We start from the raw sequence: 51,434 nt of genomic DNA on the forward strand, positions 1-51,434 counted from the left end.
AGTATCTAAACTCGACAGTTGCTTTCAGTAGCTAAAGACAGGCTATACTGCTCCAGGTGAGGCTCGAACTCACAAAGAGGGTAAAACGCCTGATTGTCGGGAGTGGGATTTGAACCCGTGCCTCTATTTGGAGAGTGAAACACAAAGCTTAAAAGACACGAAGCTGTGAATTTGCTGTTTTAAACAGCTCGACTATTCTGAAAAAATGTGTGCTGATAACACCAGTCGCATTCGATTTTCCGTAACTTTAGGACGATTGATACTACTGGACTAACACAATTTGTGGCGTTTAGCATGACATGGAAAACGGTACCGGAGCATTCGGGTCCGGACTACCAGACTCAGAAACAGTTTTTACCCCCGCACTATCAAACTATTAAACTCCCAGCCTCTCTCACTCTCTCCTCACCTCTCACCTATGATCTGAACCTCACAGTGCCTTCTTTCTTACCAAAAACCCAAACACACATTGAAAATCTGCCTCTACCATACATGTCAAAAGCTCACTCCCCATCATTTCTATCCCTTTATTTCATTCTTTTGATGCATGTTTTTGCACATAACCTGTTACCTTTTTGTTATTTTGCACACTGCCTATTGTTGTTTTTTGCACATCGGCTGTTGTCTCTGTCTTTCTTTTGTTATACAATTGTATTGTTGTTGTGTTTTTTTCGTTGTACCCAGTGGGCAAAAGACGTATAATATACGTCTATTAAACGCATACCTTAAACGTCTAAATGTGGTCCGCAATTCGTCTAGAATGAAATTCTAATATACGTCTATTGTTATACGTCAATTATACGTCTATGATTAGATGTTCATTATACGTAAATGGTTAGAGTTCTATTATACGGATAAATTTAGAAGACAATTATACATATATGGTAGGAGTTCCGGATAACTTTAGAGGTCTATTATACGGATAACTTTAGAGGTCTATTATACATCAAAGATAGGTTTTACAGGTGTAGAAACTAGTAAATCAACCCAATGATTTGGTTTAGAAATTTATTCTGAAAATACACATTCACACCTGAAAAATATGTATTTCAAATTATACATTGTATACAATCAATCAACAATCAACATACTTGTACATACTTTTGGTGAACAAAAAAATTTGCTTGCATTTCATCTTTCGCAAGCTATATGATTTAAAAAAAACAAGTTGTTCTGCAAAGGAAATTAATAAACGCATAAAACCAAATCAAGACCTCTTTGAGTGTCCCAAATTACATGTTCTGTAAAACAAGACAGGAAAAAAGGTACCGCTGGCATTCGGATCCAGGATCTCCTCTTTATGAAACAGGTGTTTTAACCAGCTTTACCACAGCACCGGCAGAACACTATTCTTATACAGGTGGGTACCCACCCTCAAACCTTTGTTCTCCCGCTACTTTACCTTTGCCTACTGTCCTGTCTCTCTCACACATGAAGAAGACTCCACGGCCGAAACATTGTGTTCTCTTTCTTCTTTTTTTCAGCATGGAATAAACCTATTACCTATTCTTATACAGCCGCTTGGACACACCGCTCTGAGACATCTGAGGTCGATGTGCGCTGAGCCTGGTCGCCGAGCAAAATCATGCCCAAGGGGAAGTGGTATGCGAGACGAGGTGGCTGAGTGGTTAAGGCGATGGACTGCTAATCCATTGTGCTTTGCACGCGTGGGTTCAAATCCCACCCTCGTCGGTTTATGTCTTCGACTTGTGATCCGTTTCTAAGTTGGACTTGCTATCTTTATCTACTGTAGTAGAGTAGTAATATTTCTAGCGTTGGCTGAATATGGCTTACAGCAGTAGCTGACAGATATAGTCTCTTAATAGGTTAAATTTATGCTTTGTACTGCTTTCACCTGACATTAATAGTAGTCCTGATGAACGATTTAGGGACATGGCGCATCTTGAAAATGTTCTTGTTAATTTCAGTTTGGAAAAAATGCACTCACCAGAAGCAGAAACTGGTCGTATCTGCAAAATGCGCAATGCAATAGCACTGTCTTGCTATGAGTCCTTACCTGTTACAGGAGGCGTTGTAGGACTTTTTTAGCTCAGAAAAAGCTATCAATTCATCTTACATTTCTACTCCATCAATATTAGCAATGTTATCTTTACTAAGCTCTAAATATAGCTCTAAATAAATGCAAATTTTAAAATACATTTTAAAATAAATGCTATTCCATATATTGTAACTTTGTGGTATTTAGAATTTTTATCTGAGGATGCAACGGAAAGTATTATACAAATGTGAAAGAGGCTTGTATTTTAATACAATTTTCGATCAAAAGAAAACCAAAATCCGTATGATATTACCATCAATATCCCTCGATATTGACGTTCAGTTGAAAGATTTGAAGAAACTCTCAAAGAAGCAACTGCAGTTGGAGAGATTTGATTTGAACTGATGTTCGCAGCTCAATAATCCATTCGTCCTCGAAAGAAGCAAAGGTTAGTATGTTTTGAGTGTCAACATGATCCTCTTCTCAATCCAAACGAAAGGTTTTATGTGATCCTGATCCCACTAGAAAAAGAGTCAATTTCCGCCAGCACTGATATCCCTTTAAATGTTTTATAAGAACTCTGGACGTTTATAGAGTAGAAGCCTGGTCCATTTCTTCTACTAAACGAGACTATGGGAGTGGGTATTTTGATGTCGAACTGGGATTTAAATAAAGAGGAACACTACACTACATTGGGCAACGCGTGTGACAAAACGTTTATTTTCTGACCTCTCGATAGCTCAGTTGCTAGCTCTTAAGATTGTTGAAAAAGCAGCGAGTATTTCTTATGTCCCTGGTTTGAATCCAATTCAAAGGATGGTGTTTTCTTGTTCCTTAATCAAAAAGGGAAAATTGCGAATTTCTCTTTCACTTTGATGTTCACCCGAAAGCTCAGTATACAAAGAAGTAGAGGCTCCTGTTCTGAATAATCCTCAAGTCTGATTGTTTTGCTTAGACCTTTAAAATGTACACTGTTGACTGTTTGCGCTTCCTAACACAATTAAAAACCCGCCGACAAACTTACCGATCGGGAGCTTAGTTCAGTGATAGCGCGCACTTAAGACGCTCCGTTTTCTATCGCCGGCATTTTTGTATTCTCTTTCATCGCGATATCTTTTATTCTTCGTGTGTGAATTTCAGGGAGACTCATAAACCCTTTGTCTGTTTTAAAGATACATTATTTTAAACCAGACATAATGAAAGACGTAGTAACTAGACACATGTACAAAACACATGAATAGTAGCGGCTCTGAACTCAATGTGGTGCTGGATGGGAATGCAATACAAACGCCAATGGCACAATGGATAACGTGTCTGATTACGGATCAGAAGACTTTAGGTTTCTACTCCTTACTGGTTAGTGAAAAAGCTTTTAAACCACGCTATTCAACACTGACATCGTAGTGTGTGCGGTCCTACACAACCTTCCCAGTGGGCAAAAGACGTATAATATACGTCTATTAAACGCATACCTTAGACGTCTAAATGTGGTCTGCAATTCGTCTAGAATGAAATTCTAATATACGTCAATTATACGTCTATGTTTAGACGTTCATTATACATAAATGGTTGGAGTTCTATTATACGGATAAATTTAGAGGACTATTATACATATATGGTTGGAGTTCCGGATAACTTTAGAGGACTATTATACGTATATGGTTAGAGGTCTATTATACGGATAACTTTAGACGTCTATTATACGTATATGGTTAGAGGTCTATTATACGGATAACTTTAGACGTCTATTATACGTATATGGTAAGAGGTCTATTATACGGATAACATTAGAGGTCTATTATACGTATATAGGTAGAGGTCTATTATACATCAAAGATAGGTTTTATAGGTGTAGAAACTAGTAAACCAAGCCAATGATTAGGTTTAGAAATGTATTCTGAAAATACACATTCACACCTGAAACATATGTATTTCAAATTATACATTGTATACAATCAATCAACAATCAACATATGGGCAATAATCATAAAAAACACAACTAGTCTTAAACTTCAGCTACAAATTCTGGTAACATGGCAATATACAGTATAGTAATGACAAACACAAACTAATTACATTAACACACTAACTCAAAACCACATTTTGATTCAAATATACATTTTAAAATGTACAACTTCTATATTTCCAAGAAAAAAAATATTACAATGCAATGCAAATATTACAAATATTTGCAATGTATTTGCAAACCCTGTCTAATTGTCCTAACAGTTAGAACCAAAAACCTATTATTTTCAGTGTCCAGATCTCCTGGCCCCCTGCCTTGCATATGCATTTTTCAAGTAACACATTGCGTGCTCCTTTATTTCTTTTTCTGTCGATGTAGGGTGGGACTTCAGCACCGCAGCTAGGAGAAAATTATATAATATTACTTCCCAAATAAATGATGATTAATATCTTCTTTAGTATAATCTAAAAAATGAACGGTTTACTAAGCTCAAAGCTGAAATAAATGTATAAAATTTGGCTTGCATCATAGCAGTTGAGCAATAAAGTCTGTCCTAATTAAAGAGTACCCAAAGTTTGAAAGTACAACATAGAATAAGAATAGAGAAACGGCAAAACGATTTTGTGTCATCTTCCCCATTCACACTATTTTTATGTGCCATTTTTTGCTTATTCACGTACTATTTTAATCAAAATAATATTAAGAAAGATCTGTATGTATTCAGATACTATTATTATTGTTCATACTTACTCGTCAAAAGAGGATTGCTGAGATATTTGCGGATATACTTCTACGTTTGAAAAACGTGTCCAAAATGGTGACCAACGAATATTAGCAATGCATTGTGGTATATAACCGGAAAATATGCTGGGTTCGATATTTTCTCAACGTATGCGTTTATTAATGTTGTCGATATTATGGTTGAAATTTAACATTGATAATACATCGCGGCTATGTGCCCCCTGCTATGAGCTGATGTGCAATTTTAACGCATGCAGTTAGTAAGGATCGGTCACTGTTGTATGGTATTATATATAATGACATTATGGAATAGGATGGGTACAGGCCTGGCATCACGGGGGGAGGGAGGAATGTCGCCCCTTCAGTTTTGGGCAAAAAGATTTACCTAACTTAATTTGCGTCCTAAAAAAATAGTTGTACTTTGTCAATGGTCAGACAACACTAAATGACACGAACAGTCACTCAGTCTGTTTGATGGGCAGGAGGGCTATCCGTCCAGGAACTGCACATATCAGTGTTGTTATTGAGTGTCAACATTATGATCCTGTTTGCTCATGTGGACCGATTCCTTGCAGTAGTTTATCATTATACTTAAAATCGTTATATAACTAGGACTAGTTATAGCAGTCTGTGCTTTCTGTTGGTTTTACAACATTTTTTTCTTAACGATTCAGAACGTCCATGTAGCTGCAAAAATGAACGCTTATGGTACTTTTCGCTCCAGGCAATACAAACCGTGAGAGTGACGAAAAATGTGAAACTGAACTTCATCGCAAATACCACATTGTTAGTCGTTATCTTCTATCATGAAGCACTAATCAATGGCATAGCTACGAGATTTCATTTGGGTAGCTGCACCGTACAGCTCCGTTTCAACCGAAATATCACCCCCCCTCAGAATTTCAGACGCCCCCCTACAGATTTTTCCCCGGGCACCGCGCACTGATGGGGGACGGGGTGTCCAGGAAATGGTATCAACTTTTCTCAAGAAAATAAAAATAGAAACTCTATAGGCACTCAAACATTTTACTGTTTTTTTCGGGCAGGTGGCAAGACCCCCTCAGCAAAACCCTTGTATGCCAAGCTGTGGGCATTGATTCGTCGAATATACGTATATTTACGGCGAAAATACGGCTATACGTATATATACGTCGCCTCGACGTATAATCAACGTCGAATTGCAACCGTAAAATCGACGACATGAATAAACGCATATATAACGTCGAAAACACATCTAACACAGTGCCTGAGGCTTTTTACTGTATGTATCGTGTCGCAGTAATTAATTTACACGTGTATAATAAATATAGTAAATATAATAAATTAATTACTGCGAAAATAATTTACTTCGTACACTGTGCAGAGTGCCGTATACTCTTAGTTGCGGCACACACGATACATACAGTAAAAAGCCTCAGGCACTGTGTTAGATGTGTTTTCGACGTTATATATGCGTTTATTCATGTCGTCGATTTTACGGTTGCAATTCGACGTTGATTATACGTCGAGGCGACGTATATATACGTATAGCCGTATTTTCGCCGTAAATATACGTATATTCGACGAATCAATGCCCACTGGGTATGGCAGCCGCGCCGAGAAGCTTTGCTTATGCCCATCTTTTTCCACCGCTTCTACTGAACCTCGGAGCTGCAGGAGGAAGGGCTGACTTTAGAAAGAGCTCTTAAAGTCGCTAGAATTCATGAAGCAGCTCAAGCAGAATCAAGAATGCTTTCTGACCACAGTGACAAAGTGACACTGAACGGGGTGCTCGCTCAAACTTTACAAACAAAAGCCGAGCAGCAGGACGCAGTCATGCTAGAGATATAGAAGAACAGGGGACGGCTGACATTACATGTTACAGGTGCGGACTAACAACGCACAAAGCAGATGAATGCGGAGCGTGAACAGCAAAATGTCTACACTGTAAGAAAACAGGACATTATGCACACGTCTGCAGAACATCACGTCCGAGTTTAAGGAGAGCAACATCAGAGATTGGAAGCTAAGGAGTTTCAGGTCTGTGTTTTTATTCTAGGTTCAAGAAAGTATGAATACCTTTGCAAGAAGTATTTCAGAATCCCAGTCAAATCCAGTACGAATGCCCCATAGATCTGCATTGTACAATTAGTATACTGTTTGTCCGTTGAATCAAACACGCCTTATGAAGCATTTCTAAAACAGGAGAGATCGTTAGGGAATGCGTCTTCCTGTAAAAATAAAATGACTTCAAGGGTACTATAAGCAGAGGTGTGAAAGCCTGCTTTACTGAAGAACTATAGCCAGAGATGCCAAAGAGGTCGAGATTTCACCACGTGAGAGAAAGCATCTCAGAAAAAGAAGTTGCGGTCGTTTCCACGCGTTATAAAACCACTGGGTCAAACAACAAGAGCTGAAGAGCCGCTGTTGAGAGTAACGCGGCCAAGCGCTCTAAGGAGCTGGCTTAAACCTCCAGTCTCTTCAGGAGCATCTGTTGGAGTCGCACTGCTACAGCGTATCTCCTTGTTAAGTATCCCTTTTATTGTTGTTGCTGCCTCCAGGCGATGTAAACCAGATTCAGAAAAAAAATAATTTGAACAACATTATTCCTATGTTGTTTGAAGGCGCGGTGGCCAAGTGGTAAGGCGTCGGTCTCGTAAACCGAAAATCGTGGGTTCAAACCCCACCTGTGCCTGTTTCATTTGTTTTCCTTTAGTTTCAAAGTCTTCAAAAAACTCGCAATGTAGGAGTCTGAATAGTAAGAGAGCGTAACTGTCGCCAGTGATTAGTATTCTTGCATATCCTGCCTTGTTTTTTAGTCGACAAAGCTTGTTTCTCTTCACACCCATCTTCCGAATGATCACCTCAGCATTGGGAAGGAACGTGCGCTTGGTACAGCCCCCCACTCCATGGTCTGATCACAAACAGATCGGGTGAGCTGTCAGTCCAGGTTGGAAGTAACGTTCGAAAGCACTAAAAATCTGACTTAGGAACGAGAAGACCGTGTTTTTTTAAACGAGTAAACGATAAAATAATAGTTCAGGTGGGTAGCTGCGTCAGCATGCGTATATACTGCCTGCAAGACTATGTCAAGTTCAAGTTCAAGTTTATTGTCATTATACTTATACACAGGTATATGGTATAACGAAATGCTATTTAGCTAGCTCTCGGACATAAGTAGTACAAAGAAAAAAACACAACAACACAACAACAATACAATTGTATTACAAAAGAAAGACAGAGACAACAGCCGATGTGCAAAAAACAACAACAGGCAGTGTGCAAAACAACAAAAAGGTAACAGGTTATGTGCAAAAACATGCATCAAAAGAATGAAATAAAGGGATAGAAATTATGGGGAGTGAGCTTTTGACATGTATGGTAGAGGTAGATTTTCAATGTGTGTTTGGGTTTTTGGTAAGAAAGAAGGCACTGTGAGGTTCAGATCATAGGTGAGAGTGAGAGAGGCTGGGAGTTTAATAGTTTGATAGTGCGGGGGTAAAAACTGTTTCTGAGTCTGGTAGTCCGGACCCGAATGCTCCGGTACCGTTTTCCATGTCATGCTAAACGCCACAAATTTTGTTCGTCCAGTCGTATCAATCGTCCTAAAGTTACGGAAAATCGGATGCAACTGGTGCAATCAGCACCCATTTCTTCAGGATAGTCGAGCGTTTTAAAACAGCAAATTCACAGATTCGTGTCTTTTAAGCTTTGTGTTTCGCTCTCCAAATAGAGGCACGGGTTCAAATCCCACTCCCGACAGTCAGGCGTTTTACCCTGTGTTTTTTACCTGCCTTTACACTGTTTCAGTCTTGTTGTGCTCGCTGACAATCACAGTACGAGGAAAACGGAGAAACTACTTAGAAAAAACATAACGGACAGAAAAAAGCTTCGTAAACACGTGAATGTGATTAGCAGCAGTAAGGTATGCATTCAAATGTTTAAGGCTGATTTATAAAAGCAGCAGAAGAAAGGTGCAGCCTTTGTGAGAATTCGCGGGTTTTTATGCTGCTTGGACTTCTTTCAAGTCTATGAAGTGATCCCCGTTTTATTTTCATTTTCAAACTTCAGAACCGAATAACAAAAAGGTTTCATGTGTGACAGCATTCTGTTGCAAATACCGTTTCCACGATGTATTCAGCGACGGGAATGAAATATTTTAGTGCTGGCTCAAATGCGAGGAATTTCAGAAAAAACAACGCTTGCAGTAAACGACAAATTTAAAGCGTGTTGTCAGCATGAACAGAACAACGCAATGCTCTGTAAAAACGATCTGAAGCCGCAATTACTCTTTTATCTCGGGCAGTTCATTCCGATACGATGTTTCCGCAGAATAAATGAAATGCCGAACTCCAAACATGTTGTTGCCATTATTGTTACTCCTGCTGCTGTAGTTTTAAGCTTTAATCAGTGGGTATGTAATGTTGTAAAGGGGCTGGACTACTTTGTTCAGTCCAAATTCCATTATGTGAATTTATGCTTTTTTAATATAAGCATTAACAATACAATGCGTGCTCAAAAACCATTACTTATTAGCTAAAGAAGCGGCAGTGTTTTGACAATATGTGGTATTCGAACAGTAAATGCTGAAGTGTTTAATACTTGCTTGTGAGCAGATCTCCCTCGATTTAGACAAACTCTTGTTTGGCCGATGATTTCAGATCAAAATCTGAATCAAGTGGAAAGAAAGCTGAATTACGTAAAGGTCATATAAGGCACTGGGTATCACTGTTACGCCATCAGGTCCTGCTAGGAGGATTGGGGGGATCAAATTGACACAGAGGGACCCAATGTGGGGGCTGAACCCACAGTTCTGAGATTAAGAGATTCATGCTCTATTGACTGCGCCTGTATAACTCTTGTGCTACAGCAGTAATGTTTCTGGGTGTGGATGGACATGACATAATAGGCTGACAACAGGAACACGTGGCCCACAGGCAGTGACAGTATCGCTATCACATTTGGCTGCAGTATATTGTGTTGAGAGCAGCAATAACTTTCCTGCAGAGATGGGAGTGCCTTTAATACAGCTCTTTCAATCGGACAGAGTAACAGGAACGGATCAAAAGTTTCTGCTGTGGATCCATCTCCACGTGGGGGAAAGAGACAGTAAAATAGCGATGAAGAAACAGAAAGAATTGTGCTCTCTGCAAAGTAGGAAAGAGGTGGTCAGACACATAAAACAGCTTGGTGATAATTTACAGCGACAGTTTTATGTTATTTAGTACAAGGATTTCTCTTCATGTGACTTAAGATGTGTAATTTGTATGTTGGTTGTATGAGAACAGTTTCTTCTAAAGTCCTGTCAATTGACAGTGGAGAGCTAGCTGGTGCACATCTTCAAGAAGACTCTCTTTAAGGCGATTACAAGTTTCTCGAACAAATCTGTGTCATATTTTTAAAATAATTTAGCTAATGAGCAACGAGAGTATAAATGAATTCTCCCACCCTCCATTCAAAGATAAAACTCCATGTGCGATTCTAAGTTTCCTTGGAGCTACTGACGTTCGTCATTATTGGACATTCCCGGTGATATTGACTAAGGAGCTCAATTTTTACGTGTTGTAGTTCAACATGTACAAAATATTCGTATCCCCTGCAAATATCGGCAAGGTCAGTGATATTCTCAACAATGTGTGCCATTGCAATTCGTGCAATTCGTGCCATACTTTTTCCCAATGTATTCTGACATGCCAAGATCAGAGGGTCATATTTAAAAAAACTGGTGCATTAAAATGTTTTGTACTTCAGGATTTTGATAGTCTGTTACATTGTCTTTCACACGTCGGTGTCAGAACTGTGAGACATTTTCATAATTGGGGGGGAAGGCCGTAGCAATAAGCAGAAAGTACAATCACCTTTTCCCAGTGTAAGTCCGTGTTATGGTGAGTTTTCAAAATTGGTTTGCGATTTTCTGAAATATATTGCATACAAAAATATGATTTGAACAGTCGCTATTTATTTGGATATTTCCTTTCACTGAGGATGTCTGCAGTATTCCAGCCGTATTAGTACTGATCGAAGAGAGCCATCTACAGGCGAAAGGCGACATAACATCACAGCAGCAGCATTTAAGGTGGAACGAAAAACGCGAAGAAGCTGGCGAATAAGAAGCCAACTTCAGCCTCGTAGCAGACCCTGGGAGGCACGCTCAAAATAATCATCTTTCCCAGTACTTCAGAGTCATATTTAAAGCGCTTTACTGCAATTTTATGTGATCGATGGAAGATGTGAAGCCATCGAGCCTGTACTGCGATTCACATTGAAATTGAAGCCATTTCTCATGCTTTCTCTCAGTGTCGGGGCTGCAATTGCGTGTAAAGGAGGCGACTTGAAAATGAAACGTGCAATCACCTTACAGAGGGTCTTCACGACGGGGTGCGTCAGCTAGTTCTCCATTATTGTCAATTTACTGGACTTCTGAAGAAACCTATCGACATCGAAAATACAAACTGCACAGCTTAAGGCACATGAAGAGAAATCCGTGTGCTGATTGACTCAAAAATGTCGCTACAAATAATCCGCCGGGTTGATTTACTTGTCAGACCACCTCCCTCCGTCCCTCTTTGCTGTTAGCACAATTCTTTCAGTTTCTTTTCTTGTATTTTCCTTGCTATTTTACTGTTGCTTTTCCCCATGAGGAGATGGATCCACAACCGAAACCGTTTTCACCCTTTGTTTCTGCAGCGTCAGTCTGTATGAGGAGCACATCTCGCACAGCTCCAGTGGCGCAATCGGTCAGCGCGCGGTACTTATACAGCAGTGCACAGCGGAGTCATGCTGAAGTTGTGAGTTCAAGCCTTATTTGGAGCAGTGTCTTTAGCTACTGAAAGCAACTGTCGAGTTTAGATACTCAGGTATTTGATGGAGATAAATTAACATCAAACGAACAAGTAAAGGTAAAGGTTTATTTCGAGTCACGATCAAAGAAGGCTCCACAGCTGAAACATTGTGTTTCCTTCTCTTTTCAGCATGGAATAAACCTATACTTTTCCCTTTGCAGCATGCCCACGCATGCTGACGCAGCTCCCTACTTAAATTACTATCAGCTGTGTACTGTAATATGATTTGACTCCACGCTTGTGTTTCTCGGGAGACAGCAGAAATATTGAGGATTTGCGGCTACAGAAAATAATGTGAACTTTACAGGCAAAAGTAAGGTTACGTTAAAGAAACAAAAACTTATTGTCACCCTTTTCAACTTGATTATTTAAGACATTTGTTCGGAATAGTATATCTTCTCGTGTCTGTGGCTGTTGTCCTACAATAACGGTGGTGAAATAGCAGGAATGTGCAGAAAGAATCGGAGATAGAACAGAAGACTCATCTAGTCGATAGTAAGGTTGTGTAGGACCTCACACACGTCGATGTCAGTGTTGAGTAGTGTGGTTTAAATCTTCTTCACGAACCAGAAAGGAGTAGAAACCTAAAGTCTTCTGATTCGTAATCAGACACGTTATCCATTGTGCCATTGGCGTTTGCATCGCGTTCCCATACAGCACCACATTCAGTTCAGAGCCGCTACTATTCATGTGTTTTGTACGTGTGTCTTATTACTACGTCTTTCATTATGTCTGGTTTAAAATAATGTATCTTTAAAACAGACAAAGGGTTTATGAGTCTCCCTGAAATTCACACACGAAGAATAAAAGATATCGCGTTTAAAAAGAATACAGAGATGCCGGCGATAGAAAACGGAGCGTCTTAAGTGCGCGCTATCACTGAACTAAACTCCCGATCAGTAAGTTTGTCGGCGGCTTTTTAATTGTGTTAGGAAGAGCAAACAGTCCACAGTGTACATTTTAAAGGTCTAAGCAAAACAATCAGACGTGAGGATTATTCAGAACAGGAGCCTCTTCTTTGTATACTGAGTTTTCGGGTGAATGTCAAAGTGAAAGACAAATTAGCAATTTTCACTTTTTGATTAAGGAACAAGAAAACACCATCCTTCAAACTGGATTCAGACCTGGGACATAAGAAATACTCGCTGCTTTTTCTACAGTCTTAAGAGCTAGCAACTGAGCTATCGAGGGGTCAGAAAATAAACGTTTTGTCACACGCGTAGCCCAAGTGTAGTGTAGTGTAGTGTTCCTCTTTATTTAAATCCCAGTTCGACATCAAAATACTCACTCCCATAGTCTCGTTTAGTAGAAGAAATGGACCAGGCTTCTACTGTATAAACGTCCAGAGTTCTTATAAAACATTTGAAGGGATATCAGTGCAGGAGGAAATTGACTCTTTTTCTAGTGGGATCAGGATCACATAAAACCTTTCGTTTGGATTGAGAAGAGGATCATGGTGATACTCAAAACATACTAACCTTTGCTTCTTTCGAGGACGAATGGATTATTGAGCTGCGAACATCGGTTCAAATCCAATCTCTCCAACTGCAGTTGCTTCTTTGAGAGTTTCTTCAAATCTTTCAACTGAACGTCAATATCGAGGGATATTGACGGTAAAATCTTATGGATTTTGGTTTTCTTTTGATCGAAATTGTATTAAAATTCGAGCCTCTTTCACAGTTGTATAATACTTTCCCCTGCATCCTCAGATAAAAATTCTAAATACCACAAAGTTACAATATATGGAATAGCATTAATTTTTAAATGTTTTTTAAAATTTGCATTTATTTAGAGCTACATTTTGTGCTAGGTAAAGATAACATTGTTTATATTGATGGGATATAAATGTACGATGAATTTATGAGGTAAAAGGTGTACGCAGGTGCCTTTTGCGTACTTTAATCAAAGACAATAAATAACTTTCACTCAGACGTTGATCAGAAGCTCAATAAATGACGAAGCAGAGGCTCCTGTTCCGAATTCCCCTCACGTCTGATGGTCGTGTTCTGATCAAGATCAATCTAAATTGGTACAAGGGATTTTAACAAATCTGGTCTTTAAGTTCAGGGACTGCTCTGTCTGCTTTGTAATTCAAAAATAGATACAAATGTCAAGTTTTTTATAGATAAAGTGTTGTCTGTTTTCAAAAGTTAGGTACTTAATTGACTTTATGATTTGGTTTTGATTTTGAATCGTTATATTATTAAGTTTGTGCTTTCTCTGTTTTTATCGTATTGTGAAGTTATTTTTTAAACAAACGCTTACAAAGGCAAACAGGGCACACAGTACAAGCTACTGTGCACTTTTGGGAGTATACCAGGTTCGATATAAAATCGCAAAAATGTAAAAGGAGAAAATACCCCAGACTGCGTGTAAAGCCCTCCTTGAGGTATGCTTACAAAATAGCTGCACCAGGCACTTGGACACAGATAAACACAGGGATTTAAAATTCAGGAATATGAATGGTCAATTGCTTACAGTTGGTTTTTTTACGTTTTGTATTTAGCGATTTGTGTATAAATCTTTTAACAATTCATTAAAATGCTAACAATATGTAAAATAAAAGCAACAGCACCGTTAAATGCCGGGGAGACGGGCAGTTTTTTTTTTACAATCAGATTCCAATCTCTAATGCTGTGTGTGAGAGCTGTGTGTGAAAGCTTACTGTACATAACTTTCCTTTTCTCACATTTTCTGACAACTATTTTTTCTGACCAAAGGGGCACCCTGTCAAGATGTGAGTCGCTCTTGAATCAGAGCTGGGTGACACGGGCTTCTGTTCTGATATGGTTGTACGAGAAGCAGGAGGAATCGCTTCACTCGTATGAAGCATGAGCTGAATCAGGAGTGAGACATTTCGTGTGTTTGTGCATATGTCAACGCCTGACCTACATCGTAAAACTAAAACTAAATTAAAAACTAACATTAAGTTGTCAGAGACATTCATTTATATACAAACATTACTTGTTTCTTTGCAGATAGGCATGCTGAAGTAGCTACCCACCTGAATATATTAAACGTTTCATCTATACAATCAAACATAGTATTCTCCTGAATAACTACTCGAAAGAAGCCGCAGCTCAGGTGTTAGAGAGATTTGAAATCAGATCGATGGATTTAGAGTCCAGACTGCTAACCGACAGCTGACACAGGTCTTTTACAGAACTGTTTTGATTTTTTCTACTTTGTCCCCGTGACGTCATTGTCCTGCTCGCAGCCAAGCCCGACACACGGTACCATCTGGTTTCTGTCGCTGGGCGCTCACCCTGCGGTCCATGTGGGTCCTCATGCCCCAGTATAATGACGGGGACATTAAACTGTAAACAGGTGCCGTCCGTTGGCTGAGAAGTAAAACTGAGGTCCTGACTCTCTCTGGCCTTTAAAAATCCCAGGTCGTCTCTTGAAAGAGTAGGGGTGTAACCCCGGCATCCTGGCCCAATTTTCCATTGGCCCTTACCAGTCATGACCTCCTAATAATCCCCATCTATGAACTGGCTTCATTACTCTGCTCTCCTCCCCACTGATTGTTGATGTGTAGTGAGCATTTTGGCACAGTATGGCTGCTGTTGCATCATCCAGGTGGGGCTGCACATTGGTGGCAGTAGTGGGATTCCCCATTACCTGTAAAGCGCTATGAGTGGAGTGTCCAGAAAAGCGCTATATAAGTGTAAGCGATAATAATAATAATTATTATTATGTAAATTGCAATAAAAATAGAATATTTGTTTCAAAATCGATTAATGTAAAAACTGATAAAGCTAATGCTTTTTTCAGGGCTATATCTACTTTTTTAAAAAAAGAGAAGTCTGTTGCAATTGTGAAATTTGGAGAAGATGCACCAGCGGGTGCCTTCACATCTCCAGCTTCAGTCTCGCCTGTAGCTGGGAGAAGGTTAAAAGCACACAAGTGATCTGTAGACGATGTTCGGGGAAGAGATAATTCTGTTTTCAGCACAGGGAGTGAGAATGAGCTCAGTCCGGCTCCCAGCAGAATCCATTCTGGTTTGGTTACTGTTAGACTGTGCGTCTGAGGCTCTTTGGATCGCAACGTGAAAAAATAGAATTGCTCACATCAAGAGGAAGGGAAGATATCATGTTTAAAAAATCAGAACCGAAGATTTGGATCCGGGGCCTCATACTTATCAAAATATTAAAATAATAGTTATTAAAATATCAGATTGTGTTTCTGCAAAATTTCGTGCACAGTACGCCATTTTTATCTAAAAATAAAACAACAGCCACAACAAGGGCTTTACACGCAGTCTGGGGTATTTTCCCCTTTTATATTTTTGCCACTTTATATCGAACCTGTTATACTCCCAAAAGTGCACAGTAGATTGTACTTAATAAAAATGTACAATTCACCACTGGTATAAACAGATGTGTGCCATGTCTGCCTCTATAAGCATTTGTTTAAAAAATAAGTCCACAATACGATAAAAACACAGAAAGCACAAAGTTAATAATACAACGATACAAAATCAATACCAAATCATAAAGCCAATTAAGTAGCTATCCTTTGAAAACAGAGAACACCTTTATATCTACAAAAAACTTGACATTTGCATTACAAAATGTATTTTTGAATTACAAAGCAGACAGAGAAGTCCCTTAATTCATAGATCAGATCTTGGCCAAAACAAGACAATCAGATGGGAGCTGAATTTGGAACAGGAGCCTCTGCTTCGTCGTTTATTGAGCTTTTGATCAACGACTGAATTAAACAGATTCACTATTTTAACTCTTTGATTACAATACACAAAAGGCACCTTCCTTCAAGCTGGAGTCAAACCAGCGACCTAAGGATTCCCAAGTGTTTCCATTACAGTTCCCTACTTTACCAACTGAGCTATCGAAGGGATACCAGGAGCTGCACTCTGACACATACTGCCCAATGTAGTGAAATGTTCCAGATGAGTAAAATCCCAGATCGACATTGTTTCCAACTCGTTTCCTTAGTCTTTTTTACCTTGAATTTAAACCACAAACCAGGATTCTACCGTATAAACTTCCGGGGATATTAAAACATGTTTGATGGGGCATCAATCATTCCAGGCGGAAATTGACTCCTTTTTTTTTCTTGGGGGAAATGAGGAACAAAACTAAATGTCATTCTGTGCTTCTTAGAAGCATTATCACAGCTAATGCATGTAATGCCTTTAGTATGTGAAGGTGAGAGTTCAGTTATGCCAGGGAGTGAAGAGAACTGAAATTTAGAAAATTCATATTTAAATAGATTGCAAATCTTCAAAGTGTTCTGTCACTGCAAAATTATTACAGGGGTCTACCAGCTGCGATACGTGCTTGTTTTGGGACTATTTCCAATAAGTATCGCATTAGTAATTGTGTGTCCTTACTGGTATCTTTTAAACTGTGAGGGACATTCGGTTATATAGTCATAATCCGATTTTAACGTGTCCTGCATTTTAATTTACTGAACAGATAAATTGAAACGTTCTGATTCAGAGCCCCTGCAGTTCGTGCTAATTAGAACCACAACAATGCTCCCGTGTCCTGAGCACCACACTGAGCACACGTTCAGCTGGGCTCTGACTTTGTTCAGCACGACTTCTTGTTGCAGTTGAGCTCAGAGCTAGAGATGATCTCCATATTCTACCGCACTAAGTAGTTCGAAAGTTAGTACACAGTACACACTTCTAAGTGGAGTCAGGTTGTTAAAAAAATAAACCAGCGCCCTGTCACAGAAAAGTACCCCGGTCTCCCGCGCAGCAAGCGTAGGCACTCAGCACTGTACTAAAGAGGAGCGCTTATTCGCAGCTGAGCGTGAGCTCTGTTTACAGTCAGCAGACATTTCCAATGACGTTTTCGCCTGCTCTCAGCTTTTTAAAGACGGTCATAAACGCTCATGAAGTAATTCATGTCAGTTTGAAGTCTGTTTCTGTTGTCTCGGCTCTTGACGAAGAAAAGCCGTGCCGTGATTTTTTTCCCCACTTAAGGCTTCTATCGTTTCTACTCTAACGAGAAAAGCTTTTCATCAGAAGTGTGATTTGAACATATGTCTCCAGGAGAAACTGCACTGGCTGTAAACTCCAGAGACTCCCTCTCTGAAGAAGTTTCCGTCACCCTGCAAGAGAGAAGATCCATCATTCACTGAGGCAACCACTGAGACAATTAACATTGAACACGCGAAATGCGAGATGCTTTCTACCTAGGGATTTTATCGTTTCTACGTTGTCAGAAGTGGGGTTTAAACAAAAGTCTCCAGGAAAAGCTGCAACCTAAACTCAACGCCTTAGACCACCAACCATCCAACCTGTGTCTCTTATACGAAATTATATTTTATTTCTTTCTACTTGTTGAAAAGAAAAAAAGTGAAATCATGTAATGAGAGAAATGTCTTTTTTCATGGGAAAAACAAGTACGAGCAAATGTAAAGTTTAGAGCAGCGCTCAATAAAAACGATCAGAAACCGAAAGCGCTTCTTATGCGTATCAGTATATTCCGATGCCGGTGGTTCTGCAGAAGAAATAAGAATAGCCGAACTCTAAGCACTGTGTTGCCATTACGGCTACTCTGGCTGCAGCTGCTTTAAGATCTACTCAGCGGGCACAGAAAGTTGAAAGAGGTCAGACTGGTTTGCGCTGTTTAAATAACAGTGTGCGAATTTAAACTTATTTAAATAAGATTGTTTACAATGTAATACATGCTCCAAAAGCGTTAATACTGCACTGGCTGCTATTTGAAACGCCTTCATAAATGACGCGTAATAGAGATTGATGCAGCTGGCTTTTATGCTTCACAATACATTGCAATCAGGAAAGTATACTGTATTGTAATCAGGAAAATAAATCAATTATTAATATGCAATACAACGTCTGTTCTTAAAAATGATAGCTGTTTTACACTGACGTCGCTCTTTATGAGATAATCCAGATTGTGAAGACGACTGCACCCTAGCAGATCAAAATATTACACGAAGGCTGTAAAGCACACTCTGAATCGATCCGAAAATTTGATTTCCTCGATCCGTTTAGGCTACAACAGGCAACTTGGCGCTTCTCCAGCAAACCATTTCTCAGTTTTGTGAATGACTTGTGCTTCCAACACACCAATTTCAGTAGCTTGTCAGAATGGCCGAGTGGTCTAATGCGCCAGATTTTAAGGGCATGTTTTTCCATTGATTGGGTGTTTTGGTCTCTGAATAGAGGCGTGGGTTCAAATCCCACTCTGACAGCTACTGTCTTTTCCCTGCCTTGCGTTTTTCCTGTCTTCTTGTGCTCGCTGACAACGACAGGAAGAGGAAAACGGAGAAACCGGCTTGGGGGCACATGATGGGCAGGGAAATACTTCTTGAACACTTATGTGATTAGCAGAAAGTCAAATAGGCTTCGATGTCTGCCTTTAGAACTGTTTGGGCTGCCTGTAATCGAGGAAAGATTAACTGCAAAGTATGCATTCAAATGTGAAAGACCGAAATAGAAAACCAGAAGAAGACTTATTAAAAGAAACATTGTTTTCCTTGCGGTTTATCCTGTATTTCACTGGCTGGAGACGCTGTGTCCGGGCTCAGCGGTTATATAAGAAAAGACACAGGCGGGGTTCATGGTTTTGTGCTCCCCCTGCGGAATGCGCGTCTCTTCTCTCCTTTAATACCTTCATACACTCCTCTCAAACCATAGCAAATTCCCGGAATATTTCGGTTTTACCTATTTCACAGGTAGTGGGTCTTTCTTTCCGAGATCACAGGTAGAAACAATAAACACGCTGAAAACAGGAAGGTATTCCTGATCGTAGGCGAAGATGTGCAAAAATAAATTTCCTAAAATCCAATACGGTCCAGTCCCGTTCAGGTACTATTCTGATGTAGATGAATATTTTTGGCACAGCTGTTACAACAAACAGGCAAATAAACTTTTTTTATTATTTCATTCGAGCTGTAGTTTTGAAAATGTTTTTTTTTCCATTCACTAAATAATACAAAACACAAACCCACCATAAACGTCTGACCATTGATATTCCTGAATTATAAGCTCGTACACACGTACCGCGAAATTCGTGCAAGAGTCACAGCTGGGAGGCAGTTCAACGAATATGATGCCTTTCAGGGGCCGAGTATTAGACACGCCTTATCGTGCAGAGATTATTCTTCCTCTACCGCAGTCTTTGCCTCGGACCACCCCTCTTGGCACATTAGCACTTTTAATTTTCGATTTTCTACATAGAACACCAAATATCTTGAGGAAGTCTGTCAAGCAAAGACTGCTGGATAATTGATGTGCAAACGTTGGTTCAAAATCAACATCCTCTGCTATTGCCGTTGATTCTTTGAGAGTTTCTTCAAGTTCTTCATCTGACCTTCAGTATCGAGGGATATTGAGCATAATACCGTACTATTTGTAGCTTTCTTTTGATCGCCCGTTTTATTAAAATGCCAGCCTCTTTTACAGTTATTTAGATGTTTGGCAAGGTGTAATAGCCCCCCTCGCATCCTCAGCTAAAATATTTTAAAAGTACAACAAAATTACATTATATTGAACAGCGTTTATGTTAACATTTATATTCAAATTAAAGTAAATATACGAAAATATTAAAATACAACTTCGGCGATCTGTCGTTTTTGCTTGTCAAGTTCTCAAACAATTTTGCTATGTATTTTAAATTACTTTAGCTGAAGATGCAACGGGAGCATTCCCGCCACCCACTGGAACCTATAATTCCATGGGTGAATACTAACTGCTTGGAAGTTGCCAATGTCCGTAATTATTGGAAATTCCCGGTAATGTTGTTCTACATGTTGTTTTACATGTTCTGTAAAACAAGACAGGAAAAAAAGGTACCGCTGCAATTCGGATCCAGCATCTCCTCTTTATGAAACAGGTGTTTTAACCAGCTTTACCACAGCGCCGGCAGAACACTATTCTTATACAGGTGGATACCCACCCTCAAACCTTTGTTCTCCCGCTACTTTACCTTTGCCTACTGCCCTGTCTCTCTCACACCTGAAGAAGGCTCCACGGCCGAAACGTTGTGTTCTCTTTCTTCTTTTTTCCAGCATGGAATAAACCTATTACCTATTCTTATACAGCCGCTTGGACACACCGCTCTGAGACATCTGAGGTCGATGTGCGCTGAGCCTGGTCGCCGACCAAAATCATGCCCAAGTGTAGATGGCTTTCGTGACGAGGTGGCCGAGTGGTTAAGGCGATGGATTGCTAATCCCTTGTGCTCTGCACGCGTGTCCCATCCTTGTCGGTTTATGTCTTCGACTTGTGATCCGTTTCTAAGTCGGACTTGCTATCTTTATCTACTGTAGTAGAGTAGTAATATTTCTAGCGTTGGCTGAACATGGCTTACAGCAGTAGCTGACAGATATAGTCTCTTAATAGGTTAAATTTATGCTTTGTACTGCTTTCACCTGATATTAATAGTAGTCCTGATGAACGATTTAGGGACATGGCGCATCTTGAAAATGTTCTTGTTAATTTCAGTTTGGAAAAAATGCACTCACCAGAAGCAGAAACTGGTCGTATCTGCAAAATGCGCAATGCAATAGCAATGTCTTGCTATGAGTCCTTACCTGTTACAGGAGGCGTTGTAGGACTTTTTAGCTCAGAAAAAGCTATCAATTCATCTTACATTTCTACTCCATCAATATTAGCAATGTTATCTTTACTAAGCTCTAAATATAGCTCTAATTAAATGCAAATTTTAAAATACATTTTAAAATAAATGCTATTCCATATATTGTAACTTTGTGGTATTTAGAATTTTTATCTGAGGATGCAAGGGAAAGTATTATACAAATGTGAAAGAGGCTTGTATTTTAATACAATTTTCGATCAAAAGAAAACCAAAACCCGTATGATATTACTGTCAATATCCCTTGATATCAACGTTCAGTTGAAAGATTTGAAGAAACTCTCAAACAAGCAACTGCAGTAGCAGAGAGTTTTGATTTGAACCGATGCTTGCAGCTCAATACTCCATTCGTCCTTGAAAGAAGCAAAGACAGGGATGTTTTGAGTGTCTCCATGATCCTCTTCTCAATCCAAAAGAAAGGTTTTATATGATCCTGATACTACTAGAAAAAGGGTCAATTTCCGCCTGCACTGATGTCCCTTCAAACGTTTTACGTTAAGAACTCTGGACGTTTATACAGTGGAAGCCTGGTCCATTTCTTCTTCTGAACGAGACTATGGGAGTGAGTATTTTGATGTCGAACTGGGATTTAAATAAAGAGGAACACTAAACTACATTGGGCTACACGTGTGACAAAGCGTTTACTTTTCGACCTCTCGATAGCTCAGTTACTAGATCTTAAGACTGTAAACAAAAACAGCGGGCATTTCTTATGTCCCTGGTTTGAATCCAGCTCGAAGGATGGTGTTTTCTTGTTCCTTAATCAAAAAGGGAAAATTGCGAATTTGTCTTTCATTTTGACGTTCACCTGAAAGCTCAGTATACAAAGAAGTAGAGGCTCCTGTTCTGAATAATCCTCACGTCTGACTGTTTTGCTTAGACCTTTAAAATGTACACTGTGGACTGTTTGCTCTTCCTAACACAATTAAAAAGCCGCCGACAAACTTACCGATCGGGAGTTTAGTTCAGTGATAGCGCGCACTTAAGACGCTCCGTTTTCTATCGCCGGCATCTCTGTATTCTTTTTAAACGCGATATCTTTTATTCTTCGTGTGTGAATTTCAGGGAGACTCATAAACTCTTTGTCTGTTTTAAAGATATATTATTTTAAACCAGACATAATGAAAGACGTAGTAACTAGACACACGTACAAAACAGATGAATAGTAGCGGCTCTGAACTGAATGTGGTGCTGTATGGGAACGCGATGCAAACGCCAATGGCACAATAGATAACGTGTCTGATTACGGATCAGAAGACTTTAGGTTTCTACTCCTTCCTGGTTCGTGAAGAAGCTTTTAAACCACGCTACTCAACACTGACATCGTAGTGTGTGCGGTCCTACACAACCTTACTATCGACTGGATGAGTCTTCTGTTCAATCTCCGATTCTTTCCGCACATTCCTGCTATTTCACCACCGTTATTGTAGGATAACAGCCACAGACACGAGAAGATATACTATTCCGAACAAATGTCTTAAAAAATCACGTTAAAAAGGGTGACAATTAGTTTTTGTTTCTTTAACGTAACCTTACTTTTGCCTGTAAAGTTCACATTATTTTCTGTAGCCGCAAATCCCCAATATTTCTGCTGTCTCCCGAGAAACACAAGCGTGGAGTCAAATCATATTAAATAACACAACACATCTATTAATTTAACACCCAGATGTGACAGAACACATGTAAGACTTACACACAGCTTTTAATATGCTATAGTGAATTTGCAAGTGTCCTGGGGAGGGAAGAGAACTGATATTAAGGAAATGCATATTTAAAGGGGATGTAAGTCTTAAATGTGTTTTGTCACATCTGGGTGTTAACTGAATAATTTTTTAGCATTATTTATTGTGTTTTGACTCTATACTTGTGTTTCTCAGGAGACAGCAGAAATATTGATGTTTACATTTATTTTCACATTCCCGGTGATATTGACTTAGGTACTCAACTATTTACTCGTAGTTTGACTCGTGTCAAAAGTTGAAAATCTCTGCAAACATCAAGATGGCTAAGGACGTGGAAAGAAACTCAATCACATTTAGAGAAGGTAATGTTTAGATCGGATTAATTCGAAGTGTGTCTCTGCGTGCGTTTGATCTACCAACGTTGTGTTTAACTGAAGGACACCCTGAGTGTGGCATAGAAACTAACACATGTCGTATTTTTTCTACATTCACAGATTTTTGGCTAAAGTAAAAACAAATCGTTGTCATTTTCTTGCCAGCTGGCAGTAATTCTTTTGCATTGATAAGAAAGATGAGCACTTTATCTTCCGCAATGTGTGGATTTCTTGAAAAATAAGCTGTGCCAAAATGAAATGAACACTTCTTTTAAACATAATGCAGAAGCATGTTGTCTATACCAATAAACGGTGCGAGAAGACAGGAAGAAAAGCACCGTTGGGATTTGAACCCAGGATTTCCTGTTTATTAGACAGGAGCTTTAACCAACTAAGCCACAACGACGGCGAAGCAGTATCCTTTTACAGCCAATTGCACACACCGCTCTGTCACATCTTCGTTCGGTGTGCGGTGAGCCTGCTCGCTGAGCATGTTGAGAAAGGATGTGAAATGGCTTTTATCCGGCAATTTCATTACCAAGGAGCTCAATATGCTTTTGATGATCTACAGGGTGTCCAGTGCAACACAGGCGATGGACTGCTAGGATTTGGAGCCAGGATTTCCCGTTAACTAGACAAGTACTTTAACCAACTAAGCCACGGCGCCGGCAGAATTCTCCTCTTTTACTGCCACTTGGACACACCGCTCTGAGACACCTGCGTTCAGTAAGCGCTGAGTCGGCTGGCTGAGCACGTTCCCTCCTTTACATTCAATAGGAGCCCCGACACGAAGAGAAATGGCTTTTATTGTGCACTTTTCATGTCCAATGCGCTTGACATCTCCCAAGGGCGACAAAGTTCATTTACGACACTTTTCCTTTCTTTCTTTCTTCTTTCTGTACTCTTTGATGAAACAAAACGAGAAATCATGTAAGGGAAAATGTCTTTTTTCATGGAGAAAACATGCACCAGGAAATGTTGTGTTTAGAAGAAGTGAGTTAACATGAAAAGTGACCTAACTTACCGGAGCAAATGCTCACCTAGCAAGATCTGCTTTACTACTAGAGAGAAGTAGAGTGAAAGACGTGATCATTTCACGCCGTTGTGGAACAAAATTCCTTTTTTCTTGGAATTCTAAATCAATCCACATAAAGGCTTTGTCTGCTTAAAAGTGATGATTTTTAAAAACTGATAAAAATGTAGAAAACACGTTTCTCACGTAGAAATTTAAGATGGGGGTGGGGTATTACTAGTAGCGGCGCTGAACTCACCATGGTGCAATTCAGTTACGTGGCGGGCTAGTGGTTTAATGGATAACGCGTCTGATTTCGGTTTATAAGATTGTCGATTTGACTTCTACCGGGGTTGTGTGATTTAAATCAGGCTCCTCAGAAATAGATGTCCGTTATGTAAATGAACCGCACCTGAAAGCAAACGTTGGGTCTGGGTTCCTTTCTTTCCTGCATGAAATAGCAAATCGTTACAAAAAAAACACCAACTAATGTCCAATAGTCCAATAGTTAGTTATTTAAGTAAACATGAATATACTGTAAGGTCTTGGTACATGGGAGTGGATTTCAACCACAATTAAAAAAGGGCAAATTATAATTACAGGCTTCAGACACTTTTTCATACAAAAGTGACCAAACACTCCCTAACTTTCAGGTTTGCTTGAACCTGTAACAAAAAAGCGGTCTGAAACTTCCATTCTCTGATGTCACTTTCTCTAAAGTCAGACGTGATGTTTCGCGGACGTGCAGTGTGCCTTTTCTCTTGTCGTGTTCAAGATGAAACGCTGCATAAGCTCCTGACTGCGTGGTCTGTACTGTTCTGTTATTTCGTTCAGATTACCTATGTGGTGTACAAATAATACTGAACAGCATGGTGTAATTTCCGGGTTTGGCACCAGCAACACCTGCAAACCCATCAGCTGACCTCGACGTGATTTGAACACGCAACCTTCTGATCTGGAATCAGACGCGCTACCGTTGCGCCACGAGATCACTCGCTACACGTGCTTTTAATTCCCCCAAAGAGAAAAATCAGCGTCCCTGAAAATTTTTTTGTTCATTCTCTCCTGTGAGGAACACCGCAACGAGGGTCTCTTCTTCCCAGACCACAGATTATTCTTCCTGCTCGGCTCTCACACAGGGAGCAGACACACCGTCTCCACTAATGTGTTTACTACATCTATAGATCTGACCCCCTACAGCCCCGATATTCCTGGACAGGATATTTACCACCAGCCTCGTGAACTTCTCATCTTGACCTCTCCCAGGAGGAGCACAATTAACACAGAATCCCCTCTCCATTTAGCATTTATCAAATTGCGTGGATGCAGACATCACTCAGAATCACCTGTATGATTCTCCCAAATTCAGACTGGCTGTGCTTTCAAAAATGTATAGGTGACTAGCTTCCTAACAGTTTTAACAGCATTTGAAAAGGCTGTTGATGCATTGGGCTTGAACTGACCCCGGGTCAACTGCTTGGAAGACAGCTATGCCCGACACTACACCATCAACGCGCACACCACAGAGCCCCTCAGAACATCATACGATAATGCCACTGATATCGGAAGCTTTCTCCAGCATTTGTGATGATTCCACATATTGCGAAGGAATCATGATATTGTTCAATACTGTCGCTAGACGTTCGAATGGGTTTCAGGGCCAGGTGGACTGTTTCCTAGAGAGTCACGAACCGCAGTGGTATTGTATTGCAGTGAGACAACACAATGCCTGCTAGACTATTCATGCTATTCGTGCTAAATGCCACAGATTGTGTTTGTCCAGTCGTGTCAGTCATCCTGAAGCTACGGAAAGTCAGACGCAGATGTGCTGTAATACTTTCAGGAAGTTAGGATTTGTTTGTGCAAAATCCGAGAACATTGCTCTGTTATCTTATATCTTTGCTCTGTCATCATCATCAAGGCTCTGTCATCTACTGCTGAAAATGCGCAGTGGTTTTCTCAGAATGCCCTATGTATCCAAAGGATGTAAACTATGAAATAGTTAAACCTATGTAAACCTAAAGCTATAAGGGGAAGACAAATGTGAAGCGTTACAGCAATGGCATATCATGAGATGATTAATCGCAATTTCCATAGGAGCCCCATGGTTGCCTGGCAACCGTCAGCTTTGCGCAGTGGCAGTATCGTCGCCTATGAGGTTTAGCAGAGGCGCAGTTATTGCTAGTTGAAAACATTTCCCAATACCCCGCTTCCTCTGATTTGAAATACAATCAGTGGGAGCAATTTTTGACAGTCTCGTGAGAGGCTGAGCAAGGTGTTTAAAGACAAATTTTGTCATTGTATCATCATAGCACAAAGAAGCGTGTTTTTGTCTTCTCAACAGAAATGTTCTTTAGCTCTTTCAGCGTTATGCAGGGAACAACGTCCGTTGAGATCACCTTTGAGTCAGTGCAAATGTTTGTGAGCTGTCAATTCAATTTTAATATTGGTTGTACTGGTGTGCTGCTTGTCTGTGAAAAATTAATCTTCTGCTTCTTCATGCCGAATCATCTGCAAAGGTCGAGTTTATTCAATGTTTGCGCACAGCACTCCATCAGGAATATTTTGTCCTAGTTCAATAAGGACTTACTGCACGCATTCACAAACCTCACAAACCGATAAAACCGGTTTGCTGGTTAAAAGATTTTATTAAATGTGAAAAAAGGTCTGATTGTGAAAAGGTCAAAATGTTAGTGAAAAAATCAGTAACATGAGGAAAAATAAACTGTGGGAGCCCCATGACTCCCCATGTCATGCTGTATTTCTCTCTCATTCTACTGGGAGTGGTGCCGTCGCTTCTGGATAAAGACTCTCAGTAGTCATTCCAGACAGGTCAGGTATGACTGTGCTTTGCCACAAGAACCTCAGAGATTGTAAGCTGGGTAGTTTCAGATCACTATTTTATTAAAGGTTCAAGCAAACCCAAATACTTTTGCAAGAGACATTTCAGAATCCCAGTCAAATCCAGTATGATTGCTGGATCCTTCGAATTCGACTGAAGTATAGCACAGATCTGCAGTCCACCATTAGAATACTGTGGGTGTGTTGTATAAGCCACATGGCCAAAATAGTTCTAAAACAGGAGATGCATCCTCGTTTAGGAATGTGGTATAAAGTGAAATGGTCTGGGAAGAGTCCTACGTTTGAACAGTTCAAAATAGACGTAAAGGGGTATTTACGGACTCTTTCGAAATGTAAGAACAAGCTGTGCGGACCTTATCTTTATTTACCTTGTGTAATCGTTTTTCATAAAGTGTAATTGTATTATAGCATGTGCCCCTGATGATTTTCTTCATACGTTATATGTGCTCTTGTTTGTATTGTATGTAGTTTTGTTGTTCAAATAAAACGTAAAAGACACAACTTTCCGGATGCGGCTGCTGTAAAAATAAAATGACATCAAGGGTGCTGTACGCAGAGGTCTGAAACCTGCTCCACAGAAGATCTTTATCCAGAGGTGTTAAAGAAGTCGAGATCTCACCATGAGAGGGGAAGCATCTCAGAAAAAGCAGGTGCAGTCGGTTCCACGGTCATAACGCCACTAAGTCGGGTGACAAGAGCAAAACCCACCCGACCTCCTCCGAGCAAGTAATGAGACAAAGAGACAGCGCACAGCGGGTAGCGTGGCCGAGCGGTCTAAGGCACTGGATTAAGGCTCCAGTCTCTTCGGGGGCGTGGGTTCGAATCCCACCGCTGCTAGGTGCTTCTGTCGCGACCCCCTTTCAGCTGACTTCAGACGAAAGGGAGGGAACTGCTTTTTGGCAGTCTCTCGAGAAACTAAGCAAAGTGTTTAAAGATACTTTCTCAGCTTGACATCAAGGCACAAAACAAAAACCTTCTTGCGTCCTCTCAACCCAAAAGCGCTTTGCCACTTTTTGCGTTATGCAGGGAACGACGTCTGCCCAGATCACTTTTGTGTCAATGCAAATCGTAGTGTGCCCTCCGTTTTAATGTTGGCTGTGCTGGCGTGCTGCTTCTGTCTGTGAAATATGAATGTTCTGCTTCTTCACACCGAATCGTTGGCGGGGGTTGAGCTTGTTAAATCTTTGCGCATAGCGCTCCTTTGGAAGTACTTTGTCCAAGTTCAAAAGCGATCGTGGGATTTACTTCATGCGTTCAAAAAGCATGCCTCGCACGACAGATTTAAATGGGGAATGGAGCCTGCTTCTTGCTGTTTTTCCTGTGGTTGCAGTTACAAAGTTGATCGTGCTTTCACATTCTGTTAACAGTATTCACTGGCTGAGCTTTATCAGTTGGTTCGTAAAGGAATCTCTGCTTCGGTTCCAGAAAAGTCATCTGTAGTGTGTTTTTTTCCGTGCCCATGGCAGTCTTTTAAAGCTGGTAGTAATGGCGGCAAAGTTAATTTTTTATCCTCTTTAAAAGAATAAGGACGGGCTGGGGCGAGCTCCATCTACCACTCTTTCAGCTAACCACCGAACTCGCGAACTGATTACACTGCAGAGCCCCAGGCGCCTCGCTTTTCTCCATTCTCTGGGTTAGGGTGAAAAAAAAAAATTTGCTGGTATTAGCTGGCCTGCTGGGAGTACCTCTTCTTCACTGATCAGCAAGATTTGTGTTTCATCTTTCGCAAGTTGTATAGATTTCTTTCAAAACAAGTTGTTCCAGAAAGGAAACGAACACTTGCATTCACCTGAATTAAAAGGCATGGGATTTGCCCATAAGGATAAATTCTGTACAGTAAGACAGGAAGAAAGGCACCGCTGGGAATCGGACCCAGGATCTCTTGTTTACTAGACAGGCACTTTAGCCAACTAAGCCACGGCGCCGGCAAAGTGCTGTCCTTTGACAGCCACTTGGACACATCTCAACTGCTCTGAGACATCTGCGTTCGGTGTGCACCGAGCCTGCTCGCCTTGCAAGTTGCCTCATTTACATGCGATAGCTCCAGCACTAAGATAAAGGATGAGAAATGGCTTTTATCTGGCACTTTTCATGTGAGAGGATCTCAATCTGCTTTCCGTGTACAAGAGGATGTCCAACTCATGTAGCTAAAGACGTAGACGACAGTGCTTCGCTGAAATCTTGATCTCAGAACCCTCGGCATGACTCCGCTGTGTTCTGCTTTAGACAAAGGGGAGAAAAGACTTCTTTCATCACACGTTTTGCACTGTTTACGGTGTTTGCAGTGCTCTTTCTTAAATGAAAACCAGGAATCGCCACCATATGAGGTGAGACTAGATAATATTGGAACAAGTAGCCTCGCCATTCCATGCGTGACGTGAGCAAAGTGTAATTCCTGTCTTTATAGTGTGCTTGTTAGAGACTTAGCTGGCACCCAGAGTGCTTTAAATCCGGAATTCAGCAGCCCAAGACAAGAGAGCTTCCTTCGTCTATGTTTTTTGAGTGAAGGGGGGAAACCATGCGTGTGCTGCAAACGATCTTAGTATCGAAGTGCCGTCCCACATAACCGATCCGAACAATCTGCTTTACAGAGGAGCACTGCCGGAGCTTATCGTTGGCAAACTGAAGACCAGGCCGACCTCTTCTGTGACTCTTGAACACTGAATCTCAAGGTTGTGAATTCAAGCTCCACGCTGGCGGGAAATTCCATAGGTAATGATCACATTTTCTTGCATGCTAATCAAAAGAAATATTAAGAAAACTTTTCCCGATACCAGCTTTTTACAAAAGTAAAGGCACACGGCACATGTGTGCCACATCACGTCCGAGTTTAGTGACAACTACCTCAGAGATTGTAAGCTGGCACAAAACAAAGTTTCAGATCAGATCACTTTTTTTTATCAAAGGTCCAAGCAAACCCGAATACTTTTGCAAGCGACATTTCAGAATCCCAGTCAAATCCAGTACGATTGCTGGATCCTTCGTATTCGACTGAACTATAGCACAGATCTGCCGTCCACCATTAGAATACTGTGGGTGTGTTGTATAAGCCATACCGCCCAAAATAGTTCTAAAACAGGAGATGCATCCTTGTTTAGGAATGTGGTATAAAGTGAAATGGTCTGGGAAGAGTCCTACGTTTGAATAGTTCAAAATAGACGTAAAGGGGTATTTACGGACTCTTTCGAAATGTAAGAACAAGCTGTGCGGACCTTATCTTTATTTACCTTGTGTAATCGTTATTCATAAAGTGTAATTGTATTATAGCATGTGCCCCTGACGATTTTCTTGATACGTTATATGTGCTCTTGTTTGTATTGTATGTAGTTTTGTTGTTCAAATAAAACGTAAAAGACTCAACTTTCCGGATGCGGCTGCTGTAAAAATCAAATGACATCAAGGGTGCTGTACGCAGAGGTCTGAAACCTGCTCCACAGAAGATCTTTATCCAGAGGTGTTAAAGAAGTCGAGATCTCGCCATGAGAGGGGAAGCATCTCAGAAAAAGCAGGTGCAGTCGGTTCCACGGTCATAACGCCACTAAGTCGGGCAACAAGAGCAAAACCCACCTGGATTCCTCCGGGCAAGTAATGAGACAAAGAGACAGTGCACAGTGGTTAGTGTGGCCGAGCGGTCTAAGGCGCTGTATTAAGGCTCCAGTGTTTTCGGGGGTGTGGGTTCGAATCCCACCGCTGCTAGGTGCTTCTGTCGAGACCCCCTTTCAGCTGACTTCAGACGAAAGGGAGGGAGCTGCTTTTTGGTTGTCTCTCGAGAAACTAAGCAAAGTGTTTAAAGATACTTTCTCAGCTTGACATCAAGGCACAAAACAAAAACCTTCTTGCGTCCTCTCAACCCAAAAGCGCTTTGCCACTTTTTGCGTTATGCAGGGAACAACATCTGCCCAGATCACTTTTGTGTCAATGCAAATCGTAGTGTGCCCTCCGTTTTAATGCTGGCGTGCTGCTTCTGTCTGTGAAACTTGAATGTTCTGCTTCTTCACACCGAATCGTTGGCGGGGGTTGAGCTTGTTAAATCTTTGCGCATAGCGCTCCTTTGGAAGTACTTTGTCCAAGTTCAAAAGCGATCGTGGGATTTACTTCATGCGTTCAAAAAGCATGCCTCGCACGACAGATTTAAATGGGGAATGGAGCCTGCTTCTTGCTGTTTTTCCTGTGGTTGCAGTTACAAAGTTGATCGTGCTTTCACATTCTGTTAACAGTATTCACTGGCTGAGCTTTATCAGTTGGTTCGTAAAGGAATCTCTGCTTCGGTTCCAGAAAAGTCATCTGTAGTGTGTTTTTTTCCGTGCCCATGGCAGTCTTTTAAAGCTGGTAGTAATGGCGGCAAAGTTAATTTTTTATCCTCTTTAAAAGAATAAGGACGGGCTGGGGCGAGCTCCATTTACCACTCTTTCAGCTAACCGCGGAACTCGCGAACTGATTACACTGCAGAGCCACAGGCGCCTCGCTTTTCTCCATTCTCTGGGTTAGGGTGAAAAAAAAAACTTTGCTGGTATTAGCTGGCCTGCTGGGAGTACCTCTTCTTCACTGATGAGCAAGATTTGTTTTTCATCTTTCGCAAGCTGTATAGATTTCTTTCAAAACAAGTTGTTCCAGAAAGGAAACGAACACTTGCATTCACCTGAATTAAAAGGCATGGGATTTGCCCGTAAGGATAAATTCTGTACAGTAAGACAGGAAGAAAGGCACCGCTGGGAATCGGACCCAGGATCTCCTGTTTACTAGACAGGCGCTTTAGCCAACTAAGCCACGGCGCCGGCAAAGTGCTGTCCTTTGACAGCCACTTGGAGACGTCTCAACTGCTCTGAGACATCTGCGTTCGGTGTGCACTGAGCCTGCTCGCCTTGCAAGTTCCATCATTTACATGCGATAGCTCCACCACTAAGAGAAAGGATGAGAAATGGCTTTTATCTGGCACTTTTCATGTGAGAGGATCTCAATCTGCTTTCCGTGTACAAGAGGATGTCCAACTCATGTAGCTAAAGACGTAGACGACAGTGCTCCGCTGAAATCTTGATCTCACAACCCTCGGCATGACTCCGCTGTGTTCTGCGTTAGACAAAGGGGGGAAAAGACTTCTTTCATCACACGTTTTGCACTGTTTACGGTGTTTGCAGTGCTCTTTCTTAAATGAAAACCAGGAATCGGCACCATATGAGGTGAGACTAGATAATATTGGAACAAGTAGCCTCGCCATTCCATGCGTGACGTGAGCAAAGTGTAATTCCTGTCTTTATAGTGTGCTTGTTAGAGACTTAGCTGGCACCCAGAGCGCTTTAAATCCGGAATTCAGCAGCCCAAGACAAGAGAGCTTCCTTCGTCTATGTTTTTTGCGTGAAGGGGGGAAACCATGCGTGTGCTGCAAACGATCTTAGTATCGAAGTGCCGTCCCACATAACCGATCCGAACAATCTGCTTTACAGAGGAGCACTGCCGGAGCTTATCGTTGGCAAACTGAAGACCAGGCCGACCTCTTCTGTGACTCTTGAACACTGAATCTCAAGGTTGTGAATTCAAGCTCCACGCTGGCGGGAAATTCCATAGGTAATGATCACATTTTCTTGCATGCTAATCAAAAGAAATATTAAGAAACTTTTCCCGATACCAGTTTTTTACAAAAGTAAAGGCACACAGCACATGTATTTAGTAACAACTACCTCAGAGATTGTAAGCTGGGTAGTTTCAGATCAGATCACTTTTTTTATCAAAGGTTCAAGCAAACCCGTGTAGCGGCAATGCTTGTTAATAAGACAGAATTAAGTGTTGCTGTGCTTTCCCAAATGAGGCCCCATCTCTCTCTTCAAATCTGTGGTGCAGCCACAGAGAAGCTATTCATGCAGGCTGATTTAAAGATGTTTTCTTTTGATAAGGGACAGCTCCCAAATGGGGATGCACTTAGCTAAGCCTGGCTATCATGATCAATGGTCATCCATTGGCGCCTATCTGTCTAGGGAGTGCCAGAAGGACATCAGGACTGCATTCCTAAGTGTCAGGAGTAAGTGACTCACATCTCACCTTGATCAACCAATCAGGGACTGGTAGGGCCGAGTAACCCACGTAGGACTCTGATGCCCATGGAACTTTCAGCCAATGAACGAGCTGAAGTTCCTCCAGGTAACAACAGGCAACACAGAGGGCCTGCGAGAATTCTGTGAACTTTTTCGGACAATTCAAAGGAGAATTCCAGGGCAGGACGGCCCAGGAGCAGAAGGCTCCCAAGGGAAGGACATTCTCGCAGCGCGCCTCCTGACCATCCTGAGACTCAGCCCGGACAACCACGGAACGGCCAGTGTGTCCGAGTGCCAGAACTTTCCTTTGTTCTAAGAGTCTTGAGTGGAGGTTGCCAGAGAGTAACCAGAGGATCCACCCGAAGTTAGCATCAGCAGTAAGCCTCGTGAACAGGTCAGAACTGTGGACAGCTGAATCACTATTCAGAACTAGCGCTTCATCAGGAACGAACTGATCTTCTTCCTGACTTGCTGGGACCCACATTCATCTTTTCTCCTGTGCACAAACTCTTGCTAGTTTCAGCCAAAAGAGAGCATCAGCAGCACACCGTCGCAAGCCGCAACAGCACAGCTTAGCACCTAGCCAGAGAGTGCTTATTGGACAGCAACAAGCCTGCAACTGTTTCTTTGTGCCCACAGGAGATCTGAATCCCCAGAGATTGGATGAGTATTCAACTTCACTGCATTACTGCTCGAGAATTCAACTGTTATCCCAACCAGTTGATATCAATTTAATTCCTAAGAGTTATGTACTTGTTTCAAGTATCTAATGTAGAAGTTATGACGAAGTTCATTTACGAAACGGTCTAAATGAATGATATACTGAACGTATGTCCTCTTGATATATGTAACTCATCGTGACTGATTGAATATATATCTTTTGTATTCTGATAACCCTCTCGATAAGATCTGTTAGGTTTATATGCAGATTCTATGTATTAATAAATGTATCCTTGTGTATTAGTACCTGTGTGTGTGCGTTGTTTGAGTTATATCGCAAGGTTGGATTCTAAAGCCATTAAAAGAAGCATTTTGTGATTTATGGCTACAATTAATAATTGTCCCCGTGTAGCGGCAATGCTTGTAATAAGACAGAGTTAAGCATTGGTATGCTCCTAAAGGAGGCCCCATCTCACCCTCCATCTCTGTGGTGCAACCACAGAGAAAGAATTCATGCAAGTTGATTTAAAATGTTTTTCTTTTGATAAGAAGCAAGCTCCCAAAGGGGGATGCACTTAGCTAAGTCTGGCTATCATGATCAATGGTCATCCACTGGCGCCTATCAGTCTAGGGAGTGCCGGATGGACATCTGGACTGCATTACTAAGTGTCAGGACTAAGTGACTCATATCTCACCTTGATCAACCAATCAGGGACTGGTAGGGCTGAGTAACCCACGTGGGACTCTGATGCCCATGGAACTTTCAGCCAATCAACGAGCTGAAGTTCCTCCAGGTAAAAACAGGCAACACAGGCCTGGAGATTCAGATTCAACAAGATTGAGATTCAACAAGATTCAGATTCGGGAGATTCAGTAAGATTCTGGAGAGGATTCTGTGGACTGTTCTAAAGGGAATTCAAAGGAGAATTCCAGGGCAGGACGGCCCAGGAGCAGAAGGCTCCCAAGGGCAGGACATTCTCGCAGCGCGCCTCCTGACCATCCCGAGACTCAGCCCGGACAACCACGGAACGGCCAGTGTGTCCGAGTGCCAGAACTTTCCTTTGTTCTAAGAGTCTAGAGTGGAGGTTGCCAGAGAGTAACCAGCAGCAGGCCTCGTGAACAGGTCAGAACTGTGGACAGCTGAATCACCATTCAGAACTAGCTCTTCATCAGGAACGAACCAGTCCTCTTCCTGACTTGCTGGGACCCACAGTCATCTTTTCTCCTGTGCACAAACTTTGCTAGTTAAAGCCAACACTAACTAGCCGGTCAGTGAGCATCAGCAGCGCACCGTCGCAAGCCGCACAGCACAGCCTGGCACGGAGCCAGAGAGCGCGGATTGGACAGCAACAAGCCTGCAGCTGATTGTTTGTGCCTGCAGGAGATCTGAATCCCCAGAAATTGGATGAGTATTCAACTTCAATGCATTACAGCTCGAGAATTCAATTGTTATCCCAACCAGTTGATATCAATTTAATTCCTAAGAGTTATGTACTTGTTTTGAGTATCTAATGTAGAAGTTATAACCAAGTTCATTTACGAAACGGTCTTAATGAATGATATACTGAACGTATGTCCTCTTGATGTGTAACACTTCGTAACTGATTGAATATATATCTTTTGTATTCTGATAACCCTCTCGATAAGATCTGTTAGGTTTATATGCATATTCTATGTATTAATAAATTTATCCTCGTGTATTAGTACCTGTGTGTGCGCGTTGTTTGAGTTATGTCGCGTGGTTGGATTCTAAAGCCATCAAAAGAATCAACTTTGTGATTTACTGCTACAATTGATAATTGTCTCAGTAAATGCCCAAACCCTACAGAACTGGTGCCTTCAGAGAGCCACTATGATTACATATTTGGCGTCCCTGAACGGCTATGAAACACTACACCCGTAAATGCCCAAACCCCTACAGAACTGGTGCCTCGTGAGAGCACACTACATATCCGATGATAGAAGCTGTTAATCAAGAGTTAGATAAAATGTTGGATGATGGAATTATTGAAGACGTGAATGAAGGTGCAGAATGGATCTCAAATATTCTGATAATACCTAAAAAAGACACCAAGGAAGTGAGACTGTTTGTGGATCTGCGAGAAGTGAATGAAGCAGTTATCAGAGAGAGACATCCAGTACCAAAAAAGCTTGAAAAGGGTTCTGGCAAGTTGAGTTGGCCCCAGAATCAAGACACCTGACTACCTTCATCACACACAGGGGTTGTTACCGTTTCAGAAAAGTTCCTTTTGGCTTGTCTATTGCACCAGACGCCTATCAGAAGGCTATGGACTCAATGTTGTGTGCAATGCCAGATGTTGTATGGTACAGTATATGGATGTTGTTGTAGTACATGCGGAAAATGAAGAACAACTAGAACAGAGGCTCAGGCAAGTATTCCAAAGATTCCAAGACAGAGGCTTAACTTTAAATAAAGATAAGTGTATCTTTGGCCTAAAAGAGATCGAGATACTGGGACCTTTGGTCACTGCAGAAGGAATAATATCAGACCGAAAAAGGTGACAGCTGTTTGCAGTGCACCGAGACCTGAGAATGTTGCACTTTTGCGCTTGTTCTTAGGCACTTGTAGATTTTTTATAAAATTCATTCCCAATTATACAGATATATCAGAACCCTTTAGAAAACTAACTAGGAAAGGACAGGCAATGCAAAGTACATAGCTCTCCAAATGTTAAATTGCCCTATTCTGTTTGTGTTTTCTATGTAGAAGTTACTTAGTCTGCTAGCAATGAGGTGATATTTAGAAGCGACTTAAGTAGAAATTTAACTAAAATTTGAGTTGTTACATATTTGAGTTGTTGTTAAAAAAAGAGAGTTGAATGTGTTGAATAGAAATGGAAGGTTTTACATAAATTTTGTTGTAATAGATAATTTTCTTGTGTGTTGATATATAATTCTTACAATCGTATGGTAAGGTTCTGGACTAAAATAACAAAAGAGGAGATGTATTATAGTGAGTAGACATTGCGAGACAACACAACGAGGGAGTATGAATATATGGCATAAGGTTGTGATTTGTGTAGTTAATAAACAGGTCAAAAGAATATAAGAATGGCTCTTTATTAATATACAATATATTCTGGATCCAAAAGAAACATTTAAAGCTGATAAAGTTTCCATTTATTTTGCTTGTAGTTATAACGTCCCTCGAAGAGAGATTTTATCAGTTACATGCAATGTATATTTTTGGCTTTTTGTATGGTACCAGAAATATTAAAAAAGATCTCATGAAGTATTGTCAGGACCTGCCTTTAGCGCTCTGTAGCGATAACGTTGCTGATATTCATGGACTAAGATGAACTGACAGCTTTATCTGCGCACCTTCTTTTTTTCAGCATGGAATAAACCTATTACTTGTTCCTTTGCAGCCTACGCACCTGAAAAACTAAAGCTCAGAGTCATGCTATGTCATGCTATAATTTAGAATGCAGTTCACTTTAAAATTAAAGGCAAAAAATAAAATCAGCATCACTCTACAAGAGTTAATAATACCTCTTCTACTACAGTGTCATCTACATTAAAACTTGTGTTAGCCCTCACCGGGCAATTTCCAATAATGACCAACATCATCAACTTCAAGTAAAATAAGATTCACACATGGAGTTTTATCTTGGAATGGAGGGCGGGAGAATTCATTTATACTCCCGTTGCATCTTGAGCTAAACTATTTTAAAAATATGATGCAGATTTGTTCAAGACATTTGTAATCGCCTTAAAGAGCGTTTTCATGAAGACATACGTCGGCTAGCTCTCCACTGTTAATTGACAGGACTTTTGAAGAAACTGTTCTCATACAACCAACATACAAATTACACATCTTAATAAACATGAATGGAAATCCGTGTTGTGAATAACATAAAACTGTCACTACACATGATTGAGTCCTTGAGTCTGGCACCTAAGACCACTCAGCCATCCTGACAAGCAGTGGAGGCTGCTGTTTTGAATGCGCCCGTTTCTTTGTCGAAGGATTATTAACTACTACTGATAGTTCTTTTCTTCTTATTACAGAGATTTCTACAGTGCAAGACAATTGACGATATAGATAAAGTAAAGTCTTGGCAAACTAAACAGGCATGGAAGCGGTTGGACCCCGCGATCTTCGGTTTACAAGACCGACACCTTAACGATTTATAATGACATTCACGAAAGATTTAAGGAAAGCACAACTGCCTGAACAGGGACTTGAACCCTGGACCCTCAGATTAAAAGTCTGATGCTCTATTGTCTGAGCTATCCAGGCTCCGGAAGGTAGTTAATACTGTCGGGATCCTCGCAAGTCACATGTCTCTTCTTGTGCCGAAGCGCAGTCGTACCTGACCCCTCTGGAATGACCACTGAAGGACTTTATCCAGAAGTGACGGCGCCACTCCCAGTAGAATGAGAGAGAAATACAGTACGACACGAGGAGTCAAGGGGCTCCCACAATTCATCTTTCCTCACATTACACATTTTTTCACTAACATTTTGACCTTTCACAATCAGATTTTTTCACATTTAATAAGATCTTTTAATCAACAACATTTAAGAAAGAAAACAAATGGAACATTTTTTGGAACAATAAATAAAAAACTTTCAATGCCTTGGTTGCATACGTGTGCACACCCTTTATAAAGGGGGTTGCAACTGTGCTGAAATTTAACCAGTCACATCCCAGATCATGTACAAAGGTTATTTGCCTTCACCAGACATCAGTTGTATTGATTCTGATTAGTCCTAATTTATATCAGCTGATCTCATATACAGTAACCAACCGATCTGGGAGAACAAACGTTCAAACTACACAGCGGAACATGAAAAGAAATCCAACTGCTGATTGTCAGCAAAGAATGTCGTTACAAATTATCCGCCAAGCTGTTTTATGTATCCGGCCACCTCTTTCCTTCCTACTCTGCAGTGAGCACAATTCTTTCAGTTTCTTCTCTTGTATATTCTTTTCTATTGTACTGTCCCTTTCCCCCATGTGGAGATGGATTCACAACCAAAACCCTGTTTTCACCCTGTGTTTCTGCAGTGTCAGTCTGTATGAGGGGTGGGTGTTCCACAGCTCCAGCGGTGCAATTGGCCAGCAAGCGGTGCTTATACAGCAGTACACAGCGGAGCTATGACGAGGTTGTGAGTTCGAACCTCACCTGGAGCAGAATGGCCTGTGTCTTTAGCTACTGAAAGCAACTGACAAGTTTAGGTGCTGGAGATGAGGTTTAAATTAATTTGAAAGAAACAAGTAAAGGTTTATTCTATATCACACCCAAAGAAGGCTCCACTGCTGAAACGTTGTTTCCTGCTCGTTTCAGCATGGAATAAGTAGTTGCAAGAAAATCAGCCGCCTGAATAGGGACCCTGAGATGAAAAGTTCGATATTCTACTGACTGGGCTATTCCCGTCTACTCAGTTTCTTTCTGAAACAGTGTTTTTCCAGAAATACTTACAATTTGTGAAATTTGTAATACAATCTTGCTTAAAAATTAGATGATTTTTTTCCCAAAAACTGTAAATGGAGAAAACCGACCCTTTTGAGTCTCTGTGGTACAATTGCTTAGTGCGGTCAGGTTGGGACTAAAATGATAGTAAGGTGCTGGTTCATGCACAACCTGGCATGCTTTTCTCACTGATCCAACATGAACATCATCTAGGGAAGAAGTGGCATGTAATGTTTAATACATTATTGACTTTATTGATAATTGGAGGGAATGCAAATGCTTTGCATGTATCGAATTACAGCACGTAACAACTGAGTACCTGAGTCGATATCACTGGGCAATTTCCAATAGTGACCAACATCATCAACTTCAAGTAAAATAAGATTCACACATGGAGTTTTATCTTGGAATGGCGGGCGCAAGAATTCATTTATGCTCCCGTTGTATCTTGAGCTAAACTATTTTAAAAATATGACGCAGATTTGTTCAAGACATTTGTAATCACCTTAAAGAGCGTTTTCATGAAGACATACGTTGGCTAGCCCTCCACTGTTAATTGACAGGACTTTTGAAGAAACTGTTCTCATACAAACATACAAATTACACATCTTAATAAACATGAATGGAAATCCGTGTTGTGAATAAAATAAAACTGTCACTACACATGATTGAGTCCTTGAGTCTGGCACCTAAGACCACTCAGCCATCCTAACCAGCAGTGGAGGCTGCTGTTTTGAATGCGCCCGTTTCTTTGTCGAAGGATTATTAACTACTACTGATAGTCCTTTTCTTCTTATTACAGAGATTTCTGCATTGCAAGACAATTGACGATATAGATAAAGTAAAGTCTTGGCAAACGATATAGGCACGGACGGGGTTGGACCCCGCGATCGTCGGTTTACGAGACCGACACCTTACCGATTTATAATGACATTCACAATAGATTTAAAGAAAGGACAACTGCCTGAACAGGGACTTGAACCCTGGACCCTCAGATTAAAAGTCTGATGCGCTACCAACTGAGCTATCCAAGCTCTGGAAGAAGGGTGACACTGTCAGGATCCTCGCAAGTCACATGTCTCTTATTGTGCCGAAGCGCAGTCGTACCTGACCCGTCTGGAATGACCACTGACGGACTTTATCCAGAAGTGACGGCACCTCACCCAGTAGTATGAGAGAGAAATACAGTACGACATGAGGAGTCAAGGGGCTCCCACAATTCATCTTTCCTCACATTACATATTTTTTCACTAACATTTTGACCTTTTCACAATCAGATTTTTTCACATTTAATAAGATCTTTTAATCAACAACATTTAAGAAAGAAAAGAAATGGAACATTTTTTGGAACAATAAACAACAAAAAACTTTCAATGCCTTGGTTGTATACGTGTGCACACCCTTTATAAAGTGGGTTGCAACTGTGCTGAAATTTAACCAGTCACATTCCATATCATGTAAAAAGGTTATTTGCCTTCGCATTTTTTAGAACAATAATTAAAAATAAACTTTCGATGTCTTGGTATCACACCCAAAGAAGGCTCCACTGCTTCCTTCTTGTTTCAGCATTGAATAAACCTTTACTTGTTCTTTTGCAGCCCATGCATGCTAACACAGCTACTTACTTAAATTACCATCACCTGTGGACCTCCAGCTGACCTGTACACAGATAGATAAGAGATTACTTGCTATGAATACAAACACTGTTACTGGAGGCGTGTTAGGGCTATTTTAGCTTAGATCATCAATTCATCTGACATTTCTTCTCCATCTATATCAACAGCGTCATCGCTACTGAGCGCTAAAGGCAGGTCCTGGCAATACAATCTTCTTTAGAAAACATTTTTCAAAGTATTTCCACTACCATACGTAAAGTAAAAGATACCGATTGCACGCAACTAATAAAATCTCTTTTCCAGGGACGTTGTAGCTAGATGCAAATTACAATCAAAAATGTATCAGCTTTAAAATTTTCTTTTGGATCCACAGGACGATCAGCACGAGACTCAAAATATGCCTGTGTTTGATTGTACAGCATAGATTGTACAGCATTTATGTTTATATTTATGTTAAAATGAAGGTAAATATATCAAAATATCAACATCCAACTTCACAGTGCTAACGTAACAATGCTTGTCAAAATCTCAAACAAATCCGCGTTGTATTTCTGAACTATTTTAGCAGAGGACGCAACAGGAGTATAAATGATATCTCCCGCCAGCCCTTCAAAGATACTTTTCCATGGGTGAATATGGTTCTCTGGGGAGTTGCGGCGTTGATCACTATTGGACTTCCCCGGTCTCAAGTGTTGTTGTTGGACACGGGCAAAAGACTCGCATTTTCGGCAAATATAAAGAGGTTTAAGGTTCCGGCTTTAGCGGAGGCAGTGTTTACATTGACAATAATAAGAAGATCGTCCCTGGGTGGGCTTGAACCACCAACCTTTCAGTTAACAACCGAATGCGCTCACCGATTGCGCCACAGAGACTGATGAGAGAGACACTTCTCCATTCGCACCTTTCCGGTCAAAAAATAAACATTGCTTGCATTTTCTTGCCAGTCGGCAATATTCCTTCTGCTCTGATAGCCAAGAATTAAATTTCATTTTTCACAAGCTGTATGAATTTCTTGAAAAACAAGTTGTTGCAGAAAGGAAATGCATTCATGCATTAAACTAAATCAAGCCCTATGCGGTTGTCCAAAATGGTACTTTCTGCACAAAAAGAAAGGCACAGCTGGGATGTGGAGCCAGGATCTCCAGTTAACGAGATAGATACTTAAAGCAACTAAGCTACAGTGCCGGCAGAATTCTCCTCTTTTACAGCCGCTTGGACACACCGCTCTGAGCCATCTGTGTTCAGTAAGCCCTGAGTCTGCTGGCTGAGCAAGCTGCCTCCTTTACACGCAACAGGAGCCCCGACTGTAAGAGAAACGAAGAGAAATGGCTTTTATTGGGCACTTTTCATGTCCAATGCGCTTGACATCTCCCAAGGGCGGCAGAGTTCATTTATGACACTTTTCCTTTCTTTCTTCTTTCTGTACTCTTTGATGAAACAAAACGAGAAATCATGGAAGGGAAAATGACTTTTTTCATGGAGAAAACATGCACCAGGAAATGTTGTGTTTAGAAGAAGTGAGTTAACATGAAAAGTGACCTAATTAACCGGAGCAAATGCTCACCTAGCAAGATCTGCTTTAATACAAGAGAGAAGTAGAGTGAAATACGTGATCATTTCACGCCGTTTTTTGTCAAGACAGAAAACCAGGCTGCTCCAGGTGAGGCTTAAACTTTCAACCTCGGCATGACTCCACTGATTATGTCATTTTACTGTACATGGCCTGAACAAGGAAGAAGATTGGAAGTCAAGACGTTATGGTGTTGTTGTAATACTTTCCTGCTCTTTTAATATTCAGGTTAAATCTTTTATTTTGGAGTACTTTCAATTGATATTAATCCTAGTCCCAATGAACGATTCTGGGCCATGGTGCATCTTAAATACTGTTCTTATAGGTTTCAGTTCCGAAAACAACTCAGTAGCCCGCTATGTGGACCAATTGAACACATTAGAACTGTTGTGAATGCAGTGGAAATAATTTAGTCACTAAATAACAAGCTTATGCACCACTCTGATTTGTTCTGATTTGCCTTGAAAATATTTTTTATGATGGCAAAATGATTTTTGAACTGAAAATCCACCACTCGCTTGAAAATTATTATATTTAACAAAAATTGCTTTCCAGACACCACAACTATTCACAATAATTTTATCAATACATGTCTTAATGAAAAGTGTATTTTTTTAATAATTAACTTTAATGTCCATCTTTATTAGTAGATGTATTACATGTACAGCCTTTAATATGCGATAGTGAATTTTCAGGTATCCTGAGGAGGGAAGAAAACTGAAATAAAGGAAATACATATTTAAAGGGGTGTGTTCTGTCATATCTGGGTGTTTGAATAGATTTGTTGTATAAGTTATTGTGATTTCACTCTATACTTGTGTTTTTCAGGAGAAAGTAGTTACATTGGGGATTTGAGGGTATAGAAAATACGTTGTGCTGTACGGGTAAATGTAAGGATATGTTGAAAAAAACGTATTGTCACCTTCGTGAACGTCATTATTAGATACCTGTTGATCGTTTAGTGACCTAGGCCTCCCTCTGGACTCTGCACTGAGTTGAAAGCTACGGGAGCTCCTCACTGCTTGTCCTGTATTGTTACCTGTGCTCTTGTCTACATTATCTACGTGCAGCACAGCACCAAGAACACCATAAACTTTGTGACGGAAAGTGCTTAAGAGCATGAAAAATATTGAACAATTCAAACATTCATAGAACAACTTGAAAAACTGAGGGACAAAAGACCATCTATTTCGCAGGTTCACAGTAGTTGCAAGAAAATCAGTCGCCTGACTAGGGACCTAGAGATAAAAAGTTCGATATTCTACTGACTGGGCTATCCCTGTCTACTCAGTTTCTCTCTGAAACAACGTTTTTCAAGAAATTTGCAAAATTTGAAATACAATACTTGCTTAAAAGTGCAGATTATTTTTTACCCAAAACTGCAAATGGAGAAAACCAACTCGTTGGAGTCTCTGTGGTACAATTGCTTAGTCCGGCCACGTTGGGACTAAAATAATAGTAAGGTGATGGTTCAACTGCATCCAGGTATGCCTTTCTCACTGTTCCAAGGTGAACATCATCTATGGAAAAAATGGCATAAAATGTTTAACAGATTATTGACCTTATCGATACCGACGTCTTACCACTTGGCCACCACGCCTGCAGTTCCGCTTACTTTCCCATCAAGGCTAGCACGTTTTTTTAAAATACAAAAAAGTTCAATCTTTGAGCACAAATTGCCATGGTAGGAGGAATAAAACAAATATGACTGTTCAAATTAATTCTATTGAAACTGATTTAATTGCGCAGAATCTACAACAACAAAACCATGATTCTTAACAAGGAGATACTGGGCAGCAGTGGGATTCCAACTCACGCCCTCGAAGAGACGGCGCTTTAATCCAGCTCCTTAGAGCACTCGGCCGGGTTACGCTTGATAGCAGCTTTTCAGCACTTGTAGTCTGTCTTTGTGGTGTTATGCTGCATGGAAGAGACTGCACCTCCTTTTTCCGAGATGCTTTCTCTCACTTGGTGAAATATTCACTTCTTTGGCCCTCTGAATATAGTTCTTCTGTTAAGCAAGCTTCAGACTCTGCGTAATCGTCTTTTATCTTTCCCTCTTCTAGCTGTACTGTGGTTATTTTATATGTTCATCACTTGTATTTTCTTTAGTGTTTCCTTTCACAAACCGAAAATGTTCAAGGTGATCTTCTCACCACACTCCACGTAGATAAATTAAAAGAAATCACAGTAGAGTAAAAGACACGCAGTGAGGAGCTCCCGCAGTGAGTACCCTTGAATTCGAAAAGAGGAAAGGCGCACTGCACATCTGCGGAACATCGCAAAGTAATTTTTTTTATTAAAGGTTCAAGGAAACCTGAATATGTTTACTAGAAGTATTTCAGAATCACAGTCAAATCGAGTACGATTGCTGCACTGATCTGCCGTGTGAAATTAGAATACTGTTTGTGCGTTGTATAAAATACGCTGTTCAAAGCTTTTCTAAAACTACAGAGATACGTTTCGGAATGCGTCTTCCTGTAAAAATAAAATCTCCAAAACCGTAGACGAAGGAGAGAGCCGATAGTCCAGGGGAAGCCAGAGATCCAAACTCCAAAAGAGGGGAGAAACCAAAGTCGGAACCTGAACAGTACGAAGAGGTAGAAGGCGTAGCGCAACTAAGTAGCTCGAAAGGTAAACCAATACTGACCGAGGAAGTAGGGAAAGACTAGTGCTTAAATATAAAAGGAGACGGAGGTGTGGTGGTGAAAGCGTACACTAACAGGTAGACTAATGAACTAAGACTCCGCCTTCTTCTGCCTCTTTCGTTGCTGGGAGGCAGGGATCGTAACACATGGTTATAGTGTTACTACTGCTATTACAGCTACTACTACTGCTGCCACTGATACAACTGCAACTAATAAAATTTTACAGCTACTCCTACTGCTACTACTAATGTTTCTAAAGCTACTAGTAGTACTGTTACTGCTCCTAATACTGCTGCCACTGACACAACTGCTACTACCACTACTACCATTACTACTACGACCATGACTTCAGATTCTAATACTAATTCTGATACTAATACTCCTGCTACTATTACTGCTGTCATTACTACTAATAGTGATAAAAACAGAGCACTCACAGCTCTGTAGACATTGGTCTGGACTCTAGAAAGTGATTCGATTTGCATGCAGCTCTGGACCTCAACACCTGTTGATGGGTCACTTCTATCAGACACAACATTGGAGCCCAAGCCCACCTACAAACACATTCACACACACTGAGAGATACAGTATACACCTACACACTCACACACATTCACACACACAGACACTACACATACTGACTAACACCATACACATTTATACACACAATCAGACACATACATGCACAAATACAAACTAGCACACATTCACAGACACACACATACTGTAGACACTACACTAAGAGATACACACGCACACACTGATACGCACATTTACAGAATCACACATAGACAGTACACATACTCACAGACACAAACTCACATACTGACGGACACCACATACACTCTTACCTACAGTTACACTATTACAAACACTAACAAAAATACCACTAATATTACAACAGTAACACTATCACTATGACTAACACTATCATTATTACTAACAATAACACAAAGTTACTACTACACTACTAATACTAATAATAACAGTAATAATATCACTAAAACTAACATGACTACTAGTGTAAATAGTCTAACTGTAAATCTATAATAAGCACTAATATTAACATGAATACTAGCATTAATATTAAAACTACCAGTTGTACTCTCACTAATATTAACATGAATACACTAGTATTAGTAGCTGTCCGTGACGTCACACCGCTCTTTGTGATGAAGGCGAGACACCTAGCCGGGCACAGTGACTTGGTGCGTGTCGCCGTGGTTACCAAACTTATGATTTGTAAACAAATGGAAAATGCATTTAAACTGTTACTTAAACAAATTTATCAACTTGGAATATAACTATCTAGCTCTAGGATTAAATTCCTAAATAATAATTTGAATAACCATTCTTTAATTTTGGATTGAACATTATTAACACTAAACGCACTATGGTACTGTAATTGATCGATACAGGCGGTATTGACCGTTTTCTAGATATTTAAAACAGGGTCAAGAACGGGAAAAGAATCAGTACTCACCAATCGGTGAAGTTAATCGTTAATTCTACGGTTCTTCAGCTGAATTAATAGGTTGTCGATAGATAAGTGATCAATAACTCTCCACCGCAGTCTCGCTCTCTGATCCCGGCGCTCTGGCTGGTGTCTCTGACGTCACAGTGCTCTTTCTGACATATATAACATCTCCAAAAAAAAACACACCGGGCTTTGAAGAGAGGCGATTCATAACAGCTGGAGGAGGTGTAATATTTGTGTGCGTCAGCAGTAAAACTGCATGTTGATTGATGGAGGGCTGAGTGGGGAATAACGGTTGCTCAGGGTCACAGGTCATAGTGAATTTAGGAGCTAACTGGTTCGGAGTTACAGGTTAAATAATAAAGAGTTTCTTCGAGTGTCACATCTTCGTCCTGGGTTCTTAATTTTTACACTATACGTGTACGAGAAACAAGACAGTGTGTGTGTGCCCTTGTGATTCTGGGAGACAGATCGAACCTGGGCTAAAAGAGAGATGGCTTAGCCCTCTTCCATTCGCTAGTTCAGAGTTGTACAACCCATTTGTATCTGCTTGGCAGCACAGTCGTCATGCACAAAGAACGCTTTGAAAAGCGTCAAAAGCAAGTCATTCCGAGTTGGTCGTTTGTGTTTTCGAAATGCTGAATTGCTGCGAAATGCTGAAATGATCTCACGGCTCCTCGGTTGTCATTTCTGCTCCGTAAAGGAATCACAGCACGCGTCGCCTTCCAGCACGCTGGGTCGGGACACGATGCCGGGGATCGGAAAGTGCGATGTCTTCCTCGTTAGTAGAGTGGCAAGTATCCCCGCCTGTCACGCGGGAGTCCAGGGTTCGATTCCCTGACGGGGAATAGAAAGCTTCTCTTTTACCTCCTTAGAGAAAGGACTGCCTTTCACTTCTCTGTTTTCTTTCACAGCGCCGTGCACCTTTTCATTGCTCTCGCTTTCAGAGCCTCCGCACGGCACACGACTCGACATCAGGAAGCACATTGAAGTGAAAGCAGGAAGCGCTGCGACATGCACTGTGCAGATCCCGCCACACTAAGAGGTGAGTGGGTCTGTTCGATGCACAAAGAACGCTTTGAAAGCATCAAAGGCAAGTCATTCCGAGTTGGTCGTTTGTGTTTTCTGTTCAGACGCGAAATGCTGAATTATCTCTCGGCTCCTCGGTTGTCATTTCTGCTCCGTAAAGGAATCACAGCACGCGTCGGCTTCCAGCACGGTGGGTCGGGACACGATGCCGGGGGTCGGAGAGAGCGATGTCTTCCTCGTTAGTATAGTGGTGATTATCCCCACCTGTCACGCGGGCGACTGAGGTACATCAGGACGCGCATTGAAGTGAAAGCAGGATGCGCTGCGACATGCACTGTGCAGATCCCGCCACACTAAGAGGTGAGTGGGTCTGTTCGATCACAGCGCTAGGCGAATCCCCAATCCCCTTTTGTGCGTGCCGACAAAAGAAGCCGGTCTGTTTCCGCCCGGTTTCGAACCGGGGACCTTTCGCGTGTGAGGCGAACGTGATAACCACTACACTACGGAAACGGTGGCAATCCCTGCCCAGCGGCCCAGCGCTGAGCTTCGCCAATGCGATTCAGCTGCTTCCAGTGCCTTTATTGGAGTGCGCTGATGGACCGTGTTCTCTCTCCAGAGACCAGCACGCCTGTCATGGACGGAGAAGGAAAGGCGGCGCCACATTCTACAGCCCTCTCCACGCAATCGACGAAATCGGGCTACTGAAGTGGAGAAAATCGCCTCTCCAGAAAGTGCAAATATCATCTTGGAGAGTATAAATCCTATTGCCGAAGGTCAGCCCTGTCTACCAGAGTAACCCTCCCACCTCCTGCAGGGATGATCAGCTCGTCTCACACGCGAGAAGTCTTCGGTTGGAAACAAGCGCCCCCTCTTCTCACGCGTTTTGCACGTTCGAGTGGTTTTAATGCGGCTCCTTCGTACACGGTGCTGATCTTTTGGAAAGCAGGAGGCAAAACTGACACGTTCCCATACCGGGAGTCAAACCCGGGCTGCCTGGGTGAAAACCAGGAATCCTAACCGCTAGACCATATGGGAGCACACAACCCCGCTGTTCCGGGCATCATGCAAGCAAACTACATAAATATGAGAAAACACGCAAGAGAGTTGTCACTCAGAGTGTCGAAGGGTCGATGTATACTGGGGCTCAGTTGAAATGCAACGTCAGGACTTTTCCGAATTAGGTCACACGAAGAGAGCACAGCCTTTTCCGCCCTACCATGTGTGTATCGGTAACTCGCCGTGATCGTATAGTGGTCAGTACTTTGCGTTGTGGCCGCAACAACCCCGTTCGAATCCGGGTCACAGCAGAATAGGGGCGTCTGCTTTTACTACTTGCGCGAATGAAGGCAAAAAAAAAGCCAATCGATGTGAACGAACGGCGCTTTACAGAGGAGTAAAGCGCCTGACTGGATCGTTGATGAACGACAGAGGCCACTCCGACCTCTTCTCGGTTTTCTTCAATGACTTACTAAGGATCTTCTTCACATTCGCGCATGCAGGGGAAGCCAGTTACACCAAAGCAAACGCAGGAAAGTGCATTTCAAGCAGAGACCAGGAGGGACTTGTTTACACCGAGAGTGGTCGGAGAATGGAACAATGCGCCCAGCCCTGTTGCTGGAGCCGATTCTTGATGAGATCTTGGGCTCACTGGATGCTAATCTTTCTGTTGTTCTTGCAGGTCCTGCGCTGCTTTTGAGCCGACAGAGCTCGTCCTGGTCTGTCGGCACAGCCCAATTGCAAATGATCGGCTCCGCGTACAGAAGGAATGTGCGTTAGGTACAAGAGTGCATGAAGGCACCGGAAATACATTGGGAACAAATGACCGGTCGCTCAAGACCTCTGTGAAGTACAGGAGCGTGCAACAAGAGGCTGTTTCCGCCCGGTCTCGAACCGGGGACCTTTCGTGTGTTAGGCGAACGTGATAGCCGGTACACTACGGAAACCTGCAGGGACCGCTGCTGGTGTCTCGCTTGCGTTTCGGGCTGAGAAAGGGAAGCGTCACTTTAGGCAGGGGGCGCTGGAGAGAGGAACAAAGGGCGCGATGAAACAAAATGCCGAAACCCGGGATCGAACCAGGGACCTTTAGATCTTCAGTCTAACGCTCTCCCAACTGAGCTATTTCGGCAGTGCACAGAGCCCACAGCCACCTGCTCCAGCCTTCCTATGTTGCGGCATGAGCGCACCAAGAGGAGCGGGAGAGTGTTGCAGGAACGTCACTCAGAAGGAAAGCCACCCAGCTGCGCCCTCTGGGCTCTGTCCAGCGCATCTTCCTCGCATGGACTCCTGCCTGCGACGGGCAGGAAACAATTAGCAAGAACAGAACAGCACCCCATGGGTGTCTCATGACCACACCTTAGGTTGTGACACGTGCAGGTGTGAGGGGTTGCCGGGCTACTCTGGAGCAGAGCTTGGGCGGAGGGGGGGCGGGAAAGCAGACAAAGAGGTGACACCTCAAGGTCTGCACGATCACAGCTCTCCGCCGCCCCAGGCTTCCGCTCGATAAGCTACTGGACACACCCGCCCCTCCTCACACAGACCGTGGTAAAGCCCCCGAGTGGGAGGGCTCTCTCTTCCTCCCAGGAGCTCTTGGACACGACGCACAGACAGAGCGCGGGGAGCCGCCGCCTGCAAACAAGGCTCCAGGCAGGACTCCACTCCACTCCACTCCACAGGAGCCGCAGAGCAGAGGAGATGGGGGCAGCTTAGCTCCTGTGCAGAGACCTGAGCTGTTGTTGCTGCGGACGCTGTCTTTTCTGTTCTCGGGGTAGGAGTGAATGTTGAGTTGCCCTTAGAAATGAAGCAGAGCACTTCAACGGCACGGGTGTGTGTGTGTGCGTGCGCCCTGGTGATTCTGGGAGACAGATCGAACCTGGGCTAAAAGAGAGGGGGCTTAGCCCTCTTCCATTTGCTAGTTCAGAGTTGTACAACCCATTTGTATCTGCTAGGCGGCGCAGTCGTCGTGCACAAAGAACGCTTTGAAAAGCGTCAAAAGCAAGTCATTCCGAGTTGGTCGTTTGTGTTTTCCGTTCAGACGCGAAATGCTGAAATGATCTCTCGGCTCCTCGGTTGTCATTTCTGCTCCGTAAAGGAATCACAGCACGCGTCGCCTTCCAGCACGCTGGGTCGGGACACGATGCCGGGGGTCGAAGGGTGTGATGTCTTCCTCGTTAGTATAGTGGCAAGTATCCCCGCCTGTCACGCGGGAGACCGGGGTTCGATTCCCCGACGGGGAGTAGAAAGCTTTTCTTTTACCTCCTTAGAGAAAGGACTGCCTTTCACTTCTCTCTTTTCTTTCACAGCGTCGTGCACCTTTTCATTGCTCTCGCTTTCAGAGCCTCCGCACGGCACACGACTCGACATCAGAAAGCACATTGAAGTGAAAGCAGGAAGCGCTGCGACATGCACTGTGCAGATCCCGCCACACTAAGAGGTGAGTGGGTCTGTTCGATGCACAAAGAACGCTTTGATAAGCGTCAAAGGCAAGTCATTCCGAGTTTTTCGTTTGTGTTTTCTGTTCAGACGCGAAATGCTGAAATGATCTCTCGGCTCCTCGGTTGTCATTTCTGCTCCGTAAAGAAATCACAGCACGCGTCGGCTTCCAGCACGGTGGGTCGGGACGCGATGCCGGGGGTCGGAGAGAGCGATGTCTTCCTCGTTAGTATAGTGGTGATTATCCCCACCTGTCACGCGGGAGACTGGGGTACATCAGGACGCGCATTGGAGTGAAAGCAGGATGCGCTGCGACATGCACTGTGCAGATCCCGCCACACTAAGAGGTGAGTGGGTCTGTTCGATCACAGCGCTAGGCGAATCCCCAATCCCCTTTTGTGCGTGGCGACAAAAGAAGCCGGTCTGTTTCCGCCCAGTTTCGAACCAGGGACTGCTGGAGCCGATTCTTGATGAGATCTAGC

General features: G+C 41.8%; 8 non-coding genes across 8 annotated transcripts; 4 read left to right on the top strand and 4 right to left on the bottom strand.

Moving 5' to 3' along the window:
• The first annotated feature begins 1,610 nt into the window (after nucleotides 1-1,610).
• On the top strand, nucleotides 1,611-1,692 carry trnas-gcu (transfer RNA serine (anticodon GCU)). Its single transcript has one exon. It is a non-coding gene; the product is annotated as a tRNA-Ser (tRNA).
• A 5,616-nt stretch (nucleotides 1,693-7,308) lies between these two features.
• On the top strand, nucleotides 7,309-7,380 carry trnat-cgu (transfer RNA threonine (anticodon CGU)). Its single transcript has one exon. It is a non-coding gene; the product is annotated as a tRNA-Thr (tRNA).
• Nucleotides 7,381-25,113: 17,733 nt separating this feature from the next.
• On the bottom strand, nucleotides 25,114-25,185 carry trnaw-cca (transfer RNA tryptophan (anticodon CCA)). The gene has a single exon. It is a non-coding gene; the product is annotated as a tRNA-Trp (tRNA).
• A 1,133-nt stretch (nucleotides 25,186-26,318) lies between these two features.
• LOC148806327 (U4 spliceosomal RNA) lies at nucleotides 26,319-26,460 on the top strand. Its single transcript, XR_016089633.1, has one exon. It is a non-coding gene; the product is annotated as a U4 spliceosomal RNA (small nuclear RNA).
• A 1,351-nt stretch (nucleotides 26,461-27,811) lies between these two features.
• trnal-aag (transfer RNA leucine (anticodon AAG)) lies at nucleotides 27,812-27,893 on the top strand. The gene has a single exon. It is a non-coding gene; the product is annotated as a tRNA-Leu (tRNA).
• Nucleotides 27,894-41,597: 13,704 nt separating this feature from the next.
• On the bottom strand, nucleotides 41,598-41,671 carry trnan-guu (transfer RNA asparagine (anticodon GUU)). The gene has a single exon. It is a non-coding gene; the product is annotated as a tRNA-Asn (tRNA).
• A 6,289-nt stretch (nucleotides 41,672-47,960) lies between these two features.
• Nucleotides 47,961-48,033, bottom strand: trnav-cac (transfer RNA valine (anticodon CAC)). Its single transcript has one exon. It is a non-coding gene; the product is annotated as a tRNA-Val (tRNA).
• Nucleotides 48,034-49,575: 1,542 nt separating this feature from the next.
• trnaf-gaa (transfer RNA phenylalanine (anticodon GAA)) lies at nucleotides 49,576-49,648 on the bottom strand. The gene has a single exon. It is a non-coding gene; the product is annotated as a tRNA-Phe (tRNA).
• Nucleotides 49,649-51,434: the final 1,786 nt, after the last annotated feature.

Source organism: Atractosteus spatula, unplaced genomic scaffold, assembly GCF_055471065.1.
Source record: "Atractosteus spatula isolate fAtrSpa1 unplaced genomic scaffold, fAtrSpa1.hap1 Scaffold_54, whole genome shotgun sequence".
Classification (NCBI taxonomy): Eukaryota; Metazoa; Chordata; class Actinopteri; order Semionotiformes; family Lepisosteidae; genus Atractosteus; species Atractosteus spatula.